Source organism: Melanaphis sacchari, unplaced genomic scaffold (assembly GCF_002803265.2).
Source record: "Melanaphis sacchari strain LSU unplaced genomic scaffold, SCAv2.0 Contig241_pilon_pilon, whole genome shotgun sequence".
In the NCBI taxonomy this organism is placed as follows: domain Eukaryota; kingdom Metazoa; phylum Arthropoda; class Insecta; order Hemiptera; family Aphididae; genus Melanaphis; species Melanaphis sacchari.
In genome coordinates, this window is record NW_020271116.1 from 78,114 (window position 1) to 147,187 (window position 69,074).

Consider the following 69,074-nt stretch of genomic DNA (forward strand, 5'->3'; position numbering starts at 1 on the left):
CTCTTATATTGAACTGCTATTTTTTTCACCTATGACCTACATTTTACACGAACGTGGACTATACAAACACTCTATAGAACAAATAAATGTACATTCTGATAAATATATTAACAGTTCTTTTAACTAATGCTTTATTTACCAATAATCTTTGAAAAATGCAAAAAGTGATAAATAATTAAACAAGTATAAAATTGGATCTCAAAATTTGTGATATATAATAATATAGTGACTAGTATACTAATATTAGTGTAACTTTATAATGACAATTATTTATAAAGTATATTATACTTATAACAGTCCTAATTGTAGTGGTGTATATCGTGAAATATTATAACTTTAAATTCTTTTAGAATGAAGCGACACGCATGCCTTCCGTCTATCATCGGTCAGCTGATAATCAATGCCTGTTAGAGTTGTGTATTCTTCATTTTTAAATTAATTGAAATATAGTATGCATTTTAAATAAATATTGAGGTACCAGTCGCGCCATTTTAGTAAAAGGATTAAAGGTTCTGTGAAGAAATAATTGTGTATAACTGCGAGCATAGCTTGCGATTTTATAAAAAGATACCTTCTGTGTAACATAAAAGGAGGCAGTTAACGATTTTCACTTACGTATATACTGGTATTAAATCAGTCGCGAGATTTCAAGAAATATTGAATTGGTACTTAAACAATGCATACAAATTAAAGACGTTGAAGTGGACATCTTATATTTTAAGATTATAACTTTAATCTAATCTAACTTGTCTGTGGATGTGATTTTATCGATACAGAGGAATTAAACGACTCTATATAGAATAGATAAAGTGTTAAGCGTTTCAAAATCTACTGCTGTGGCAACTGCAACTTAATAATTATATTTTATCAGAAACTGAAAAACATCAACGTCTGACGAGTTAAGAATTCTGGGTGCAGTCACACGAGTATTGATATTATATCTAAGGACCGGTGTTTAAAATAAAGCTCGTTCTATTCATTCATAAACTGATCGATTGATGTATAAATGTCAAGATTTTTTTTTTTACGCAAACTATAAAAAATAATTATATAATTTACTATAAATATTGTTTTGTATTAACATTTTAAACGAAGAAAAGTTTTAATTTTTAGGTGCTTATACTTAATGGTACCTACTTCACCTATTATAACGATTGGTTTTTAGACAAAATTGTAAAATGTACATTATAAGTTACATAAACATTTACGAGAAAATTATACTAATTATATTTGGTAAAACATATTTTAGAAAAATTAAGATTTTATTTAGGAATAACAAATATTTCATGAACTTCTAACTCAAAAGCTTAAATTTTAGGATCTTAATTATAAAATATCAGAAGGTGCTTGAACCAATGTAATTAAGACTACTCATATTTAATGTATACGTCATATTAATTATTATGTTTGCACCACGCATAAGTTACTAAGTTATGCCTAATCAAAAAAATTTAATAAATTAAAAATATACTAGATATGCATTGACTAAAAATTAAAATTGGAATAAATTATTTTTATAACTATAAATATTTACAATACACCAGCTTTGAATAGGTAACACACATATACTATTTAATATTTGATTTATACTTACCTGCACTATACAACTATACATCTATTACTGATGTCTTCATAAAATACAGATTTCGAATATTTTTTAATTAATCTAAAACTAAAAGTCATATTAATATTTGCTTGATTAATTAATATTTTATTATCGTGATTTTTCAAAATATAATTTATTATACAGTACCTACTTCAATATTCGGTATTACACAAAATTAACCGTCAACCTTGTTTTCACTACACCATTAAGTAACTATATTATTATTTTCTACGCACTTCAATGACATTTTGAAAATATTTAGACAAATGTTAGACTATTTATACCATAAATTTATTTACATCAGTCTACGGTCCATCGATATTGACTTGTAAATTGTAATCTGTAAATTTTTATATGAAAAGTTAAAGAGAATAGGCTTCATGCATCAATTATTTAGATGCTACAATTTTTCGAATGCAAAAATTAAATAAACATTTTATTTTTAGTTTTTTAAATTACTTTAATTTTTAGAAAAAATTATAGAAAAATATGGATAATAATAAATTGTACACATTTTTGGCGTTGAAAATTCTGTGGTAGCCGCACAGCCGCGTGTGACTTTACTATTACTCATATTGTTTTCGAGATGACAGTAATTATTAAAAAAACATATTTTATTGCATGTATAATTTTACCGCCCACCTATTACGTTAGAGTGCGATCGCCTAAATCTTAGAGGTCATAGGATTCGAACCATCGTATTTCTATTTTTGTTCGCATTATTTTTTAATATAAATTACTTAAAGTATATGCGCCAGTACATTCTTATACACAATAATATTTTTTGTGGTTTCCTGTGAGCCGTATTTTAATTAGATATGCTTTCGAATAACATGATTATTAAATTTGATATTAACAGTTTAAAATATTGTCTTATTTTGTTAATTACCTATAATTTTATATAAAGTACCTAATTACAAGTATTTTAGTTGGCTTACACTTGCTTGTCTATTGCGGAAACAATACAATAATAGTCATGACGTTTGACTAAAAAAACAAGAAAATTCATTTGACGCTTAAAGTTTCTTTTAATATTTTGTTTAAGTTATTTTTTTCTTTGAGTGGTAGTGTGGTACCTAGTTAATAAATCAATTCATTTATAATTTAATTATACTGGGTCTTGCTGAGAAGACTTACATTAGTTATATTTAGAAGTTGGATTTTTATGATTTTTATATATTTGTTTCTAGTTAAATGGAAGTAAGATATATTTACGATTTATGAAATATAAAGTTTATAGAAAACATATAGGTACAATACGTTTTAGAGTATTTGAGAATAAAAACAATTTATTTTATTTTTTCAAATATTTTTCGAAGAAAATAATTAACAATTATATTATATATTACTTTTATGCACCATTTATGCACCAATGAATTGTTATTGCAAATAAAATAAAATAAATTTAACCATTATTGTAAACCAAATAATTAAAATACATTAAAACTGAATAAATAATTTTAACATTATTTTTTTTTTTTACAGAACATCAAAAGAATATTTAGAATTTTTAAGGTCATATAACATCATATACCTGATATTTAAAAAAAAAAAAAATATTAAAACAATATACCTAAATTTGACCTATAGTTTTATTATATATGTATATATTTCTATACAAAGTTTGAGGCATAAGTATACAAGTAACAACTTTACTTGTGTACAAATATATATAAATATATTATACAAAAATTAATTCAAATATTGTAACAATAAAGTGATTAATATTTATTTTTGTGTATATTGGGTAGTTAAGAACAGAATTTTAAAATCTACCCCCCAGGTTAGATATATATATTATAAATATTAATATTTATAATCAATAAATACAATTTAAATATAATGAATAAATATTTAAAAAAGAAACGAACTGTCTGACACACGATTTCAATAGTTTTTTAATGAATTCAAACTAACACATTTATTATAGTATAATAGTGACTCACTTAAAAACAGTTTTATCGATTCCGTTGGTTATTAAATAATATAACTCAAAAATAAAAATAAAAGCTTTATTTTGATTTAAATGACTGTTACACATTGTTATTCCCAGTGGGAAACCCCAAATAAATATGATATAGTAAAAAAAAACTATGAAATGTAAAATATTAAATAATAAAATATAAATACAATGTAAGATTTATTACCAAAATTAATTAAAGTTTCATTTTTTATTTTTTATTTTTAATGATTCGACGTCAGTTTAATATAAGTAATCTAGTATTTTTATTTAAATAATTATTAAAATTTTTGTTTAATATATTTTTTTCAATTCATATATTTTTGTTTTTACCGATTTTATTTGTATTAAGTTTTCTTATTATTATATTCATATTTGCTTATATTTTTAAACTCAATACATGTGAAAAAATGTATATAAAGATATGCTCATGGATGCAGCGAGAGATTATTTAGGAAAAGTCATAATAAAATCAAACACTGTTAAAGTGCATTAAAAAAAAAAATGTATTCTTTGTAAATTACAAAATAAAATCAAAAAGCATTTTAAAGAAAAAAAATTATACTAAAGTCAAAGCATCAATGAAATGATTATTTAAATGACAATAATAAAAGTAAAAGTTTTCAAAATTTTAATTTAAGTCCGGATGTAGGTAAATGTACAGTCTTATTCCCCTCCTCCTTTGGGCGACCAAATTAATTGCGTGTTAACACGTGAACTTATTGAACAGTTTAAGAATATAATTGTAAGACTTGTACTTTTTTTCGATATTATCAATATAAACTTCTTGTTAGTCTTTTTTCGATATAAAACGCTCACGCATGTATAAATGTATATATTTACAGATTACGATATGAATCCGATACGATACGTGATTTCCACTGGAATAAATTTATAAGTGTTACAGTTGGACGTTAGAGTGTTCAACAACGTTATTTTACTACGAATTTACTATAAATATCAATTTAAATATTATGTTTAATAATGTTATAATGCACGAGCTAGAGTAATCAATATATAGGTATTAAAGTTCGGTGGATTCGATAGCTTTATTAGCCGATGTAATTAATAATTTTTTTTATAGGTAATAAGATTATTTTGGCGGAATCGATATACACCACTCACACTTTACAGACAATAAGTAGTAGGTTTGGTACATTTAAAATTGTACACCTTTTCTATATAGTGAAGGGAGTTCCCCGGTTTTTTCATATTAATGTTATAGTGCAATACTAGCTCTAATACATTTATATGATATAGACGTAAAATGGTATTAGTGTTACATCTTGTGTGTTGTTTCATCAGTAATCTAAATTATCGTTTGTACGAAAATAAATTTGTATTTAACAAATCATTTTATTTCATTGTAAGAGCATAACGTATGCAGTTACTGTGTAGTATAGCAGGTAGCTATGTTTTGGACTTATTCAAGTGTATTAAAAAAAAGGCGATAGGATAAAAAAGCAACAAAGATTTAAAATCATTTTTATGAATATTATTAAATAGTTAATAACTTATTTAATAGTTTATACATCCTTAAAATAATTTATTAGTCAATCCTATTTTTTATTTTGATAAATATTCGTAAATAAGAATCGAAAAATATATTATAAAAATATTTTAAAAGATCTTAAAATTGTATTATACTTATAGTTCGATAATTAAATAATACTACCAAGAATTACCATATTATTCAGTGAATTTAGTTATAAGTTATTAATTATAACTTATAAATTGTAACACTGTACAAATACAAATGTTATTAGAAAACGCATAATAGATATTCATAGAGATTAGAATAAATTAAAAATGTTAAAAACATTTTTTTAGCATGAAACCACTTGAATGCCTGTTTCAATTAAAAACATTCTGACTTAATAACGCTAAGATAAAATATACATCATGTCTACTTCGTATTATCTAAAGCTATAAATACGGTAAGTATACATAGTGTCTCTGTGGTGTACCTACATATTTATAAAAAACATATCCATTAAAAGATACAAAATAAAATAATTGTTGAAAATATCAAATACTTTTCTTCAGGTAGGTACTTTTATTTTTTATAGAAAGTTTTTAAATTTACTACATACATGGTATAGTCATATACTTGTATTTCGTTCCACTGAATGTTGATTATGCACTTAAAAATCTTGAAATGAAAAAAAATTATTTAACATTATTATACAGATTACAGGATAATAATTGTAATGTGCTAGAAAAATTTTTGTATTTTACTTGTTAAATGGACTAAGGACTTTATCTCTAAGTATAAAATAAGAACTTGACTAAAAGAAAAAAAAATAAACCACTTTTTGAGTTCTATTCATCACTAATATGCATTATTTGTATTTGGTCTTATACCTCGCAGTGAAATGAAAATTGTGTTTACATTAATTCCTACAACGATTTTCTGAATCGTAATACCTATATTCGGTACTCGTAATAGTGATATTGAATAATATTGGCCGATTATGAAAATAATAAGCATTAGAAACTGTAAGATCAATGATAGTAATTAGTGTTTATCGGTACGTTTAATACTAAGATAGAGTTGTACTATTGATATTAGAAAAATAATTCTTTTGGTAAAAAAGAAAATTGTGGTATTTTTAAAGGCGAGTATATCCTAAAAAACTTCAAAGTTTATATGAGTTAAGTATTTGGTACTGATGACTAAATAAAAATTAAATATTTTTGTTGTGTAATAATGAATCTGGTTCTTATGAATGAGTACTAATTATTTTTAGTATGAATTATAATTTGCGTGATTTATAAACTTGTTTAATTTCTTAATATTTTTACAATTAAATGTTATAACGTAGGTACAGTATTTAAAAAAAAAAAAAAATAAATTGTAACCGTTATTAATTAATAATAATATTTAATATGACTAAAGCATGTTTTTTTAAATAATTTTACAACATAATAAATAATACAATTTTTTTTAGGCTTAATTTACTAATTCAGATTTTTTATCTTTACTTCTATAGACTGTAATTTTAGGATAGCACCCGTGAAGTAATAATATAATATTTTTCAACGCGAAATACAATGGAACCAGATGACAAACAATATGCGTGGATGGTAGACACTATAAACTTGTAAATTATAATATTGTATATTACATTATTACCTATATGGTTCACGTGACGACATATAAATCATAATACAATTATTAAATTATTAATAATTCTAAATCTATATTTTAATTGTATGATAATATATGATGGTTTATTGTCTAAAATAATTTCTGATGGATTATAACGATATTGTTGTTAATAAATTGTTGTACCTACATGCTGGCTTACAAATTATCATACTTACTGTCATTGATTTTTAATATCAAATAAAAATAAATGATGATAGCTTGCACTTAAAAATAAAAAATATTTAACATATTAATATGTTCTTTAATCATCACACACCACTTACTTTCACATTTCTTATATACATTATAATTTCACCGTAAACAGAAATCCTCAATATTTCCTAAAAATTATAATAATAGTATTCTTCCTCATATGACGTTACTGACTCGAACATGGGACGTATATCTTCTGATCTACTTGATCTATTCAATGATAAGATTCTGAAAAAAAATTAAAATTTTTCTTTAGTTCTAACTTCCCACATTTTCGACTTTACCTTGGCCTGTTAGCCACACCAAAGTGAATTAGAAAAATAAGAATATTTAAATTTGTTAAATTCAATTTTTTGGTAAATATTAGTCGACATGGGCAATTTCAGGTAAAAATAAATTTCATGACAAATTCATATCTTTGTATTAGGATTACATCGGTACCTACATAGGAATAATATCGTGGCAAACGCACAAATGCCCGTATTGCGTTAAATCGAGACAGAAAATCACCGATGCCAAATATTTCGAATCCCTCGTGGATTAAAAAATAAAAATGTCCCCGTCGCACCGTAATGATGACAATAATAAATAATAACTACCAACGCATTGTGTTAATAATTTACGATAATAATAATACAGCATGCGTGTAATCGTCATACGCGAGTCTTGATCATTCTCGTAGGTACTCCATGTGGCTTGTTGTCGACTTCACGTTGTGAGAAGAAACTTTAAATACTTTAAAAACAGGGCTGTGAATTTATAGGAAAGTGCATTTTTTTTTTATGATTGTAAAACATAGCTTTGTAAGTACATAATTTGAATTACGTAATTACGAATCCATCTATGAAACTTTTATTTTGCATTTTTTGACGTTTTTAATTTTTTAAGTCATTTTTTCGCATTTTTAGGTCATATTTTGCTTTTTTTAGTTCATTTTCTAGTATTTTTAACCAAATTCTGTCAATTAACTTGTTTGAAAACTTTTTTTTATTTTCCTTTGGCTGTATATATTATGTCAAATTTTTTAACTTTTTTATTAAATAAACACTTTTTTGTACTAATATTTAATATCCTGTACCTAATATTAATATAAAAATTAAATTAAAAACCATTTTAAATGAATTTTATACTATAATTTTTGGCATTTTATATTTCTTTTTTTGCATTTTAAGTGCATATTTTATTGCATTTTTTTGGCATTTTTAATGCATTTTTTAAGGTTTTTTAGTGCATTAAATTCACAGCCCTATTTATAAAACATAAACTACTGGTTTGAATTTCGATTTATATGTATCGAAATACTAAAAAATCTGTTTTAGTGATGAAATTAAAAATGTGTGTTGACGTTCAAAAAAATAAAAGATTAAAAAATATATAAGAATAAAAAATGTTGTTTAATTCGATTGGAAATTATATAAAAAATATTTTTAAATCATTAATAGATTTTCAAATGAATATTGTTTAATAATAGTATCACCCTGTATTGTGTGTAAGTGAGAGAATAGCGTGCCTAGATCACGGAATTACGTCATTGTACAATAATTATAATCCGCTAAAAAAAAAGATATTATTAACTTGTTTTGAGTCTCAAATCGATAAGACTTTAAGAGTACCTATCTAATTACCTATCTAATTTGCAGGACGAAACTTAACAATTATATTATACAAATTCATTGTTTTGTTGTTTATATCAATTACTGCAAAACTGAACACTAGTGAGCAGTGTAATTTGATGAGTTTATCAGTAAAAGTTAATTTTCCTAAACAAACTAAATGGCTCATTTCCCACATCGGCCATATTAGTTATGTTTATTTATTGTGTTAATATACTTTATCTACAATAATATTATCTTGAATCATAAGTTTACCGTTTAAACTGTGTAAATTCCTTATTAATACATTAACCCGATCGTAATTTTATTACCAGACTAAACTAATATATTAATTACTAATAAACATGAGGAATAATTAACTGATAAATAATACTTCACATTTACAGGTATTTAGCAAAACATGAACAATAATCTGTAAATTATTACTCTAACAGTGCATTAATTTATTAGAAAGTTATCATTTTATTATTTATTATCTTTTTAACTACCTATATTAGTCCCAATATTAGTAAAATTTAAATGTAAGATTACTAATTTTGTTTTGTATTTAAAAATTATACAATCTATGCTAGTGAAGTACAATAAACAATTATAATAACATAATGACATAGATAAGTATTTACATGAATGATATAAGGAAAGAAGTAATTCAGTGATGTAACCCAACGTGATTGTTGAGTTTAAGGGCTTATTTGAGTAAGTTTCTACACCATTGGCGCTTTATATAGCGGATTGGATTTCTGGAGAGAAATTTGGATGATAATGAGAAAAATTAAAAGGTTTGGATGTATAGATAATTTTGAGTATAATCTGGAGTAATACTTGATATTTAATTGTAAAATTTTTTTTATATTTAAATCGTTATGTAGTGCTCCATTGGATATGTGCTGAAGTGACGATAGTTAAGGAGATATTGAATGAAACGCTTGCATGATATGGATTTTCCAACGTCTGGCACACCCCCAGATCTGAATAATATATGCCCATAAAGATTTTATACGAATGATATAATATGTAAAATATTGTCAATATTTTTGAAATGTATGAACAATTATGAATTAAGGATTGGTTTAAAAAGATGTAGTCGATTATAAAAATTTTTACTTTTAGTTTTTAAATGTGAACCCCAAGTTAGTTTTTTATCGAGAATAATTCCTAGATATTTAATATCTAACGAAATAGGAATATGTGATCTTTAAAAAAATAATAGAAGACATTTGGTTTTTTTAATGTGAATTAAATTTAGTTTACATGAATTGATTTTTTAGGATTGATTTTAATTTGTCGTTTAGAAGCTGGGTCGTTTCCGGTCTAGAGGATTGCTGTGTCAACGGCATTATTGCATTTGTCGTGTTTAGTATGTCGTCTGTAAAAATGTTAAATAGGTCTGGTGATAGATCACTACCTTGTGGCATCCTTGCTTGTATTAAAAACGTAGGAAGAAAATAAATTAAATTGCCGAATTGCAAATTTGCTGTTTTCGAAATAAGATTTAATATAGTATAGAGCGGGTAGGAACGGCTTTAGTTTGTAAAACAGACCTTTATGCTATACACAATCGGAGGCTTGTGATACATCTAGAAATACTCCAGGACAATATTGATTTTTTTCAAACAATCATGGTACCTATTATATCTGTTAGCTTGTGTATTTAATATTCATTATGGTTGAATGTAGATATAATTCTAAATTTAAATTCAAAATTGGGAGATAATATTTTGTGCCTGTATTATGAGCCTTATTCTAAGAAATATATTTTTTCGAATAACTTAGTCAAAATTAATAGTAGACTTATTAATCTGTAAAAAGTTACTGAGTTTCTGGGTTTGTTTGGCTTTGGAATAAGCATGATAGTTGATAATTTCCATATTAATAAATAATACAAAAGTCTGAGCATAGGATTGAAGATGTAGATAATTAGTACAAAAGATTCTTTTAGAAATTTCTTTAATATTTTGTTTAATAATAAACCACAATCAGATGATTTTCCTTTTTTAAGTTGTTTTTTCATTAAAAATTTAACTTCATTAGGTGTGGTGAGTTTGGCAAGTGATGGAAAAGAAAAAGGCCATTATCGAAAAGTTGTTTGATTGTTTTTGAGTGTTCAGGGCTAGATGAAATATTAGAATGTCGTGTATAAATATATTGGATAAGTGCTCACTAAAAAAATTTATTTTATTTTTGTCTGTAAGGGTTAAAGCTCTATAAAGTTAGCTATATTAGCGAGAGTTGTTCTTTTGTATTTAGTAGACTTTTTAATAGTTTTGCAAAGACAGTAGTCTTAAACATTAATAAGTTGGTATTTTTGTTCAAAGCATTCGAATTTTTGTTTGCATATTAATTTTTTTAATAATTTTTGACAGTTGATTAAATATTTTTTTGTCAAAAAGATATTGGCATTTTTGGAATTGAGAGCGGGTTTGACGTTTTTATGAGACTAGATTCGTTATATTCGCGGCTAGCACTTAGTTTTAGTTATACACTATGCTTCTGATTAGTTTTATTAGAAGATTTAAATACTCTAAATTGAATAGAGACTGTAAAATCTTTGGTAGCGTTTTCGATATCATTGTTTGTTATCGACGAGAGTTGTAGATTTTTACTACTATACATTATTTCGGAAAATGTATCCCAGTTAACAGGACTTTAGGATAAAAAAATGTAAGAAAAATTTAGCTCATATGTTTTACCCATACTTAAAAGAACAGAAGTATGGTCAAAACCAAGTTGCTTAAAAAGTGTTTAATATGTGGAGGTAGTTTAGAGAGGAAGAAATCTTATATATACGTATATTTATTTTAATGTAGAGGCTAGTAAGTCAGGCCTTTGAGGCTAATAAGAGACTGAGTTATTGTTAGTAATTTTATGAAACATTTTGCCTCTAGGATTTTCAGATAAATAACTTCATTAGGAGTATTTAGACTACAAATTACAGCTCACAAAAAATTATTAACCAAAAGATTGAAAGAAAAGTTCAAGCCGACGTGAAATAATAAGAGGACAAAGTAGAAAATAAACTGAGAATGTTTTGATTGGAATACATAGTAGGTACTTAAATTAAGAAATAATCTATTATAGTTTATATTTAGAGAGTTACATTGGATTTTATTAAAAGAGTGATTATGGTAAACAGAGAAATAAAATCAAAGGCTTGGAAACATTAGATACGGCGTGTGTAGTAAGCGATATGAAAGATTAACCCTTCTTAAAGTATTTTAATTACAAATATTTTAAATTTGTTTATACAAAGTAGATATTTAAATGTATCAGATTAAAACAAAAGTCAATTAACGAATACTTAAATACGAGTAAATGCAGGATTTTGCTTACTTTGTAGTTTGCACAGTAAATAGTGTTATAACCAAAACTTTTCTTTTTTAGTGGGAAGAGAGTTGATAATTTGTTATTTAGGAGACATTTAACCAGAACCCTTTATAAGTTTGGTAAAGTGATGACGAGGATACTTGTAATTATAGACTTTGCAGTAATTACAGATAAATACATGATAACATCTTACAACCTTAAGTAATAGTTACTAATACATTCATAAAAAAAACACAAAAAAAACGTTTTTAAATTCAAGAAAAATCATAAAATGACAATTTTAAAGTACTTTTTAATGAAATTTTTAAAATGTAGAAATATAATATTATAAAAACTATTTACATTTATTGGGAAGTATATCTAGCTCTCTTAGCCTTTAAAATCAAATTCAAAAATATAAAATGTGTATATTACAGAAAATGACAGCCATCATCAATAAAGTTATAATTTTTTCTTCTTGTCAGTAAAAACATTAATTTTTTATTAATCATATATCTTAAGCATATATGTTACAACGCTCAATATTTTAGATATACCAACGTGTGATTTTCGTATTATATTGTTTATGTCATTTTTGGCATTTTTATTATATATTAATTTATAGTCGTATTATTATACATATAATATAAATCGTCTTGTTTTAAACAAAAATAATTATTAAGGTTAAATTATAATTACTTATAACAGCAATATTTCAATAAAAAATTTTTATATTCAAGACAAAATTTGTTAATTCTTAGAAATACAGTGAGTTCCGCTTAATGTGATCACTGGTTTATAGAATCAACCGTTTATTAGAATCAAAAATGAAAATTCCAAACCAAATTGTATGTTACTAATGTTAAATTGACCTTTTATTAGAATCACTAGGTACCGGATAATTGAATCACTTTTATGAACAATCTCATCGTTTTTATGGTATTTCAAACTGATTAATTTATAAAACCCATTTTTGATCGAGATTTACCTACTTTTGGAGCATTATCTGATAAAGAATTAACTGATTAACTGAAAAAAAAATCAAGAAGAAACTAATATTGATGATGATAATGATGATGATGATGACGATAACGAAGAGACCAATGAGGAAATCACTCAAAAAGATACGAGAATTATTTTGGGAAAGTAAAAAGGAGCTGTTCAAAAATACGGCGATAACGATACTTTTCAGTTGTTTAAAAATTTACAGGTATGTATAATTTATATATTGTAAACAAATAAACAAAAAAACATGAATATTAATTTTAATTTAATTTCAGGCTAATATGGAAATGAAATTGGTAGACTGTCAAGTACAATCAAAAATAGATAGCTTCTTTAATTTGTTTGTATTTATTTAATTTTAATTTTAATTTAAGCATAAATGTATACCTAAATATAGAACCATTAAACAAAAAAAAATGTAAAAATAAATAATTTTATGTCTTATAAATTATTAAATATGTATGTTAATTTAAATAAAAATGTAATTGTATTAAAAGATTGAATTATGAAAAAAAATGTTGTAAATGTTTTATAGAATCAACCGGTTAATAGAATCAAAATGACCTGCACCAAAGTGATCACATTAAGCGGAACCCACTGTACCTACTGGAAAATAGAGCTTTGGCTAATAACTGATGAGTAAATATACTACTAGTATATATAATACTGATGTAGTATTACTGATAATATGGTATATGCTTTATTATCAAAAACAGTTTATAGTTCTATAATACCTAGTTTTTAATGGTTAATAATAATATTTTAATTTTCATAAATTCATAAAAAATCCATAGTATTTACCGTATTTGGAGTATCTTAATTCAAGTATTTCAAATCATATATTCCTTACCTATTATCCTACTCTAAAAATAGACAATATTGTTGATATTACAATAGCATAATAATAATAATAACATTTATATTAAAACTTATAAGAAATGTTGATGTATTTTATCTAAATATTTCTTATTTAATAAAAAAAAACGTACTAACCAACAAGAATCTACTACTGTTTCATATCCGTTGTAGGCCTTACACCCCCTCCCCTTAATTCGGACTTATGTAACTTATAGGTAGGTAGGTATTAATAAATTATTTTAGGTTTAATAAATATTATTATTAATTACAAAAAATAATTACGAAATTATAGGGAACTATATAAATTTATATAAATTAAGGGAACACATTTCGTGTTTAATGTAGTTAATTAAAGATTAATGGTTGATAACTATAAATATATAACTTAAATATAGATGGTAAAATTTAGAAGCGATAAATTATTTTACGTTAAATATCATCCAAACATTTCAAAAATATCTACTGCATTATACATTTATACGTTATCGAATTTAAACTGTCATTGAAGAAATATATATTGGTTAGACATTTACATTTCAAATGATTAAAAAAAATAATTAATTGCTTTAAAGATTATTTAAGTAAAAATAATCATTATTTGTATCAATGAAAGTTATAAGATAAATAGGTTATTAAAAAATAAAATAAAATCAGTCTGAACTCCAAAGTCGATACATAGGTATAACGATGGTTACTCTTTCGAAAGCAAAGACTAGGTCGTTGTACATATTACTCAGAATCAAAAATTGAATTAGTTCAAAAGTATTTATATGACTATAATTCCAAAATCGTGAAGTCAAACAATAATTATAAGGAATGAATCGCAAAAAAAAAGAAATCAATTAAAACTAATGTTTACTTCCGGTTGTCTGGACTTTAGACCTTTGTTTCACAATACGATTTAAAATTTAAAAATATAACAAAGAACAGACTTGTAAAAAAATATTTTTGTCTGTCCACGTGGAATTCAAATTTATTCATCCCATGCGCCGTGTTTTTATTATTGTCATTTGTCGTTATTGTTACGTAAATACACAGTACAATTTGTATGCATATCTGCACATTGTCTAAATCTGAATGCGGTTTACTTGGCACTGTAGCAGATTCCAGACAATAGGCAAATTATATTACAAAGGATTACATTTTTCGTCAAAAAATATCAAAATTCAAAATGGTTTTCATTATCATAATTTATTAAACACTTTTTCAATGTAATCAATTCGAGTCCAATACATACCTATTGATACAATTAAATTTAATCCTATTGGGCGCTGGAATAATTATCATACATAAAATATCCATGACGAACAGAGAATATCCATGTTTTTAACATTCGTGGTCATGATATTATTTATTTTATTTGTTCATTTGGACACAAAGATGGTAGGTACCTAGATAAAATGATACAAGTCGAACAACGAAAAAAGAAAAGTTATTACTTATTCAGTATGAAACATTGAAAATCAAATTTCACATTACGGTTGTTCGTCCGAAGCGACCAAAAACAGTCAACTTTAAGTGTATTACTCTATTCACTTTATCGTCAGATAACGCGATCGGACGGAACACGGACGATAACACAGTACGATATCATGACAAAATACATACAGCGGAAAGTGCGTTTCGTCGTTATCACGATCGGAGCCCGGAGCCGCCGTTGATAACGGCTCGCGCGTTTACCTCCACACGCACAGGTGCAGCAGCCGCCACCGCCGCAGCAGTCGACGGACGGGCGCCCTCACACAGCAACAAGGGCGCACAGGGTGTCCGCGACGGCGGCCGGCTGTCATCGGCCGCACGGAAAACACACCCCCGCGCGAAGTGCAAGGGTTGGCTGTACCGTGGGCGCCGGTGGCGGGCAGAGCGTCGTCCGCCGCCGCCGCCACCGGCCACACTGTCGGGACGATACACGCCCATGTCCATGTGGTTTGTACCAGCGAAACTACTACCACTTATCGCGGGGTACTTCCTTTTCGTTGATCCGTGCCGTACGGCGCGCGTAGAGGTTGTTGGATTTTATTTTCTTTCGGGTTTATGTGTACATTTTTCCCGTCTCCTCTCCCCATCGCCCCCATCCACCACCCAGCCTCACCCCTTCACCGCCACCGACGCCGCAGCGCACACACACACACACACATACACGCGCGCACGCACACGTACAAACACCGCACGACCGGCGCGCTCTCGTAAACGCAATCGCGCGCACACGCACGCGCGACAGTGATATTATATTATTATTATTATTACTATTATATTATATATTATTATTATTATTATTATTATTATTATTATTATTCGCTATTATATTATTATACGTACGTACACACACACTCAAACGCGCGCGCGCGCATACACACTCAAACACACACACACACACACACACACACACACACACACACATACGCACACACACACCCGCGCACGACAAGACGTTATCTTCAATCACGCACTGGGTTTTTGTTTTCAACCATTTGTCGACTAATAACATTGCGCGGCGTCCGAGTCCGTAGACGTACATACTTCATTGCTCGCCGACATCAACACCGTCGTCGCGGTGTAATGATCGCAGACGTCGTTATTCGCACGTCTTCAGTCGGACACCGCACACACGGTCCATCGCGTGTCCGTCACTTATAACGCATCGCGCACGGTGTAGGCACCTACCCAGTGCCAGGTCCCGTAAAATCGTCACCGCCGTTTCCGGGCACGTCGTCTTTCGCGTCCGCCGACCGCCGACAGGCGAGCCTCCACGCACGGCCACCGTCGATCGCGCCGCGCAGCGCCGTTCCGCAGAATATGTCGTAGCCGTTCGCGCCGTCGTCGCCTTTGCCGTTGTCGTCACCGCCGCCGCCGTCGATACCGCCATTGCCGCTGCACTTGTTGTAGTTGTGCGGCGACGGACAGACGTCTGGTACTGCACACCGCCGCAGTGTCGTCCGACATGTCGCCCCGACGCTGATTCGATCGCTCGGTAAGTCCAACGACGCTCGCCCGTCGTCGTCATTGCTTACGGCCGTGTCGGTGTGCACGGTTCGGTAGCCGCGTCGACCGGCGACAGTGTGTAATATTGTTGACAATGTGTTGGGCCGTAAAATAAATTTCCACACGCAAATATTCTTCGTCTGTCTGCCTCGAATGGTTTTAGCTATGTCTCCGACAGTTTTGGTCTTGGAGACGACATGAGTAGACATAGTTGTTGTCGACAACTATCTTGCTGTTGTGGAAGTGCGTTTTCGGCTGCTCGTGAACATTGTAGATACTCAAATATTATTTTCTTGAACATAACATTCTAAACCTCTAACTTTTTATGTGGGTGTTTGCCAAGTTTAATAATCGACATTTATGTTTTCAATTAAAAAAACTAAGAATCTTTTCATTTATTACTAAGATGGGCAATTGTAGGAAAAATAATACACTATATAAATATTTTCTTTTCAGACTCGGCTTACATTTTATAATTTAAATCAATTATTTTATTTATACATTAGTATAAATTTTGCTTGATATGAGTTTAGATTTCAATAAGAATTATCCAATGATATCTTATAGAAAAATTAAATGGATCTACCTAATTATAATAATGATGACTTTCAAAACATTTGATTTAAATTTCATGAATAAAATGTATACCCATCTTGTCAATTAAAATGTTTAGGATAGTTTTAAACTTAGTACTTTGTTTTAACAAAGTAATTATTAACTTATATTCTGATTAGAATAAACCTAAGTTTATTTTGTACAGTACACAGTTTTTTTTTTTAATCAATGAATACTTTTGCATACATAAATACATATTATCTATTGATGTAAAAGTTCTATACAATGTTTTATATAGTTATTTTATTAAAAGAAGTAGTATTTGAAATTTTTTATCATTTAAAAATGTAGCTTTATAGAATTTCTTGAATATTTTTTGAAACTGCATTAGGTCAGTCGTTTGTATTTTTTAAAACTATGTACTTACCTATAATAAACTTAATATATCCATTTATTGACTTAAATTTAAAAAATACCAAAATAATAGATAAAAGCTAAAATCTTGATTTTTTTTTATTTATGAATAGTTGATATCTAGTTAGTATTATTTTATTAATAAATTGTTATGTTAATATTTACTTAATTACTATTGTTATATCCTCTTTTGGTTTGATTCCCAAAGAGTATATTTAATATTAAAGAGTTTGCTATTTTTCAGGGTTTTAGACAAACACTAACAAAAATCTGTTTAATTTTCTAAATCATTTATTACTAAAAAAGTAATTGTTAACACAGTGTTGTATGAATTGGTTCTTACACTCAACTGACTGCGACACAGTTGCTTAAAAAAAAAAAGAACATATTGCTTACTTTACTATTATTATTATTAATGTGTTTATTAATCTAAAATGGGTGCAAGGGTTTTCAACACTATTTATTGATTGATAACATTTTATATTTACAGATTCTCATGATGGAAAATCATAGATTAATTAAACGTTTTATGTATCCAGAAAAAACAATGTCAACACCAAATTGTTTTACTGTACTTCAGGTTAGTTTATACAAATATAATAATATAAGAACATGCTTATAAACGTACTACCCATGCCAAATTAAATAGGTATCATCATGGTTTTTTGATACGCAGCCCCTGCTTAAATATTTCTTCACTTTACCTATATCGTAGTTCTCCACTTCTTATTGGCTGACATTATTGCTGCGTAAATACAAAATGTTCTCAATTCATCGTAGATCCATAGAATAATCAAAATACAAAAATTATTATTACATAGTAGATCTTTGAAAAAAAAATTTCCATCGTAATTCGTAAATTGTTACCCAATTTATTCTGTGGACTTAACTACTTCTGTCACTCAATAAAATATAATTATTCTGTTCTTCAGCTAGTATTTTTTGCTAAAAAAATAAAAAGTTGAAATTTGATAATAATATCTAATGATAATATGGGAAACTAAATCAACTAATCAGGAGTGGAGAAATACGACTGGCCGGAGGTAAAAGAGATGTGCAAAACTAGTACAACTGTGATGATACCTATTTAATTTGTCATGGTACTATTTATGTTTGAATTATTGACATATTAATACCTATATCAAAGTTTTATCATTTGATTAAATTTTTTATTGTTGATAGTATTAATAAATTTATATGTTTTTACATATATGTATATGTAACTCTGTAAAGACGTTTTTAGTATAAAATTAAAACAAAACAAATTTTTATAATTAGTGTATATATTAAAACGTATAAATTTCCCTATTATTGATGGAGTTATGTGATAATTCGTTTTTAGAATGAAAAACACTCATTCTCATTTCAACAGTAAGGCAAAATGTGTATTCCAATAAGAATTTTGAAAAATTTTAATAAAAGTTCTCGTAAAATTGCTATAGTATCAATTATCAATGAGTTAAACTTCTGATCATATTTTAATTTAATTTTTATTATATCACATAACAAAAAATATTTTAATGTTGAAACATTTTAGATTTTTCAAAATAAAAATAAAAATTGTGTTACAATATATTTTAAAATGTGCTTTGATTGTTCTCTTATCTATGTTATGAAGAATTGATGTTATATCTTTCTCAGTTAAAAATAAAACTATAAATAGTTGAACTTTTCTACAAATTATGTGTTGTATGCCTATCTGTGTATTCTGCAACATGAGTTAAGAATGTGTGATCTGTATAATACTGATTGTGTTGAAATTTAGTATACTTGTATAATTACAATAATATTAATTTATGACTAACAATAGTTTAAAATGTTTTTATAGAAATAATTTCCCATAGTAAATCCCTTTGTAATAATGTTATTCATAATGATCCTTAATAAATAGCACGCATATAATCCATTAAAATAAAATAGATTAAAAATACCTAATAATTATTATTTATAAAATTAAAATCTTAAGTTTTTTTAATAAATAATTGTTGACTATCTGTTATAATTGTTATAAAAACTGTTAAACTAGCCTCACTGTATGTTAAGTTATACATACATTATAAAAATGAGTTTGTTTATTTTTTATTCTATTAACTTATAATTTTTCATGAAATAATGTTTAGTTTAGTAGTTTGTATTTATAATAACGTGTCAAATTCAATTTGTACTACGTTAAGACTATCCACAAATGTAATTATATTTCTGCTTGGTCTTTTATACTTTTAATATAATAACAATATAATAACATTATTTCTTAATTGATTATTTACTGATGTAGATTAAAATTTTACATTTTTAGTTATTTTAATTTAATTTTAACTATCTGGATTGTGTCCTAATTACAAGTAGTATAAATATATTTGTATTATTAAGAAATTAATTTCTAACATTACCTTAAAATCAATGTTTACTGTACCTAAATAATATCTTGCCGTAACTTTCAATTAAAAACTATGAATAAATAATGCTGTTGGCGTTATCTAGTCATGTGGACATTTCTAGTAACATTGTAATGGCAGTTTGCATTAATTTTAAAATAATTAGGATGAACCCAATTCTCATTTAAATTTTTATTCTAATATTTTAGAATTATATTATACATGGTTGAAATACCTACCTAAATTATGATACAAATTTAAATCATTAACAATAATAGTACTTTGTATACATATTTGCCATCAATTAAAAATATATTCAGAATCAGCTATTAAAAAATTAGTCACTATTTCTTCAATATAAATTATAGAGTAAAATGCTTTTGCCAATATGTTTTTGATTATGAAAAGAAACGTAAAAAATGTCACAAATTGACTAATCAAAAGTAATAATACCAGTTCAATCTGATGGACAAAATATTTAAAATTATAAATAATTTTTAACTAATTAAATAGTATGAAGTAATTAATGTTATTTAAAAAACTAACTTATTAATATTAAATAAAATTGCAAGCAGGTTAATAAATAATAAATTTAACTCTAAAAGTTTTAACATATAATTTACTTATTACTAAGAAACTGTTTTTATCCTTTATTTTAATTATAAATATTTTTATTAAATATATTACACAGTAAACAGTAAAATTAAATCCATAGGATGATCCAAACTATAAATGACCCTAGGCACATAATTCCTTTTTATTTTTAAATTTGATTTCTTTAATGATGACATCATATTGTTTTTAATTGATTGGCAATATAATATCCATTAATCTTTAAAATTGTAAAATATGCAATATACATTTTTGGATTTGAGTTGTGTGTATTATGAAACAAATTTGTGTAAAATCAAATTTTGAATATGCAACTTCCCAAAAAGTATGAAAATGCATATATTTTTAATTCTTATTATTTAGAAAATACTATCTTTATTGGTTTTTTTTTTTTTTTATATTACCCAGATTGTCTCACAGTAATTGCACAACTTAAAATGTGCTTATAAGTTATTAGTTCAAGAAATATGTAGGTACCTATATAACAGTTTTTATTTAAAAACATTATATACATAGTTGTAAATACAGTTATTTGATAAAAAAAATAGAAATTTCTACTGTTATGAATATTTATAAATTTGATTTTATCTTTGTGTTTCTTATTTTTAAAATGTATTCAAAAAGTTATTAGAATGGTAACTTTAAATATTTGGTACTGATTTGTTATAGCTCCACTGCATTGAGTTAAAAATGTATAGCCCCACTAATCAGGTTTGTTATCCTTCCATAATAATAAATACACAATACTAATAATCTAATAATTCGATGGAAAAATTTACCACTATTATAAGTACCTATCTCAAATACTTACCATATAATATGGATCAATATAATATATAATAATGATCAAACATCATAGTACAAATTTGTCCATCATTTAGGAATTACGGAAAGTATAACAATTTTATACATTTTTTAAAATAGTATTTATTATTATTACATTTTTAATTTTAATTTTTTTTTAATATTGTATCAATTTATTGTTGAATTATTAAATTAATAAATATCAATAAATAAACTCATCATTTTATATTTATACAATGTATTAATTGTTATATAGATGGCGGGGCGATAATAAACTTGAGTGGTGGGACTATAACAAACTAGTACCAAATATTTGATTAAAATTAACTATTAAATAAACTAATTAATTGTGTACTTAAGTTTTAGAAAAAGTTGTTTTATTGAAATAAGCATTTATAATTTTTAAAAAAATACCTCTAGTAAATTATTAATTCAATTTTAACATAATTTATTTTCCTATTATTTATTATAAAGTTTAATTAGTTAAACTATTAGTTGCTTTTATTTTATTTTTAAATGTCCGTACACTTAATACTAAATTAAACAACTAATATAGTCTTCAAAAAGAACTATTTTATTAGGATTATTATTCATGTAAAATTATAACTATATCATTTCTTACTCATTAACATTTTAATTTATATGCTTTATAAAAAGTTATAATTATAAAATTTAACTGTACTTAATAAGTAAAATTTTAATTAATCATGTATGTGTTTGTAATTTACAACATCTTTTATGTAAATTAAATAAATTAAAACTAATATAAAAAAGTGCTTTTAATATTGGTTTTTAAATTGTCAATAGTAAACAAATTCAGTTATTTATTAACATAACTATATACTTAATTGTTAATTTTGTTATTAATCTAATTTTTTTTTGTTAATTAGATGTTTGGTGCAATAATTAAAGATACAAGAAAGAATTATGTGGCCAAGGCATATGCTTTATTAATGACATGGGAGAAGAGTCGTAGTATAATAACTTGTGAAGCATTCTCCTCTCAATTACCTATGTTTATGTATCATGCTGTCAGGTAATGAAATGTAGTTTATATTCGTTTTTATTTGATTTTTAGCATAAAATATGCAGTGTGTGTATGTGTGAGGAATGGAATCAAAAATTTAGAATTTTAATAAATATTTAATCATTATTTACATTGTATAACACACTCTCATAGTAGATATTAAAATTAATTTCATTTATTGATTTGTGAACAAAAAATTATTTGATTCAATAACTTAAATTTTAATTTTTATGCTCAAAATGTCATATTCATAAAGAAAAAATACCAGTTTTATAAGTTGTCAATGTATGAAAAAAAAAAAATTAAATCTGTATTTAAACATTAATTTACTAATATTATTTAGTTAAAATAAAATGGTTTCTTTTTAATGTGAGAATATTTTTTATCTATGAACTTAATAAGCATAACTTTAGAATGTATCTAACTATTTTGTTCTTTCTAGATTGATTCTATGCTTTTTATTTTAAAGAACTATACATATCTTTTTCTGTTAAATTTTTACCGATAGAGCAACTTAAATGATATTAAAATCAAATCACTCACAAATATATTAGACCTGTTAAGGGTTTGGAACATTAACATTCGTAACCAACAAAATGGATGATTTTGAAGTTAGTTTGTTAATATTATTCTTCCAAGTACACAGGCGTATATATTTTAAAAATGTGCATATAAACATCATATTTTATGTTGTTACTTAAGAATATAAATCTGACTTAATAGTAATTCTCATGTATGAGATAATAATATATTTATGATTTAATAGATAGCTAGGTCTTAAGTATTTGTAAATGTGTCCTTGTCTGAAAGTAATTGGTTATACATTTGTTGAGGATAATATTTAGTTTCATACAATTGGTACTTATTGTATGTTAAATAATATTATCATGGATTATTTTTTTAAATATATTGTAAAAAAAATATTTTACACTTTTGTTTATTAAAAATCAATAAAAAAAATCTAGGCAATCATCTTTGTAGTAGTATAGACACAATAGATCAGTACTTCTCAAACAGAGCCGTGAAGTATTTATTTAAAAAAATAAATATTTTTGGTTATTTAGTTACTAAATAACCAATCATTTAATTAATCATTCTTGATAAAATCTAATGTTAGATAACTGTTATTTAGTAATAATTAAATAAGTGTCTTTCACATTAGAGTTGTTTTAATATATAATTATTAAGAAAAAATAATAAATGATGGGTGTTGACAGTTTCACATTAAATTTAGGGGCCTATGACAAAAAAACTTGAAAAACATTGGTATAGATCATCAAATATTAAATTGATTATTTTATAGTTTACAAAATAGTTTAAAATAGGATTTTTCTATCTTATAAATAATTATAAAGAGTTAAGCAGAAATACAGGTATTAAAGATTTAATTGTATTTTGTTTGTATTGTACTTATCTTTTAAATTTAAAAATACCAAATTAACATTTTAAAGTACTTATTCAATACTTTTACTTTGATAGTAATTACTTTACTACTAAAAGCTATAAAAGTATAATACCATGCTTTATTAATTGACCCTTGTATTCATCATTTTTCTTCTACAATATTATTATACACTCACTTAGCTAATCGATTAGTATTTGATAATATGCTTGAAAAATAAATTTTGGTATGGATGATCTAGTCATGATTTTACTTATGTAAATTCTATTTTTTTTTAAACACAATTTAATAAATAATTTTCTATTCTCGAGATATTAAAACTTTTTTATACCACAGCTTCTTTATGTTTTCATAATATTTTTATAGCTCCCAAATTAGTAATGATAAGCAACAATGGTTATATTATTTATTTATCACATGACATTAAAAAATATTTTACAAATAAATAGGTAATTAAGAAAAAATTAAATGAAATATTTTATGCTTCATAAATACAAATTCATATTTAGTAAGATAGATAAGCTTGTTTATATTTAATAATACGTTTAAATTTTGTTATAGTTTAAATATAGCTATTTTCATTTCCTTATCAACGTTCACTTTTGACTGATATTTCGTTAAACTTTATTTATATTTATATATTTTTGGATTATATTACATTAATTTTAGTTTTAAATTATTTAACGCAACTCCTTTTTTTAACTTCTACGATGCCCCCAGAAGTCAAGACAGTTTGAATACTTCTGTTGTTCTATACTATTTAATAAATTAGTATAAATCAAAATGAAATGAAAATTAGTAATCCAAAAAATTAATGTGTAATTGTTAACTGTCTAAAAAATACTAAATTTATAAATAAAACTTCATCACATTCTTAAATTTTAGATATACATTGTGTATGAATAGATACATTTTTTGCTCGTGTTTTTAACTATATATGTACATAATTAGTTTGTTTTCTCATCAAATAATCTAAAGAAAATGTTAAACGTGATAGTTTACTTAATATAGTTTGATTACATTATGTTAAAATCTATTTTTATTTTTTAGGGATTCTGCTGTAATAATCTTAGATCCAGGTTGGGAAGATATTACCAAAAAAGTAAAAAATGACCTGATTATAGTTTTGAGAAAAATAGTATGTTCTTTTAAAATGATGAAGGATAAACAACAAGAGGCAACAAAGTATTGTAATTTTTTGATATCTTTGATGAAAAATCCTTGGAGTCATCATAGTTTTTCAAAAATACTTTACGGAAATCCATCTCAAGTAGAAGGTAATTTTTTAAAACAATTTAAATTATAAAAATAAAATAATAATTTAATTTTTAAATGTATACTTATTTGTTTTAGTCTTAAAATTTATCCAGTATGAAAAAAGTAATGTATTTGTTTTGCGCTTAAGAATGCTTTGTGAAGGAAAGTGTGAAAATCAAGCATTAAAACTATCGTCATTAGCAATGGATTTATACAACTCAAATTTAAAAAACAAATATCAATTTGATGATCAAGATTATGAATTTATCAGAGATATTTATTATGCATGCCTCGAAAGGTCAAATAAAAAAAAGGAACTTATCGGTCATGTAGGTTTTTTTAATCATGTATTTTAATTTATATTTAACGTTTAGTACTTTTTTAGAAGTTTAATTTAAATGTTTTTTTTAGTTAATGAAATATACTCCTGAAGAAGATGGTAAGATCCTAATGGAAAATTATTGTAAAAAGATTCAGTCACTTTCACATTTACGAAAAGAAATAAGACCACGGATTTGTAAAAACATTGTTCTTGTTTGCGAAATGGCTGCTTGCATCATGGTTGTAAATGCATTAAAAAGCTCTGATATTTTTGAAAATATTGCTGACTTCATAAAGAAATGGAGTCTTATAGTGATGACATTGATGGAAACTGATTTAAAACCTGATATGGATTACTTCAATATAAAAAGTATGATTCAAACATTTATTGATGTTGCACCATCAGCTAGTCATTTATATTTGTTATGCGATGTTCTTTACTGTGAAGTGAGTAAAAATATTTACAAAATAATTAATTTTGTAACTTTTAAAAACTTATGTTTAATAATAATGATATATTTATTTTTGTTGGGGCAAATAAAATTCACCTTTAATGTTCATATTTTTAGTACTATAAACTTCTGAATACAATATTAAATTATGCATATTAACTAATTATTTTAATTTTCAATTTTATTTTTATAAATACCTTATTTTATATTTCATAAATACCCTATTTTATATTTTTATATACCTGCTATTTTCTATTATAAAATACATTACATTTAGTTTTCTTTCTAAATTTTCAGAAAGTTTGTTTGAAAATATAATTTATTTATATACAATGTGTACAAATGTAGGTTTAAAAAAAATCTTGAAAATTGAAAAAATAAATTACCAATATTCAACCAAATACATAATATAAAATAATACTTATGGGAGACTCCGACAAAAAACTAATAGTTAAATCATAATACTGATCAAATTATAGTGCATTTAATAACAATGTAGATGTATGTCAATTGATGACATTTAACACATAATAACAATATTAATTGGTGCTATTTGGCATTATTTTCAGTGAATGTATTAAAAAAAAAAATTATATATTAACATTCTTATTTAAAAAAATCCTGTTTTCAAAATTATTATCTTATTAATATTTATTAAAATATTGAGTATATAATTTAAAGCTATAATATAGCTTAAATAATTTTTTTTTAATGTTATTTTTTTTATTATTATTATTACAATAATATATATATTTTTTTTTTTTAAATATATATTTACAATTTGTATCATGTGTACAATAAGCAAATTTGATAAAATATAATAGAAATAATATTTAAAGCTATATTATTTATTATAATAAAATAAAATACCTTTATTTATATAGCCAATAAAATCCTTCTAATGTAGTGAGCGAATCAAATTTATTGAAATCAAAGTCATATTATAGCATACAGTTGTAGGTTATAATTTGACATTTAATTTGTAAAGTCAAAGTTGTCTCATATTCTTTCGTTATCAATCCAAAAAACTAAATCAATTATAAAAATAACTATTTTTTTAATATAAGTTATGTTACATAAATCTAAACATATATTAAAATAAGGGACTTATGTTGAATGCATATTTTGTACCACATATTTTTAAAATTACTTTAACATTTCAAAAAATCGTAAATATTGTATAATAATAGTATAATATTTTTTATTCTGTCATATAGATAAAATATAAGTTTTATTCATTTTCATGTTCTATTAGCTATATGTGAATTATTTATTCACTTATTTTTTTAAAAATATTTTGTGAACACAAATTTACTTTTTTCAAATATTGTATATTTTAATTTTATAAATTATATTATTTCAAGTTAAAAAAACTCAAGTATTAATTTAATACTTTGGATGGTTATATTTTTAATACATTTTCAAATTTAAATATTACTTTTCCCTATTTTAGTATAATTTGTAAAACATTGTTGGTTAAAAAGTTAATTATTACTCTAACACGCGTTATAAATATTTTTAAATAATTGATAACTTTTTCTTTACTTTGATTATAATATTTTTATTAACTATAAATATGTTGTCTATTAAATATAATTTAAATTATGAATGAAATTCATTATTAAACATAATTTTTTTAGAACCTATTGATGTTTTAATTTGTAACACTTCATTATATTTTCTAACTAGTATTTTTTTTTCTTTACAGTTTGGTTCTAAATTACCTCGGACGTTATACATAGAAATGTATATCAAAGCGTTATCCACTAATATAAATGAAAAAGAAAAATGCAAACAATTAAGTGATAGAGATGGATCATTTGAATCGTTAAAAAAGTTAGTCCAAGGATATTTAAAATTGGCTAATCTACTTGAAGATATTTTAAGTATTTGCCGAGAATGTGTATTAACGGCATATTCTTTAATGCCTTCCAGTGATCTCATGATGAGAGTAGAAAGTTTGGCTATTAAAAGTGGTAAGCTAAACTCAGAAAATCCAACTAATGTTCCTGAAAATTCCTGTAAAAAATCTAAAAAGGGTTCTACTTCTAATAAATCTAGCCGTAAACGTAAATCAAAAACCAGTAAACCTTATATAGATCCTAAATCTATTCTTGATGCTTCTGAAAAAAGTTATTTCCAGATTCATTCTGATCTTAGTGTTTTGAATGATCCATTAACACCAATTATGCAAGAAGACCTTATTTCAGTTATCAAGTACCCTCGTTATGGAACGTTCAATTGGAATTTAGAATGGCCAAAGATGAAAAATTTATGTCAACAATATTTAGAAAACTTGGATTTGGTGATAAAGCGAAATACACTTCAACGATCTGATTTAACATACCTTGATATTGATATTGATGAATATAACAAGTTGACAGAAATAAATATGAAACAATTAACTAATGATAAAGGTTATTTTAGCAGCGATAATAATTATAGTGATGATGAGTCAATAGCGTCAATCGCTTCATCAGGAGAAATAGTGAGTTATAGGAATAAATCATCCAAAAGTCGTTCAAGAAAACGAAAATTTGGTTCACGTAAACGAAAGGCTGGTTCTCGGAAACGGCGCAAAATTAATCCTAAAAGTAAACCAAAACCCATTGCTGCTATTCAAGCAAAACCTAGGGTTGGTTTACGGCGAAGCTTAAGATATAATAAAAGTATTAGTATTGATGAAACTGATGACTCAACAGTTGGTTCCATGTTAAATGATGAAGCTCAATACAAAAATATAAATACTAATAGTGAGATTGAAGATAATTCTGTTGATTCTGTTTTAGAAGAAACTGATAAAGCAACTGAAAAAAATGATGCAAAGCTTAAAAAAATCAAACCTCAGCTAAAAGTGACACGAGAAAAAAGGACTGTTAACAAAAATCAACACAAAGATTTTGACTATTCATGGAACTTAAGAAAAAAAGGAAAATCTGTTAAAAACAACTCAATGGAAATATCGTGTAATAGTGATTTAATCAAAAACCAATCTAATTTTGAACTTTCGCATTCCAATAATGAACATTTAAGTATGTTGTCAGAACGAATACCTCAACTAAGTTCATTAGATTTTATTGTGCCAGCAAATACAGATCGCATAGTTAATGTAGTACAAATTCAAACAACATCAAATACCCTTACAAATGTTTCACAAACTCAAACAGAACGAGTTTCAAATCATCATTCTAATAATGAAATAGAAAAAAAAACTAGTGAAAACCAAACTAACACTCATTCATTAGATGATTTTGTTTCAGTTTATCAATCAAATTCGTTAGATAACCCTGTTCAAAATGTTGGAATTCAACAAGGAGAATGTAGTTTCACTGGAAGTGTATCTGTAAGCAATCAAAAGATTACTACTGATTCAATTACAAATGTTCAAAGTACTGTTCAGCAAGATCCAAATAAACCAATTGGGACACAGGATGTGTTGTTGGATCAAAATCAAATTAACATGGATCATCAACATTGGAATGATATTCAACCACAAAATTCTGGAGAACGACAACAATCTACTGTTGAAAGTGGTGTACATTTATCCTCAAATGTGATAGTTAGAACATCTGATGTGATAAATCCAAGTCATGTTAATCAAACTACTGGACAGATTACTTATACAACCAAAAAACCATCTACTTACTGTGTTAAAACATGTGATCGATTTATTGATTTATCATTGCCATCATCAATTTCTTCTATATCAACTAATAGTAATCGTTCTACAAATATACCACTAGCAATGAACACGAATAAATCAAATTTTGAATCAAAAATTCAACAAAATTCTCCAATTCAAACATCAGTAGGATTGCAAGTTAATTTCAACAACCAACAATCTGAAGGTATACAAAGTATTATGTCTCCTAACGATCAAGGAATACAAGTAGGTACCAATATCACTGATAATTCGACTTCAACTAATGTACCTTTTTTAAATGATCAAAGAATGAATTCTGCTAATAGTAAAATGAACAATTCTGCTATTGTGAACACAGCATTTATAAAGGAAAATTCATTTAATAACTTAAAATCAAACATTCCTATGATAAATCCAGTTTCAAGCATACAAACTCAAACATGTGCTGGTTTACGATTACCCAATGAAGTTTCTCATACTAATGCTTCAGTGATATCATTGATGATTGCTTCAACACAGAGTCAGGTTATTAAATCCAATGTGCATAATTCAACATATACATCCCCACATAATCAAAGAATGCAGCTTAATGACTTAAGTCTTACTTCTCAAACAAATAGATCTGATGAACAAAAAAAGATTGACAATCTGAAATTAATAAGCCAAACATTTACTGCTACATCAGAAGCAATTAAATTTGTTACTAGTAGTACAGAATCACAACGTCTTATTCAAAGTACAGATAAAAACAGTTTATCAAATCTTGCAGTTTTTCAAAGTTCTTCAGAAGGTGTGTCTCATATTAGCCAAGAAAATGATCAAAGTTCTAAATTATCGACTAGAGGACGAGGTAATATGAGAACTTATGAAAGTAAAACTAGAGCTCTTAAACAAGCTAATATGTCTGATATGTTTGTATTTGAGAAAGGAACATTGTATGCAGTTCAAGATGATAATGTTAGCCATATAGAGCCTACTAAATCAGTTATCTCTCCAAGAAATAATACTTCTACTAATATAAAAATGCAAAATCGACAATCTAAAGAATGCTTGGAAAAGCCAAAAATTTCCCCAAATGCTTCTCCTAATATTACAATTACAGGCTCGATGTTGCCAAGATTTCAACAAGTTTTCGGCAAAACAAAATTTCCAAATTCAACTGTTATTAATGATACTTCATCTTTGTGTTCAACTAGTGTGGTGAGTAATCTATCTTCAAATCTTGGGCCAATTGTTAATCGTACTAATACACCAACATCACGTGTGTATTCGTCTTCAAAAGGTGTACAGACTAATCATGATGTAGATACAATTATTCCTAATATAAACTGTATTCCACCAAAAGTAGTAGAAAATAAGCAACAGCATACTACTGTTAATATGTCAAAATCTAGTAATGTTATGACAATTGGAAACAACAAAAACAATGTTATAATGACATGTAAGGCTGTTACTTCTGCAAACAATATTCCACAAGTTTCAGCATCGTCTAATCATCAAATTCTTACCAGTAATATTGAAATTAAAAAAGGACTCACTGGTATGCCTATTTCAAAAGTTCCAACAACATTTATCACTAGTTGTATTAATTCATCAATAGCATCATCTAGTTCAAATTTAATATATTCATTTCCTATACTAAATGAAACAAAATCTAATACAAATGTAGAAAAACCTTTACAAGGTGTAACACAGCTACAAAGACAACTTAAAATGTCTCCATCAATAATTCAAACAGTGTTACGGAAACATCCTACTTGGCAACAAAATAGTTTTCGAGGTAAACAAAGTACAGAAGTGCAGACATCATCAATAGAAAGAATCTTACCAGTGAATGTGGCAAATATTGTAAAAACTACTATTGAGTCTTCAAACAATAAAATATCAATAAGTACTATTAAACCAAATATTTCAGAAACCAATGTAAGCACTTTGATGATGGAACAAGTGAGGGAGTTTGAATCGGTGTTAGAAGAAGTAAGGAAAACTTCTTTGATGAATGAAATGAGTACAGCTAGCATTTTACCTCAAATAAATCATGAAATAATACAAATTCCTTCTCCTACAGAAAATGTTGACTTGCTTAATAGTGATAGTAATCAAACGTTGTTTCCTTTGAATAAAAAATCTAATATAAATAGCGAACGTGATCGTTGTTCATTTTCATTTTTGAATCAAACATTGTCAAATGTAAATGATTTAGCAAATGATGATAAAGAACCAGTATCAATACAACCAACTATAATTTCAGTTCGTAGTGTTACTCCCACCCCACCATTAACATCGCCTAACAACAGCAATACATCTGTTAATCCAGCTGATACTACTCAGTGTTCTAAGCAAATAGCAAATAAAGTAAAACCTGTTATTAAATCACCAGCAAGTTCACCATCGACTTCAGCTGTAAAAGTTCCAGTTTTGCAAAAACCTTTGCCTAAATTACAAGAAGATGAACAAACAACTCAGCGCATATATGCAATACTTGATAAATATGCTGAACAACTTCGTAATTCACCTGAATTAAAAAATAAACCAGCACCTAGACGTCGAACTAATCCACCAACAAATCCAAGCATGAATACTAAACGTAAAAAGACGAATCACTTAAATTTAAAAACATGTTCTCAGCAAACTTCTTGTTCATCATCTGGTATGGAAATGAGTCCTACATCTGATATGCAAGCTATTGACAGTGAGGATAGTTCTAATGCTGTTAGTCATTTTTCACATATTATCAACTCTCCATCTAGAAATTCAGATGAACAATCTACAGTAATTTCAGAAACCCCTTTAATGGAAAATACATTAATTAATGTTAATGATGTCATTAAAAAAATGAATATTGAAGCCGAAATGAAGTCTAAAGTTTCTCAATCTACCCAAATTGTTGTAAGTGGTGCTGCATCTGGATCTTTTTTATCTATACCTGATGGTAATGCAGCAAATGTTAGACTTCTCGTTGCAGCTGGGAATAATCAAAAAATGTACCGACTACATTGTCCTGTAACTGGACCAGGACCTGTAGTTTTTCATCAAATCACCGCTAAAGATTCTTGCTCAAATGACGTTAAAATGGCATCTAATGTAGTAGGACAGAACATTAATGAATCAACTATCTTATCATCTTTATCATCAGATGATTTACAAATTTCTAATACAAGTTTAGGAAGTGAAATGTTACGTAACACTTTACAAAACTTTGATCATAAAATAAATAAACCTGATATTCTTTTGGAGTCAATGGAAAAAGCTCAAGTACTTGATAAAAATGAAAAACAATTATCATTTCCAGTAATGAAAAAAAATCAAGCATCTCAAAGTACATTCAGTGTCATACATACCCTTCCATGTACACCTAAATCAGAACCAACTGATGATAATGAATCATTATCTGAAGCTCAAAATAATATTTCAGAAAGTATTCATAAAGACTATTGTGATAACAAACAAAATACAAACACAAACCAAGAACAGATTAATAACTCTAATATAAATCCATTTGTTAATAAACAAGAAAAATTAAGTACAGCTCTTAAACAAGAATCCCCTTTTATTCCACCTGATTCTTTAGAAAGCAGTAGTCTTCATTATGACGATATTGAGTTTCCATCATTTCATACTCATGATGATAAAGAAGAAGAAACCAATGAAAATTTAACTATTTCCAATATTAAAAACAACCAACAAAACACATTAAACTCTGATGAAAACAAATTTGAGAATACTAATACAAATCAAACTTTAGTTGATCGTTTGAGTGACAATAAAATATCTAATGATGTAAAGGATATGCATAGTATGGAGTGTAAGGATAGTACAATAGTAGTTAAGCAAGAACACATCACAAGTGATATTACTATTAAGGAAAGACCTAATATTTTAGAACTTGTAAGCCCTAAAAAAGAAGTAGAAGTTGAAGTAGAAGAAGAAGATAACAAGTCAAACATAGTGTTAGACAATGTTGCTGCTGCTTCAGCTGCTGAAATTATTTCAACCGTCAACCAAACATCTAATACTTGTAAGTACTAATTTTTATTATTGTTTCTTTAAATTGTTCATTTTTAACACATTGTAATAAAAAGACATAGGTTAGTATAACTTCAAATCGTTTTTTTATTTTAATTTCTTAGGTGGTTAAGTTTGATTGCCTATATTCATAAAGTAACTTGATAAAATTATAATAGTTCCATATATATTAATTACCAGGGCTCGGAAGTTGTAGCAAATGCATATTTTTCTTGGTTCATTCTAGAACAACCAAAGTAAAAATACAAATTTAATATGTTTCACACTTCTCTGATGTCATACACAAAATTTTATTTTGCTGTATTTTCCAAATTTATGGTTTTTATTGCTATTTTGTTATTTTAGTGTTTTTAGTTAATTTAATAGCCTATTTTAGGTAATATTTTCACATAATATAAGAAATATTTGCATTTTATTAAAAATAATGATTTACTTGTTTATATTTTTAAAAATATTCAATTCTTAAAAAAGTTTTTTACTTTTTAAATGTAAATTATAAAATTGTGAAATTACATTTAATCATTTTTTCTTGTAAATTTATGATTTTTTTCAAGTTAAATGCTTATTTTTTTTAGCTATTTATAACACTTATTTCAAAGTTTTTAAGTGCATATTCAAAAGTTAAAAAGTAACGTATTTACTATTTAGTATTACAACTTTCGAGCCTTGTTAATCACCTATAATAAATTTTATAACCTACCCTGGAATATAATGAATAGTATATACTATAATAATAACTATTAAATACATTTTTAATTGTTATATTTTCATTTCATATTTTATGTAATTTTATTACAAAAAATTGTAAATATTAAAAAACTAACTTTAAAATAATTTTTCTTAGCTTATTTACTGTGACATAAATTACAATTCAAATAAGAAAATAAACAATAATTTATATTAATATCCAACATTTTTTTTTAGCGATAATAAAATATAAAAATACACATTTTTATTTACATGGTAAAGTGACCTAATTAATTTAAACTATTTAAAGGTTGAATATGATTAATGAGTTTTATTTATTTTGAAATTTTTAATAGCAACCATGTTTACATAAACATTATGGTTAAATAATTTTCTGTCATTTTAATTTATTAGTTGGCCTAAAAAATAATCTTATATTGTAAATAATTGATCTATTATAACATTAAAAACTATTGATGAACTATTTCTATTTTCTTCATATTATTATTAAATTAATATTTATAAAATAATTAATTTAAAGCATTTATCTAGTATAATAACTTGAAATTATTATTAATGAACCCAATTCTTTATTTGTTTTATTTTTAGATAAACAAAAAGATGAATTATCACCAAAAGCTGTAAAAACTGAGTGTGAATCGGAAAATGAAAATGAAAATACATTAAGTAATACTGTGTATAATATGTTAGACAATCAATCTACCTCCAGCACTCATACAAAAATTGGATCATTGACACTTCGTTTAAAAAATGACAAATCGGCGAAAAACTGGATTAATTGTTTATCCAAAATAATGCTTCCAGGAACTGAAAAAATGTTGGAAGGTGATAATTTAAAACGATTACAAGAATCATTTCAACGTACCAAAATAAAAACTTTCAAAGATTTGAAAGTATTTGTTGTTGAGCAATGTAAAAAGTTTGATAATAACGTTGAAACACCTAAGGAGTATGATTTATATGAAGATATTGATGGTCTTGGTGTTGATAAACCAAGTACAAACGAACTATTTCCTGAAGTAGCCATATTAAATGATTTAGATAAATCTGTAAGTCCGACACTTGGCCTATTACAAGCATCTACATCAAAGTCAAATGATACTAATGCTTTACAAGCTAGACGCAAATCAGTTTTGTCTCATACAACTACTTCTACAGTTATTCCATCTGGTGTTGAACAGACAAGTGTTTGCAAGAAAAACAAAACAAAAGTATCATTTTTAAAACAAGCTTTATACAATGAAATGAATCAAGATTCTAACGATAGTGAGACAAAACCGTTTATAAATGGTTTAAAGACTGTTATAGATTCAATTGAACAAATTGATTCATGTCCAGAATCACCATCAAATACTACTGCCATGGATTCAGAAACATGTATGTCTGAAGACAGTACTTCAACAATTAGCAGTGGCACACCACATTATAACTTTCGTAAAAGTAAACGCAAAAACGTTGAAGAAGATGGATTTATTGAATCTCAAGTAATAAAGCGAATGTATAGAGGGCGCACATCAGAAGAAAATGAAGAAAAATCTGACCTTCCTAAACTAAATAATATGAAGACTCAGGCACCTGAACAAAAGCCAGTAGTTGAGAAGAAAGAATGTAGTAATAGAAGAATATCGAGTCGTCTCAAAAACAATAATGTCAAGAATAATCAGAACGTATCAAATAAATCTCCACAGCTAGATATTTCACCCTGTAAGCTAACATCGACGCGAGCATCTCTCAGGAGAGTCTCTAGAAAAACTACTTGATTAATTTCAGAATTTAAGTGTAAAAATATATTGTTTATTAAATGCTACTTTAAGTTACCATTACTAATGCTGGAGGATTATCTAGCACGAAAATCAGAAAATATGTAGTCATTAATTTATAATATGTATATATTATAATATATATACATTTAAAAAAAAAAAATCAAAATTATACAATTTCATTAAATATTGCCATTATTTACACTTAGTTTGGTTTTGCTTATTACTATAAATTATATCCATTTTTAAACTGTTTTCTAAACTAAATTATATTTGTTGTTTTTTTTTTTTCTCGTTTTTTTTTTTTAATTTACAAATTAGTTAATATATTTTACCTTATTTATTTTTAACAATTTGTATCATCTCAATCGAATACTTAATTAAATATTTAAAAAAAAAAAATCATTTGTATGATCAAATATTTTATTATCATACAATAATTTTTAATGAGTAGCATTGTACATATACATCAATGATTTAGTATTATATATGATGTATTTTTTAAATACAAGCCTTATGTTTAACTTGTTCACTTCATTATTGAAAAGTAAAAAAAATATTTTAACTGTACCATAATACATTGATCATTATTGTTATTTCATCTATGATTGTATGGTTTAAATTTAAACTATATTTTTTATCAGAAAACATTAAAGACAATTTGATATTTTTTTCTAGATTGTTTCATGTTAAGTAAGGGGTAATCTATATATTTTTAATTTCCTTTAAGATGCAAGTATTATTTTAGTTACATGTATACATTAATATTTAATTACATTAGTTTATTGTAAAAATATATGAATTTTTACATTTTATAAAGAATAAAACTTAAATACTTTATAAATTAAAACGCTTTGAAAATTAAGTATTAAATTAATTAAAAAAATTTTTTCAAAATAATTTTACATATACCCTTTGCTTGCGTGTTAATAATTTTTCTTAGTTGAATATAATGTACTATGAATCGATCATACTTTTCAAACAACAAACTTAAAGTAGCGTATGGTTCAAATATATTTTACAATTAAAAAATATTTTTATTCATTATTTTATTATTTTTACTTTAAACTAAATCATTACATTATATATACTCTATATATATATATATATATATTTATAAATTATATTGTTTGTATTCTTTTTTCTTGTTTTGAGTGCAATTTACCATAATTTGTTTTATTATACATTCATTGGTGAATTTATTTTGTTATCCTATTAAAATAATCATAATTTACTATATTTTCAATGATGCTAGAAACATTTTTATTTGCATTAATAAATATTATGGAGTGTATAATTTATGTAAACAAATATATTTGCTTCCCAGATAATGTACTTAAATTATTATCAAAAAATGTACAAATGTTTGTTATATTTATGACAAATAAATATATACTATTCAAATAGAAATTCAGTCAAATGTATTATTCAAGAATTGAATAATACACATAATATAATATATATATTTTCTTTTTTGAAAACTCAAAAGAAGAGTTATTTTCAATGATGTATATAGGATTAGTAATATAAAGTGTAAAACTTTGTAATTAACTTAAACATTGTTTTGTTTAATTTGTAAATCTGTTTGTAAAGATAATAGTGTACTATTATAATAGATAATTGTTTTTGTTTATTATTTATTTATATATACTATTTTGTTTTGAAAATTACCAAAGAAATTGAATACATGAAAATGTTTATTGAAAAGTTAAAAATTAAGTAACCAATTGTATAAATATAATTTTAAAATGCAACATTTTGAGAAAATAATGTATTGTTCATGAAAAAGACTTAATGTATTTATAATATAAATTATAATTATTTAAAGAAGAATCCTTCGTCTTTCCAATATGTATTGTTATTTTATTAATTGAATTTGTATAAAATCGTAAGTGCAACAAAGTGTTGAACTACATAAATTTAAACTAAAATAAATCTTTATGTTATTAAATTTAAATTGAACAATATTAAGAGTCAAACATTTAATTTAATTTGCTCTTGCACAGAATTTCTTTTATAACAGCTTTATTTTATATCCATTTTATTTACTCATAACAGAGTATTTTTATTAAATAGTATGACATTGTTTAATTTAAATTTATTTTTAGTTTTCACTGTTAATATGTTAATTTGTAGTGAGATTTTGTTTTAATTGATTTTATTTTTGACCCACATCCCATTTTATATTGTATATTAAAGTCGATTGTTTTTTAAGTGATTGGTCATTAATAACATTAAACTAATGTTATTTCATTCTAAATAATTATATTAAAAAAAAATGACTTAGGGATTTTTACATATTATAAAGAATATAAATCTTATTTGCTTCAGTAGATAAGTAATGTGATAGTTTTAAGGATTTATCGACTGCTGTTCATGTTAAACACAAGCTGATTTTGATTTAGTTTACTTTGTCTTTGATTTTAATACACTAAATTTGATTTTGAAAATTTGTTTTGTTTTTTTTTTTTTATTATTTAAAGTTAATAAGTTAACTTTTCCTTTTCCAGATGGCATGAGTGAATATTTTAAAATTGTATTAAACATTTGTTAAGTTGTTCCTCACTAAACATAAATTTATTTTATTTAAATGATTAAACTAAGTTATTTGAAGATTTTGATCTAAAAATCTAATATTTAATTACAATGCAAAAAAGTTCTTTAACATTCTATTTTGAAATGAACTACAAATTAATTTAAAATGAGCATTAATAAACTACAAATTAACAAATATATTTATATATTAGTACAATTAATTGTTTGGAGATATCTTATGAAATCAATCCTCGTATATATAAGAGATTAAAGATTGGTATATTATGATGTTTATCAGTCATCTCTCATTCCTCATGATTTTAAAAACAAGTTCAATTATATTTTATATTGATAAATTGATACATCAGAAAAATATTAAATATCTAATTTTAAAGTACCCAATTGATTATATATACTGCGTAAATGTTACAACTAGACAAATTGTTAATAATTATTACAAAAATAAAACTTTTATTTATTTTTACATTAAATAATGTATTAAATATATTATATTTTTTATACCAAATTATAAAAGTATTAGTTAATTGATCTTTAAATGATTTGAAAAACAGTAATACACCAATATAAAATATTTTCTTTTTTTCTCTCAGTGATATAGACCAAGCAAGACATGAACTATCTAATGAGGTTGTTCAATTGTCTGTCAATCATATTTCCAATATTTTTTCGTTCATAAAAGCATATTTATTATTAATTCCAATAGTGCTTAATGAAAAATAACACCAATCTGTTCATCGGAAAAAATTGAATTTAGTAAACGTTCTAAGAATCTAAAATAATTTGTTTTTCAATTAAACCAAAAAAATATTTAGTCAAAAAATGATATTGTGTAATAAAATTTTTGTAAATTTTTCCTGGTTATTTAAAAAAGTTAAGGAGCTTTTTGTTTTTGACGTCCAAAGTATCAACTAGATTTCTACCACCTCATAAATTATAATATGATATAATTATCACAAGGTTCTTCATATTTAAGCGATTTAAAATTTATACTGGAACCAATAAAAAATTTAAAATATATAGATATAAACATAAATTTTTTTATTTTTTATAAACATCTAAAATTAAAATTTGATCAATACTCCATGTCTGTTCTAAGAATAACAATTTGATTATTTATTTTTTTTTTTTTTTTATTGAACTTAAGCCCGGCAACTAGGGCCATTAGCTGTTTGTAAGGGTTACGTTGTAGGTTGGTACGGTAGGTTGTATTTCATGGTTGTATTACTTTTCATGGGGATAGAAATCTTAATTTTTTTTTTATATTTTATATACCTACACGGCTACACCGTGACATTTTCAAAATAGTTTATGCTATCGCCTATTAACTTTAATTTATATCATATTACTAAGTAAAATAGATTGCTAAAAAAATTAATATTAATATATTTATTTTATAACGGTCTCACCTCACGACTATCAGCAGTAAACTCTCATATTATGTTGTAATTGCGTTGTTTTAGTTGCCTGAGTATTTGTTTCAAGACGTTTATTTTATTATCTGCTAATTTTGTAATCACGAGAGCCCTACTGTTAACCCTGCGTCCCTGCTATTTGTCAGATCTCACCTACTTAAACTGCTCTTACCGTTTCTGTTACTGCTTCGCCCTGTAATGACGATCTTGTTTTTTCAATCAGATTATTTGTCTGCTATTAATGCGGGAATGGTTTTTCCAGATTGGAAAAACCAAATTATAAATTTTCAATGTTGGTGGTTGATCGAATGATTATCTATGAAAACTACAAATATAAGGTAAGTGGGTATCATACCGACGAACATTCTTGCGGATATTCGACGTGCAAAAACACAACTGTTCTGACCGGAAGAAAATAAAAATTATTCTCGAGTCTAGTTGTCACCTTAATACGCTGAGCACATCCCCTAAACTCAGTCAGAGATGGTAGATCACCCAAATTTAACGATCTACGCAGTAAAGACTGGCATGTACCTTGTCGGTAAAATGTTCATTCCGATGCTGAATTTAGTTCACAAATACTTTAACTCAGAATTGTATATGAACAGGATGAATACTTTCAATACCATCCGTGAATCATTTTTGAACCTATTGTAGTGGGCGGCCGGTCACATTACACAGAGGATATACCTATGTAGATGTTAATATTTAAGAGGGTGACTAAAATCGCAAAATTTGATACTAGGAACATATGCGTAGCATGCATCTTTTCAGTAAGATGATCATTCAGATGCTGTATATAATTCACAAATACTTTTATACGTGAATGGTGAATAGGATGAATACGATTTCTTATAAACACAATACCTTCTAACAATCGTTTCCGAACCTATTGTAGTGGTCGTACGGTCAGATTGAATCGGTCAAGTAGAATTATACCTATATAGATGTTTTTATTTAAGAGGGTGACTTAAATCGCAAAATTTGATACTAGGAACATATGCGTAACATGCCTCTTTTCAGTAAGATGATCATTCAGATGCTGTATATAATTCACAAATACTTTTGTACGTGAATTGTGAATAGGATGAATACGATTTCTTATAAACACAATACCTTCTAACAATCGTTTCCAAACCTATTGTAGTGGTCGTACGGTCAGATTGAATCGGTCAAGTAGAATTATACCTATATATATGTTTTTATTTAAGAGGGTGACTTAAATCGCAAAATTTGATACTAGGAACACATGCTTAACATGCATATTTTCACAGTAAGACGATCATTCAGATGCTGTATATAGTTCACAAATACTTTTGTACGTAAATGGTGAATGGGATGAATACGATTTCTTATAAACTTAGTACCTTCAATAAATCATATTCGTACTTATTGTAGTTGACGGTTGGTCACATTTTATTGCGGATATACCTGTGTAGATGTTATTATTTAAGAGGGTGACTTAAATCGCGAAATTTGATACTAGGAACATATGCGTAACATGTATCTTTTCAGTAATACGATCATTCAGATGCTGTATGTAGTTCACAAATACTTTAACACAGTGTTGTACGTCAACAGGACGAAAACGATTTATTATAAACGTAATACCTTCAATAAATCATATCCGAACCTATTGTAGTTGGCGACAGGTCAGATTAAACTGCAGATATACCTATATAGATGTTGTAATGTAAGAGGGTGACTTAAATCAGAAAATTCGGTATTAGGATCATATGAGTAATAAGTAATAACTAAAGATGAATGTGTGTGTGTGTTTAAAAACTAATGACACTGGAATATGTGGCAAAATAAAACGAAAACTCATATAATGGTAATATTGGTGTATTGCTGGTAACAATCAGTAAATAATAAAGTAAGATTATATTAGATAATAAATGTATAGGCATATAATGATATGATTTATGATCCATCTGGTCCAACAAATAAAAATAATAATAAAGATTTCCACAAATTGTATGAAGGAATTACTATATTAATAAATATAATATAGTATGTGACATTTAAGCCTGATTTAATTCATATAAAATAAGATACCTTTAAAAGATTTTACAGGAAAGGGTTTTAATCATTTTTTAGGTATAAAAATTACAACTACACAATATGATAATTAAATAATAATAAAATAAAGTATCTAATAAATACGTGGATATTTATTACAAAAGTACCATGTACGTATAACAAATTAAATGGGTTAGCATGCAAACATGGGTATAAGTATAAACAAAAGATTACAATACTATTAGTTGTAAAGAAATTATACGCTAATTAGGGAGATTTGTGTCAATAAAATATAATATTATTTTTCTTTTTTTATATAACAATAATGTTTTGAATGTGGTTTACATTGCGGGGGATGTAGGGATTTTTAATAGATTTTTATAACTTATTGGAAAACATGTTTGTATCGCATTATGATCACTATAAGAATATTAAGAATATCACCAAGGACGAGCCGTACATCCCTGTACGGCTGTACGGTTTGCTTGTTGTACGATTTCAATCTAAGCGGTTGCCTGAATAATCGCCGAGTGAATACTATATAGGTACCTATCACGTTAGCATTTCGGGTTTAGAAACCAGAAATTTGCAATTCTACGAAAGCAGTATTATTGCATCTAAATAAATATTAAGAATAATTCTTTTAATCCCTCCTCGTTCGATCACGAATCTCGGCGCTTTTATAGCCGCAGAGTGCTCAATCTGAGGTATATACTAAATCAATGGAACGCTTCGCAATTTTAATCGGTTTTTAAGACCTAAGATCATATCTCGAACGGTGGCCGTGTTGTTTACTGCACACAGTCTTTTAGCTACCAATGATATTGCCACTGACGAAAAGTTACATTGAGGCAACCAACGAAACGAATTTCTTTGGTAAAAATATAGACGTAATGGTGAAAAAAATCAGCTGTTACGTGTTAATAATCACTGGATCGGCAATTCGGTTTACAGAATACGGAACAGCATATTAGCGTTGGACAGAACGAGGCCGTCTGTGTTTTAAACGCCATGAGCATTGCAGTCCTTTTGGTCGTCACGTCCCGTTCATAGTGGCGAAATATGAGTAAAATTAATCACTAATCATTTTAGATTTCGTCCAACACGTCATAATCGATAGCCGTGCTCCTCCCCACGTCACGTGCCACGTAGAGCCCCGTCGCCGCTTCTATCCATTTGTTGGCGCTGAAGTACAAAAACTCACTTCCGGTACAAGTCACCCAGTATCTTGGCGTTCCAATACACCATAGCGTTCCGGTCCATTGGGATAATAATATTATTAACTGAGATCCGGGTAAGCCAGTCGAGTGAAATATGATTGTGTATACGCTGCTTGTCAGTGGTATTTTTATCATATGTGATTCCGCGTGCTGTTTTGGCGTAACGTTGCCACGTCGGAAAATCGTATAGTATAGCCATATATTATATATAGGTATCTATAACTCGAGTACTTATAAGCTTATTTGCTAAATAAATAATTTCATAGTGCACATTTATCAACACGTCATGTGGTTTTATCATTATTAAAGGGAAACCAAGTCAAAACTATGACGAAAATAATATATGTATAATTTCAAAAATATCAATAGAAATACAGTTCTATTACAGCAGCTGATTTAAAACGCGATCAATATTCTATTAAGATGTATGATAAATATAAAATTTATAAAAATACTATAATGCACTTATTTAAATTTGAGTCTATTTATCGAGAAAAATATTTATTTCAATTTTTTGTGATATTTTAATTGAGTTCAAAACTCTAATAATTATTTATTTTTTAGTTTTCAAAACTTATAGTGCACTCTTGAAAATTTTATAATTAGAAATTTGACAATGTTTCGTACGCAATCATATTTTTACGGGTTTCCATTTTTATACAATCAACATACGCAATCGTGTTCTCATAAAGGTAAGTCGTATGCAATCAGATTATATCATTTTGCACGCATCTATAACATTATTATTCGATTAAGTGTAGTTTTGACTCACTCTCCTAACTCATATATACTATTGCAAATAATATACTCCTTGAATTACCCACATTTAATACGTCATACGTTTACCAAAAATAGTTTAAATGTGATACATTTAATGAAGAATGAAAATGTCTTATATTTTGTAAGACATTCATTATTTTTTGAAAACATCAACGTTTTTGAAAAAAATTCTCAAAACATTTTTATTTTTTATACGACTTGCGTTCGGGAGATTGCATGTGATTACTGGCGGTGTCCATTACAGATAATGTCAACGGCGGCATAGTGGGAATTATCCGCAGTGATCAAAAGTCTATCGATTGCCGACAGTCGACATACAATCGTCGCGAGGAACGATGGCGTTACTACATACATACTAGTCATAAATAGACGGCTCGTTGCGTAAAAAGCGATGCAAGTGGTACCTACTCATAACCATACAACGATGCAACTGACGACACGTCTTAGTCACGTTGTAAAGTCACTTGAACAAGATTATAATCAGTAATGAACCAAAAATGACGTCGTCGTTTTTCCACGGTCTAACCAAACCACAATAAGACGTTGTTGAAAATACGTATACGAACGGGTATTCATAATTCCAGTTGGAATTAAACGTTCTGATATATTGAAATGTCAAGATACTAAGAGAGTTCTACCGGGAGAGAGTCTTCTTACTTCAGCGCCAACAAATGAAAAGAATCGGTGACAATTGATCTGCGGCACGAGGATGTTGACTATGAAATGCTGGACAAAATCTAGGGTGATTAGTGGTTACATTTACATTTACTCAACCATCATACACATATACCTATCGACACTATGAACAGGATGTTATGATCGAAAAAAGATCGATTACTATATAATATGTTCCGGATGCTTATTTAGTACAATATTAATATTTGTCCGTGTTTTGTAAATCGATTACGAGATTTAATACACAATAGATAGTTTTTTTTCCAATAAATCTACATTTTCGTTAAAGAAAGTTGTTTCGTTAATAGTCCCAACGTAACTTTTTGTCAACGAAAATATCACGGGGAGCCGAGACCGTAAGGTGTAGGTATTAATTCGACCACCGTTCGGATATGACCTGAAGTTTTAAAAATAGCGATTAAAATTGTTTAGCATTCCATTGACTTTAGTAGACTTAAATGTACAGATTATTCTACAGCTATAAAAGCACTGAAAGTCTAGATCAAGAAATGAAAAGAGTGGAAAGAGAATGGAAAGAATTGTGTACTTAGATCGACACTGATCGTTAGAGAAAGTCCTACCACTTATCAGTGAAAATGGTCGAGGACGGATTTCCCAAGATTACGTTTAATAAAAATGAAGTTTCATAGTTGACCACCCCTTCCTTGTAGTGCCGCCTACAAACTGGAATGACGCACGCTCCTAGATTGACAACAATATCTTCGACGACTTTGATCCGGACTCGGGTGAACTGGCGTTTACAAGGTCCAACCCGAGCCCGAAGTTCACTATCCATGAAATAAGAAAGGCTTCGAGACCAGTCACCTGTGGTATAACTTAGGTATCCTTAGCTTGACACTCTGGAATGTAGTCTACGATGACATTCTCACAAACGACGTTCACCTCATTGATTTTACGATCGTTGAAATTGCTTATGCTTAATTTCAATTGCTGTACACTGCAGCTTTTTGTAAGTCAGCACATTGACCACAACCGTGAAACACAAACAGTTCATCATAACTTGTCTTCATAAATAGTTTATATTAGAACCAACAAATCTAAAAAATATGTATGAAAACAATTTATTTTTGTGCACATTTTAAATTCATATGAAAAAAAAAATTATATTTAAACAAAGAATATTGATTTTAATTATTTTGAATTTTGCTTGAAGATTTAAAACTTTTACGTATATTATTACATTTTATTTACTTACACAATGACATTTTCAAAACCTTGAAGTTATTTTTATGCCATTACCAGTTTATAGTTTATATCGTATCATCCTAATAATAAAATAAAGTGTAGTATTACAATGATTAATAATAATATTATGTTTATATGAATATATGCTAATTTAGATTCAATTTTCGTATGTAACTATTTATCAAAAATTTAAAATTTAACACATTTATTATATATGAGGTATACTCCATGTATAACTGTATAGCATTTTATATTTGTTGTAACTCAAAAAATAAAATAAAAAATAACCGTAAATATATGAAACTTTGATCAAAATATTCATATTATTCAATACTCAAGTATTTACTATATTGTATATACAATATATACATTATATAATATATATGATATAATTTTAAAAATATTTTGGCTCTCTTAAGCTACTTTTGAACATTACACATTTTAAACTTTTTTTTTCTACAAATATCGATAAAAAAATTCACCTGGTCAAAAAGTGAAACACTATATTTAAACACATTGAATATAAGAAATATTGATATGATTTTTTTTTTAAGCATTTGAATTCGAATGTTAACAGAGTTTGTCGAATTCGCGAAAACTTGCAAATTATTTTGTTATTAAGTATTTACAAACTGTTCATTTTTTTTTCCAACAAAGATTTGAATAACTAATACAAAATTCCTCTGTAAATAGTTCGTAATAAAATAAAATAATCTCCAAAATATTTAAATACAATTTAAATTAATATTTTTTATTCAAAATTAACTATTATTATATCAATTTAACAATTAATTAAAAAAGTACCTTTTTTTAAATTTTAATAATTAATTAAACCTTAGTACATTTAAACAAAAAATTTGAAAATTTAAAATCAATATTTAATTTATTACACTTATTATTCACGTGGTGAAAATCATTTCTATAATCTAAACAATTTATCCGAAATTTATATAAATGAAGCACAATTATGTTAACTAATCCAAAGATTTTTCACTATTTCTGTAATATTAATTAAAAATATTCCTGCGTAAAGCAGAAACCAGATTTGTTAATGTATAATTTTTCTTTTCCTTCGTTATATTTTGTTTAGAAAAAGTCGTAATAGTAAATTGATTACCATTATATTAAGTTAATTTTTAATTTTTATTTTATCTATTTAAAAATAAACTTTATTTTTATATTTTAAAATATTCAATATATATATTTAGCTCTAAATCAAGGCTTATTAATTGTTGCAACTACATTTAAATTTTTTATGTTTGTAATTTTTTGTAATTATTTTAATTTAAGATGTTTTCCATATATTATCTTCGTAATTTTATTTTTCTGATCTTTTTATGAAATTAAAGGTATTGCGCCAGGACCGGCATACTTATACTATTTTTATATTACATTATATACACATACACACTCACACATATATGATATATATATACTATACAATATATTATATAGACACACACACACTATGAATCGTATACTTTAAAGTTATAGGTATTTCACATTGCTTATCCAGTTTAAATTATTAAGCATAATAATATAGACTTAAAGGCTTAATTTATCGGGTTTTAATCCCTATTTCGATATTGTCGCAATGATGCTTAACGCTATATTTAATTGGTCTAAAAAAATTGTGAATAGATTTAGGATTAAATAACTGTATTATATTGACTGTCAAGAACCACTATTCTATAGTTTAGTAATAACGAATAGTGTTAATTATATTTTTATATGTGTGCCATCATCGGTCTGCAAAGAAATTTGCTGAATAAATTAATTGAATTGCATTGTATTTTTTTTCTTATTTAAAATAAATTAGTTCGAAAGCATTCATATAAACATATACACATGGAATAATATTAATAAAGACGCGTCTTGCGTGTTTATACATACATATTATAATTAGAGCATCTTTTTTCAGATGTTTTGAAACATTGGCTCGTAAGCATAAAATGTGTTTTGGGTGATACTTCTTATTTTAAAGGAATTTTTTTTTGCATTCTTAAGGTATTTTTTAACGATTTTAGTGCATTTCCTTAGTTTTTAGAGCAATTTTCATAATTTGTTCATAAAATGAATAAAAATTGTTACTATTAACGAGAAATTTTCAGCAAACTGTTGACGATACGAATAATAAATTACATAGCACTAGTTATCGTCGATAACACTTCTTTTTTTAAAATCATTATTTTAGAATGAATGATTAAGAAAACAGAAGTATAACAAAACTAAACAAGTAACAACGAACAATAATATTTAAAAAAAGTACACTATTGTATAATATCATTTTAAATATTTATTCCAATTTTTAATCTATAATAAATATAATTTAAATGCATTTTTTGAGGTTTTTAAGTAATTTTTGTATTTTTAATTCCAGCCTTAATTATAATATATATGTTACGTTTATATTAATGAATGATGATGCGAAAAGAAGAATAATTTAAGTGGTCATCAAATTCTGGGGCGTGGCAGTACTTCGTAGACTCGTAGAAGTGATATTGTCACACATTTGCTCAGGCGAGTTCAGAATTGTCACCGTGTGCTGTCCGGTACAGAAACCGCACTTGTAGCGGACTTACAATTAAACTAGAGACGAATAAATTATTCATTTTTTTTTTTGCCGCCGTTCGAGTGGACGTGTAGTGAAGGATTGCCACGAGACGACGCGGTGACGATAACACGGCAGCCATCGACTGTTTACAAACATAAAAGCGTCGATGGTACGTCTGTATAATATATGTATAATAAATTTATAACGTTTTATTTGAACTGCGTCTGAAATTACGAGAAGTTAGACTTCGTATCAAGCAATTCTAGCAGTTAAATAATACGATAGACGTGTTGAAATTTTCACGAACGATTTAACGGTCCTATGAAAATTCAAAACAAAAAGCTGCTGGTCTGCACGCGATTCGTGTCTTACAATATTGAACATTTTCACCGTTAATACCAAGCATCAATTATCTACTGTAATTAGTATCGTGAGTAACTAGCTTAAATAATTAATACGCATATTGTAGAATATCATTGTTGCAAATGAATATTTTCAACACTTTTTTCAACGTTTAGAGCAATGGTTTTTTTTAACCTTTATAACCATGTGGCACGCTTTAAATTTTCGCGCATATCAACACACTAACAAATTATTATTGTGAATGTTAACAAACTAAGTTCATAATAACTGTTATATGCTACACCTATATAATTGGTGAAACAATATGTTGCTTTTTTTGTGATGATAATGAATTGGTAAATGTATAATTTTTAGATTTTGAACAGAGTGAATGTATTATAATACGATAATATTATGGTGTGTGTATTATTTATATATGTATACACGAAATGTATATAGTAGACAAATAATGTGTCAATAATTAACTTTGAGCGTGATTTGAGATAGAAAATTGAATCTAGTTTGTGCATAAAGCAGATAAAAATTAAAAATTCTTGACATTATTCAGAACTATCAGTAAAAACGAAAAAAAAAATAAGGAAAAAGGTTAATTTTTAATATTTTTACACAAAACTAATTTTTGACAAATCTGACAAAAACGAATAACTACGTAGATACTTAATATTTTCATAAATAGTTTACATAGTTAATCATTTACTATACACATAATTAACCCATAATTCTTTTAATGATTTAACTCTTTTTGGGATATTTATACACATTTAACATTTTCAATTTTAAAAGTTTTTTTTCACTATACAGACATTTTAGATTGTTTACATTTACTTATAAACAGTTAATTTTTAAACCAAAATATTTTAAAATAATATGTGGACAATTTTTTTTTTTACTTGAAGTTTAAATTTGGACGAAATTATTTATTTAAATAAAAAATAATAATTTTAGTTATTTTGTTATAATACAAAAATATTATTCGTATTGACTTTCAAATGCAATAGTTAAAAACGAAAATGTATGTGATCTACCGCATTAATAATAGTAAAATAAATTACTTTAATAGAAATATAAATATATCATAAGATATATTTAGTCATAAGTAAGGCTAGGATTTTAATGCCCTAAAAAATCTTTAAAAAACGCCCTTAAAAAAATGCAAAAATTACTTAAAAAACTCAAAAAATGCATTTTAATTATATTTATTATAACTTAAAAATTAGAAAAAAATGTAATGATACTACAGTAGTGTATTTTTTTTTTTTTTTAAAGTATTAATTTTTGTTACTTGTTTAGTTCTGTTATACTTCTGCAGTTTTCTTAATCATTCATTCTAAAATAATAATTTAAAAAAAAAAAATTGCTATCATCAATAACTTGTGCTAAATAATTTATTATTCGTACGGTTGGAAGTTTGCCGAAAGTCTATTGTTAATCGCAACAATTTTCGTTTATTTTACGAACAAATTGTGAACAATACTCTATATACTAATAAAAATGCAAATATCGTCAAAAAATGCTCTAAAAAAGTAATTTAAAGTTAATTATGTAAAAAAATGCAAAAACAATTACTTTAAAATAATCAGTATCATCCAAAACACATTTTATACTTACGGACCAACGTTTCAAAACACCGGAAAAAAAGATGCCTTTGCATCAAAATCCCAGCCCTAGTTATTAGGCTAGCAGACTGCCTAGTGCCTTTCGTTAATACGTTTTTCGTGTTCAATAATATCTACCATTGAAATCAAAATCAACACATATATTATAGTGGCTTAGGTACTCAATAACTTCTACTATTCTCCTTTCTTAAATTTTAACTCGTCACGATTTCAGTTTTTAATGTTCTAAATCAGGCATGTCTAACTCAAAGTATCAAGTAGGCCAAATATATTGAATAAATTACTATGCGGGCCGTACATAAAAATTTAACAAAAAAAAAAAAATAAATATTTTATACAAATTTTTCAATTTTATTCTTTACGTTTACAAACATAACAGATATAACTAAATTAAAAAAGGTTAACTTATCAGAAGATAAGACAGTATAATAATGTATACCAAATAAACCATTCTCTAAGAATCCAAGATAATTGTGACACGGACCACCAAAAAAATGAACTGAGGGCCGCGTGTTTGACATGCGTGTTATAAATGATATATATTTAGTACTTGCACTATAATATGTATTAAATTAACTCTTCTCTAAATACAATTTTTCTTTTTATATATGAGTAAAGGATAAAGTTACTTTAATTATATTTTAAAAGTAATTAAAGTTACTTACTCAACACTGCAGTCGTCGCCGAAGTCTGCATGATTTTCTGTGTTCTCGACAGTGCTCGACGACTTAATGAACTAACACTAAAAGTATTTTGTATGAAGACAACGCGTAGCAGCCGTATTAATGTGCGTTTTAATTATCCCCACTCGCCAAGAAACACACCTATTTCGAGTAAGCTTTACAAAATAGATAAATATAAATTTAAATCGAAATATCTTAAACCTCGTTTTTATTTCGACGAAATTAATTAAAATTTTTAGTAACTATAAATTTGTTTTATGAAATATGATATAATAGTCATATATAACTATCTTCGCTTCCGCGTTTTTATTTGTAGGTATATCTGTTTATAGATAATGTTTCATAAAATAATATACAAAATTAAATTAATTTACATTTGAACTTGGTAATGAAATATTTTAAATGATCTAAATCATTACTGAGTAAATTGTTTTACTGTTATTCCGTGGATTTTAATACTAACTACACTATCATGTTTAAAATGTTTAAACAAGACAAATATTCCATAGCTTAAAGCTCATAGATACTACTAAGTTTTAAGTCTATATAAGTAAATATGTTAAGTATAATAAATATATATTAATATTAAGTTCAATATGTTTTATGTAGGTATCAAAAAACACAACATATGTATTCAAAGATGTCAGAGATATATTATACAAGAAGGCATTTTAACTAGCTAAAAACTAATTAAATGTTAAAAATGTTAAACTTTTTAATTGTACTAGATTAAATGGCTATTATTGTAAAAATCTAAGCTATTTACATCTAAGATACAACTATACGCTTTTTTAAGAAGTTTGGTATAGGCAATTTTAAGAAAAGTTAAAATTTTAAATTGGTATCTTTACATGGTACTTCATGGTACTTATAGCTATATAACTGGTCGTATGTCAGAACCTTATTAATTGGTTTTTTTAGCATTAATAATGAATCACTAAAACTACAATCAACTAATAAGTATCAATAACAAACAAAATAAATACCCAATTTTATATTATTTGCTATTATATACATATTTTAACAGTTTTAGTTTTATTCTTAAACATAAGCGAGTAAACAATTAATAAACAAATTTATTGTTTATTTTAAAATATTAATATTCACATTGCTTTAATTGTTTTTAATATGCAATAACTATAATAAAAAAAAATGTAAAGGATATGGCTTTGGTGATTTTTTAGTGCAAAAGCTTCCAGGGCTCAATAATGATTAATTTTAGTTAATCACATATTTACATATTATTATGTTATTGCAGTTAATGTACAATGACTTGATTTTATTTCAATATATTAATTTCGTACACAGTAGTATTAAAAAATAAAATTAATCAATTTCAGTCTATGCCTCACAAGTACTCGATTTTCAATAAATAAGATGCAAAAATTCAGAAATTACACATAGGGTACCTATTAGTTAGTAGTTACTCTTATACTTCTTGTTATTCTTTTTTTATTTCAATCCATAGGTTGGTTTGCAACTCTCCTTCTCCATTCTGCCCGGTCACTTGCTGTTTCTTTTAGTGCCCTAGAGCTTCCAACTCCTGCATCTTTTTTGATTTGTCTAATAAAAGTATTACGAGGTTGCCTAGGTGGTATTTTCCCTTTGGCCATTGTACCGAGCAGTTCTTCTGGATGTCTTAATATGTGTCCTACCATTTTCGATCTTCTGTTAATAATCAAATACATTAATAAACGTTCCTCTCCAACTATTTCCAGTACATCTTGGTTACTTTTTCTTTCTATCCAGCTTATTTTTTGCATTTGTCTCCAGACTCCAGGGCCACATATCAAATGATTTTAATGCTTTTCTTTAAATTTCATTTATAATCCATGTTTACAATCGTATAGTGCTATACTCCAGACTTATATTTGAATGAGTCTTTTCTTAGTGTCGAGATTCAACTTTTTAGACGTGAATAATTTGGATTTTTACTGAACGCTAATTTGTTATAATAAATTTATTTAATTATATATACTGTCATTAAATTCGTTGTTAAAAATTATTGTTTAATGCTTATTTATGTTTTTAGTAAACACGATATATGCACCAACAGTCAACTGTGGATACTGCAATTAGTTGTAAAAACATTATTTATTACTTTGCAACCAATGATATTATATCAAATTATTCCAAATATTACCTATGGTCAAAATGTTTGTACCTAACTATTTTTTTCTTGCGCAATGCACAGAATATATGTCAACTGTCAAGTGCCCTTGTTTACTCTGCCATCGATAATGCATTTTTCAATTCACTAGGTATGACTTAAAGTATAAGAGATTCTCTTTCAGGCTAAGTGGTTTTCTTAAAACAATTTCCAGATGTGTAGCCTCTTAGTTCGAAATCATGGTTGTAGATATATCTTTATAATACTATAATTTATAACCACATGGCTAAGGTTAAACTTAGGATTAACTTTTGACCTCCTTTAAATCATGTATTAGCATTAAGTCATGTTTATGCAATTTAAATTTGTTATACGATTAATGTGTTTTTTGTTTGTTATTATTTATTTACAATTATATACAGGTTAAATAAGTATTGTGTTTCGGCGTATATCTATACATATATTGTAGAATTATATTTGATAAATAATAATGCATTTAAATTTTTATTTATTATTATTTTAATCATTTTAGCAAAAAAAAATTAAAAAAATGTAAACAACAATTAATATCAAATAAAACATTTTTGTTATTTATAAAACCTATTAACTAATGAAGTTTTAAAAAAAATATTCTTATAAATATTATATTATATTACAGAACTGACCTTCATTATATTACATTACTTTGTTTTTTAATATAAAAATGTAAGTTTTTGGAAGACAATTTCACAAAAAAAAATATTAACTTGTGTTGCATGTTAGAAATATGTTTAATTTATTCGAAAACAATACAAGGATTTATATACTTAAAATAAAATCTCTTTTTTTTTTTTTTATTTAAATTTGTATATTTAAAATACTACTAACTATAAACTATAGTTTCAGCTTAAATTATAATTTAAATAACTATTCAATATAAAATAACACTCAAATCAATTACACAATAATAAATATAGAAACCGTTTTCATATTTTCCAGAAAAGTAGTGAAGAAACGTACAGTTTTATTTATTATTTATTTTAAATTTATGATGTCAATACCAATATGTATATATATTGGAACACAGCGTGTAATTGCATCCTAAAAATAACGAAAATTTGTAAATTGTTTTGTAGTTGAAAATTTATAAAATAAACAATTTTTATACCTAGCTAAGGATTGATAATTGAACACAAAGTTTTTCATAATTATTGTTCTTTTTAGCCATTTTAAGTTTAAATTTGTAGGAAATTATATATTTAAATTTTGAATAATGATACCTATTCATTGTTATGCTATAGTTAAAAAACATTATTAGCGAAGAGTGAGGACACTACTGAGGACATACAATTGTTATATATATTATTATATTTTATACTCACAATTGTAGTTACAAATGTGATGTTTTTGATAAAAAATAATTCAACCATTTGTATTACTGTATTACTAATGATATAACTAATCACTTTAATAGAAATGTCAAAAAACATATAATGAAACATACTTAGTGATGTAGGATGATGAACGGTTTTCGCTTAAAGTCGTTTTTTTTATTTTTATATAGGTACTATGATTATAAATTATAATAATTATGATATATCACTGAATTCAAATTTAGCACATCCATTACAGTGACCCATTGGATATATCAGAGCGGTGTTTACATGCTAACTTTTTAAAGTGTTCATTTTTCAATGCTGTATCATTTTGTTTAATTTTAGTAATGCTAAAACATATAGATTACTTCCTAAACATTGCAGATTATCTACAAAATATCAAAAACAAATGTAATTTTTATAAATATACTTTACGTTACCTAGTTTAAGCTCCTATCTAATTTGAATTCTAAAAAAACAATTTTTATTCAATAGAAAAATATTTATAGATTGTAGTGATTGTACGTTACACATTTTCAACTCTAATTTAATTAAAAAATTAAAATTATAATTTTATAAAATTCATATTTTCAAGTTTTTATCTAGGTACAATTAAAAATAACCTAACATTTTCTTTCAATAGTGTTCTGTATAATTTAAAGATATTTTTCTGCTAAATTCAAAACTACTTTTAGAGTGAATGATGTGATAACATAAATTTATTTTTATTTTCTCAAAACTTTAGGTCTTTTGAACTAAAATTGTCATTAATATACATTAATAGTGAGTTATTACAAAAATGTTCTAATATTTTATAAATCTCTACCATCATGGAAATACCTCTTATCTAAAGTTATTAAAATTGTCCAGGAGATACTACAAATACTATATAAATCGATATACATTGCCTCGTTTAATTTTATTAATTGGTGTGTAATGACCTAAAATCATGCCCATTATTTTATTGAAATATAACATAGGCTATAGCCTATAGGTTAACATTATAAGCCTGTGTTGTTAATATTCAACTGAATGTTTACCACATAAACAAAAATCACAAAATTATATAACTGCAAAATTTATAAGAATTTTCATTTATTTTGATTATTTTTATTACCTTATTATTATCATTATAAATTAGCTTATTTAATAAAGGGACTTGTTATTTACATCGACTGAAATTTTCTTTAAATACATCTACTAAAAACACATCTGGTAAAATTCTAGGTAGTCTAACTATTCTAGTTAGGTAAACAAATTATTATTAATTATAAGATAGATAGTTATTTACAAAATGCCTCATAAGTCATAATTTAGACTTCTTCTAAAAAAGAATCCAATATAACAGATCTATATATACGATGATAAAAAAATAATTCAATAAAATTAAATGCTATAAAAGGATAAATTAAATGCATTAAAAGAGCACTCTCAAACTTCATATATTTAATAAAATCATTTTCTTAATACTTCAAGTCAATCACTCAGCCTTATTATAATTAAATAAATATAATATAATATAAATATTTATATACCTATAAATATTAGAATAATATCTAAAAATATTTTAAATTTTCGTATAAAAATATATTTTATGTTTATATTTATAACACTTAGGTACATAAACCTTTCACCCAAAACAGTAATTTATAAACATTATATAAATATAATCTTATTTATTGAATATTTAAAATAAATTACCAAGTAAAAATAATTAATAATAAATAGCAAGACAATTTATATAAAAAAATACGTAATATCGTACTATTTTTATTATTAAAATTTTTATCATTTAATACTTACAATGCCGAATTTAACTACTGTGCCACTGTAACTTGTAAACACAAAAAAAAATTCTGCCTTTTTAGGCACCTATATAAATAAATAATCCACCTAATTATAATAATATGGTATTGAAATAATTAAAAGAACTAAGTGTATGTTGGTAAAATGTACATATTATTGACATTTCTCTCAAGTATTACAAACTACAATTATGAAATAAAATATAGTATTAATACATGAGTACATGGCCCATGTATTATATATGTATAGTATAAAAAAAATATATATTAAAAATTAAAATGTGTGCTGCTAATATAAAAGAAAATATACAAGTACTGTGGAGTAATACATTTTTTAAGAACGTTAATAATTTAGATTAATAATTTTCTTCAGCAGTGTCTAATATTTAAGCCATGTTATTTTCTTCACTATATCTATAGTGAAACTATTTTATATCAAATAAAAATTATAACACGTTTCTGTTTATTGAAATAAAAAAAAAAAAACCTTATGTAACAGTGTGACACGCAGACACAAACATCGCCTTTTATTGACACAGAATATAGATAAATTGATTAGGTACAGTGTGTCATAATATTAACATGAAAGTTTTATATTGTTATTGTATACACGGTCTTAGAAATCTTCTAAGACCGTGTTATATACCTACAGCATGCGGTCAACTTAATCGCGTTACGACTTGCGGCCGCACACGAGCAACTTTTTGTTGCGCAACTGTTTTGTCTTTTCCACAAATTCCACTAAGTCAAATGTAATAATAATAATAATATAATCATGATTCACGATGCTGTCGCCTCGGTATAGTGCAGATGGCCTATGGCCATAATTACTAATATTTTTATTCTTCAGATCAGACTTAACTCGCCACTCCCTCTCCAGTAATCACTTCTCATTATAATGTTAATCTATAATATGCCATGTCGCGGTACCTACTATACTATTCAGTATAAGTACCTAGGTACTATAATAGTTTATTTAAACTATTTAAGTATAAATATATATCATATTTATTAAAGAGTTATTCTTATTCGTTTTTTTAAGGATAAAGTCGATAAAGATATTGGACATATAATATATTAATATGATCATATCATTTTTTTATTTTATCAGAATCAAGTAACATTTTTAATGACTATAAATTTGTTTTACGAAATATGATAAAATATGTAACTATCGTTTCCGCGATTTTATTCGTATATTTATAGATAACAAGTCAAAACATACCATACAAAATCAAGTGTATAATTTATCTCAAATTGTACAACAAAATAATTTATACACGATTATATAAATTACAGTCGACTCTCGATAATTCGAAATTGACGGGACTGTTGAAAAACTTTGAATTACCGAGAGTTCAAATTGTTGAGTAGTTCAAAATAACGAGAGGGCAAAACAAATTCAAATTATAGAGAGTTAAGAAAAAAATTTTATTTTTTATTATTGTACATACATACATATTATAGTTATTTCAGTAAATTAGGTGATACATACATATTACAGTTATTTATTGTTAGTTTTATTATTAATATAAAAGATTATTATTTTTTGAAGAAATCTGCAATGGTTTTCTGCTTCATTGAATTTAGTTTCATTTTTTCAAAAATAAAACTATATTCGGCTGACGGCTATCGACGACTCGACGAGTTAAATAAAATTACGATTAGGCTGGCAACACACGGGCGTTATTTTACCGCGCGACATTTTACGGCATAAACAAAAATAATACGCGCAGTAAAAATATTGAACAACACACGGGCGTCATTTTACCGCACAATATTTCTGAACTTGGCGATATGAACAACAATTCTTCAGTATGTGCTGACATGTCAACCATGGCAGACGAAAACATTATTTTGTTTTTGGGTTACCGTTTATTGATAAAAAAGAAGAAAAAAATCAACAGGAAAATGTGGGTTCATCCTTTAGTTAGTTCTCGTCCATCCGAAGGCGCGTTTACTTTAATTTTTGAAGGCCTTAGAAGAGATCCTGATAAGTTTTTTAATTTTTTTCGTATGAGCGTTTCTGCATTTGATGAGCTACTATCCACATACCTGGGAGAAAAACTTTTAAAAATTGATACAAATATGCGGAAGGCTATTTCTCCAGCTGAAAAATTGGCAGTAACATTAAGGTAAGCATAACAATTTATTTAATAATTTTTCATAATTTTATTATAAGAACATTTAGAAAATTGTTTAACAAATGTAAAACATAGGACATATATCTTGTATGTATAATGTGTACGAAATATTATATAATAAATATTAAAAACAAAATAAATATTGAACTCTCTGGTACTAGTAATAAATAATAATAAAACAAACTTTTTTAATACAAATTTTAAATGTAGGTATATAGAAAAAAAATAATGAATAGCTGTTAAATTTTTAAAATGCAACCCTTAAATTTAAATTAACTCATGTTTGGTCCATTTGTAAATGTTTGATCGTCTGTAATTGTATCGGATTGGTAAAAAACTTGAGGGGATGAGGAAGATGAGTTAAAAGAAGGTGCGCTAGATGGTAAGTTATAGTTGTAGTAGGTACGAGGTGATTCATAAAAATGCTGCATTGGTCGGGGTTGTTGATATTGAATCGAAGAGTAGGTGGAGCCATTTTTTATTTTTTGTACTACGTTGATAACTTCTGCTCTAAACATCAAACTTTGATCATCATCAAATTGTCTGACAATAGAAAGCAACGAATCAAAAAATTTCTCATGTTCGTCTTTTTCTTGAATCGCATTCTAACTTTGGCTCTTTTGTTTTGTTGCTTCTTCCAAGTACTCCATGAATTTATCCTCAACATTTTTAGTTTTTTTTTTGGTTCGATTAGAACACAATTCTACATGTTGCATAGGAGGTTCAGCCGAAGAATCAATTATTTGTGATTCATCAAAATATTCTGGTTGTATTTCTAAAGAGCTTGTGGTTGGTCTAGGTTGAACAGTTTTTATAAGAAATCCCAGTTGGTCATGGTAGATATATTTATTTTTTTTTCTTCGCTCTATCTCCAGATTTCGGTTTATTCTCTTTAATCGATCTAAAGTACGCATCTTTAATGTGTTTCCACTTTTTCTCGATGTTATCTCCTATTTATAAATATATATTATAATTAGTTGTTTGAATTCGTATTACAATGATGTTTTTTTTTGTACATAATATATTCTCAGTAGTTTGCAATAGTGCCAAAAAAAGACAAAAACAAAATTAAGAAAAATTAAAAAAATTGTGACAAACGATTTTTGATTTTTTTTAACTACAATAAGAACAACTCATAAGAAAACTTGTATTCAATTTTAAAGTTTTTTTGTTTAATTTTTTATGATTATTATACAGTTTTATAATAACCCACTTAAATTCTTTTTTTTATTTATAACTACATATATTATATTATTTATTATTATATTTAGATACCTAGGAACCGGATGTACATTCCAAGATTTACATTATTTTTTCAAACTAGGAGCTTCAACGATAGGAAATATTGTTAGAGAAGTTTGTAATGTAGTATGGGAAGAACTTGCTCATATTCAAATGCCACCCATGACCGAGGATATGTGGAAAGATACCGCAGCCAAGTTTGAACAACGTGCTAATTTCCCCCATTGTTTAGGAGCGATAGACGGGAAGCATATCCGTATTATAAAGCCATCGGGAACTGGAAGTCAACATTTCAACTATAAACATTATTTCTCAATTGTCCTGCTAGCAATCGTTGATTCTAACTATAAATTTGTTTACGTCGACATAGGATCATTTGGAAAAGATTCAGATTCGACAATTTTTAAAAATTCTACGTTTTGGAATCTGCTACAAAAAAATGAACTTAATATTCCTGAAAGTTGTCCAATATTGAATACTAATATCAATGCAGATTATGTTTTTGTAGCAGATGAGGCATTTGGTCTTTCCCAACATGTATTACGTCCTTATGGAGGCAGAAATTTAACAAAAAATAAACGTATATTTAATTATCGCTTGTCTCGTGCGCGAAGGTATGTCGAATGTGCGTTCGGTATACTATCCAATAAATGGAGAATTTTTCACCGGCCAATGAATGTTACAACTGAATTAGCAGTGGATATTACAAAAGCATGTTGCGTTCTACACAACTATGTACGCGAAAAAAACGGAATAAATTTTCAAGATACTCTGTCTATTGATGGATTAGAGGATGTAAACACTACATCTGACCGTGGCACACGATCAGCAAATGATATGAGGAATACATTTGCTGATTATTTTTCTTCAGTTGGAGCTGTACCTTGGCAGCATGATATATAAAAAAGTTATAGAATAGAACAAAACAATTTTAAACAATGTTATTCAAATATCTAATGTTACTCTACAAAAAATGTACCTAGTCCAAAAACCATTTATTTAGTAATCACATAATAATAATTAATAAGTAACAACATATGTTCAATAATTTTAAACTCAGTATTTTTTTTTATAATATTTTATGATTATTATAATATTTTAAGATTTCAAACATCACTACACCTAATAAAACATAATATTCTATTCTAAATAAATAATTATAAACAATTTTAATAATTTACCTATAATTTTTTGATCCTTTATATCCATCTCTTCAAATCCTTGTTTTATTTTACAAAATATGTCTTTCCAGCATTTCCTTTTTTCGTTTCTGTCCGAGTATGAATCTAATGTCTTATCCCATAATAACGGATTTTCCTCTACTAATGTTATCAAAAGATCAACATCCAAAATATCTTCGTCAAGAACCTGAATTTCTTCATCTGTTGAAGACATGTTGAACATCACAAGCACAAGTACGACTACTACGATCAACAATATGCAAATGACAAACTATTTAATTATCGCGCGATTATTACGGCCCATGTGATGCCGCTCATTTATTTTAGTGCATATGAACGGAAAATACTTATCGCGCGCTATTTTTAACGCACGGTATAGTCAAGGTGCACGCGACAGTTTTTGAAATGACGCGCCTTATTTTTACGGCGCGACACTCGTGTGTTGTGCTCTATTCATTTTAATGCATTTTAACAAAACGCGCCGTAAAAATACGGCGCGGTAAAAATGACGCGCGGTAAAATAACGCCCGTGTGTTGCCAGCCTTAGAGACGATTAAGAAATAAAACGATAAGGTTCTAACGATATTATTCTATAGTTATCGACAATAATAATCTAAATTTATACACGATTGTATAGTAAATTATTAAAAAAAAGATTATAAGAATACAGATAAAATACATTTGGTGAATATATTATGTACTTCGAATTTCCGAGCATTGAACGAATGATACTTCGAATTGTCAAATGTTAGTGGCCAGTTTTCCCAAAATTTAATTTCGAATTACCGAGTGTACTTAATTGCATTGTTTTTATTCGAATTACCACGTGATTTTCAAGGGGCCGAGCATTTACTTCGAATTACTGAAGGTTTCGAATTATCGAAGGTTTGAATTATCGAGAGTCGACTGTATTATTAAACAATTTGTTTTACTTTTATCACCATAACGTGGTTTCAATTAGAAACGGTAATACTTTTCGTCTATTTAAATAATACTATCAGAAGCACATATTTATAATTGTGTTATAAAAATAATTGTTTAACTGATTATATTAATGTACCTAACTAATTTTCCATTCTTTTGACAATTTTAGTGTATTTTTTAGTGTTTAGAGCATTTTTGACAATTTGTTCATAAAATAAATAAGAATTTTTGCGATTAACAAGAGACTTTCAGTTATCTTTGCATTTTTTAAGGGCAATTTTTGAGATTTTTTAGGGCATTAAAATCCCAGCCCTACTAATAACATTTTTAATCGGCATCTTAACAGTAAAATACTCAATTTTGTACCTACCGTATTAATTCTAATGCCGTTTGAGGTTTAACGAGGCAACCTGAGGATTGTTATGATTAGATAACCTTGGGCTTTCATTTGTATACTATATAATAATATAAATTACAACATTTTACAAGATTTATTCATGTAATAACCAACTATTAATAAGTGCTCCTCTTTTAAATCATGATCAATTGTATGCATAAAACGATCTAAAATTTAAAAAAAGAAACTATTCAGTTATTTGGAACAAATAATAAAATAATTATTTTTCAATGTAATGGCAAAAGTTTAAATGTGACTTAAATAAATATAAAAATATAATTCTACACCAATAACCAAATAAAAAAGTAATTGCAATTAATGTTTAAGATATATAATTACATATATATGATGCAATATTTGTTCACAATTGATTTAGTTACCTACCTATTTATATAGAAATTTGGTACTTAAAGTATTTTTATTTTTTATTTTTTATTTTATTAACCTTAAGAACATAAGAACAGATTACCTTATATCAAGCTTAACAGAAATAACATGAACTGTTATCAGTCAACAGATTTTTTACAATATTTCATTTTTTTTAAACACTTATGACTAATTGAAAATAGATTTCAACAATCTCATAAGTATTTCATTTAAAAATTAAAATATCATACACGACATATGAGAGAACACATAAATAAGCTTATCCCTTTTAGTTTGGTCACAACTCATCTCATTTCAATATTAACATCACATATAATGTTATATAATATATTAAACTAATTTTTTATATTTCATATAGAATGATAAAGGTATCATTAAATTTAAATTAAGCATCCATTAATATAGTGGCCAACTCAACACCCACTGTAAAACAGAGCAGTTGTCACTTTTAAAGGATTAATAAAATAATAATTTAAGACATGCTTTTGTTATGAATCTCCTAAATATTATGTTTGATATATATATATATATATATATATTTATAAATAAAGATAATTCACATTTCTATAGCATCTTTGTTCATGATATTTATTTGTTTAACTAGATTTGTAATCTAATAAATGTTGTTTTATTGTATTAATGTCATATATTATATTTTTTTTGTTCACATTGCAATTATATTTACAAAAAAGTAAACATTGTACCTAATTTTTGTATAAAAAAGATTATTTTATTTCATAAGTTGTTTATATCAACATAAGTCCTTATTTACTTTTATTTATTTTATTAATATTTTTGTATGTAATACATAATATTATATATCATATTCTTAGTTCATTCTTTTAAAATATTGTAATAAAACTGATAAATCGGTTAAATATAGATAATTCAGAGCCTTTTGAATTATAATTTTAATTAATGCTAGGATGCTTTAGGAAATATAATTTCAATAATAAGTTTTAAACTGATATATTTTATTATTGCATTATCTTAATTCAGTATTATTACTGCCTGTTTCTACATGTCATATGTGGTCTACCACACGTCATATTTCTATAGATCTACCACATAGGTAAGAAATATTACTAATGAATACAATTGTAAGATTATAATATATTTAACGAATATACAATTAAAATAATATGTTGATAATGCACGTCATAATGATACAAAATAAGGATTATATTATATAAAGACACTTTTTAAAAGAGATAATCAATATCAAGTATATTTACAGCAAATTAGAATTATTTCAATATTCTGGTATCATAATCAATTTCATCTAATACTATACAAAATAAAGGTAATTTTTTACAACCCTGAATTGTATCCTGTCAATAGAACCATATTATGATTCTGTTATTCAGGAGTTATAGAAAAAAAAAAAAACAAAATAACATATCACAATATACTTTTCTAATTATTTCATCTTACCAAAGATTTTCTATTCACTTTACTATTTTTTTTTCAGTCGAACTGTTAATATCAGGCTGATTAGAATTATATTCATTTGAATGAATTCATAGATGAGACTATCATACCAGCCGCGCATGTATGCCATCCAAAGTAACGGATCAGATCTTAATTCTTAGAAGGACGACCTTTGAACATTCTTGGGAGTATGAAGTCGCTTAACGGAATCATTACTGGTGTTTTTTTGTCTAGTCATTTCGATTCTTTATAATACAATGAACAATCAATTAATGTCACACTACAAATGTAAAAATTATTAATTTTAGCAGACTTACCTACTTATGTCTGTTATATAAAATATATAGATTTTTATATTACTGATAGGTTAGGTGTTAAGATGATCATGTAAAAAAAAAATGTCTATTTCGTTCGTTTTCGGATACTCGAGTAAATAATTAGACAGAATAAAGTTCTTTCTATATAAGTTCTAAACGAAAAATGAAGGAAAACATTTCGTAGTTACTAGTTAGTCCATGACATTTAGTATTCAGTATTCACTATTCACGTGTTTTTTTTTATCAATTATTATGATTTATAATATCACGATCATGGACTAATATATCTATCAGAAGTCAGAAGCATAGCTATATATGTAAAAATATTGTCTGACACATAGCAAATATTATTCAGTGCCGCCATAAAACATATATTGAGTGAAGCAATAAATGTAGATATCGATTATTGAATTTACAATTATGTGTTTTTTTTGTAGGTGTATAATGCGAAAATGTGTTTTGATTTTTAACTTAGGGTGGTTTTGAATAGAAAATTCAATGTAGTTTGTTTTATTGAGACTGTAAATCGCAAATATATATTATTCAATTCAACAATATGAAAGATAAATATAATTTTACCATCATCAATGAACTTCAGTCCTCATGTAAATGAATTCTAATTTTTTTTTACTAGAAGTAGTTGACTTAAAAACAATTAAACAAATTTTTCTTGTATGTTCAATTATGTCATTGCAAATTTCATTCTTCATTTTACATGTTACATGATTTTTTTCATATAATTATAGAAGTTTTATTGCTTTGTAGAATATATATCCCACATTTAAAGAATTCTTTGATTTTAAATCTATTAATTCGCGAGAATCACTGAAAGGACAATGATTTTTTTCTAGATACTTAATTCATAGTTAGGTACTCTAAGGCTCTAGGCAGTAGGCACCCACTCACTCACTTTACCGATTCACAACAGTGAACAGACCAAATAGGTACGTATTATCTGTTATTGTTATCAATATTACATTTAGCTTCATTAAATGTATGACTAAGATGTACTCAATTAATATATAAATATAACAGATTCATCTATAGTTTCGCAGTTTTTTGTATATACAATATATATATATTATGTAACAAGATTTTGTGTAAATTTATTTACAGTCATATTTGATGTCCAGATTTCAATTTTTGAATACGATTTTACTGATTTTAGTTTTATAAATTTATACAGGTATACAGCTGAACCTAGTGCCTTTATCGGCATCCGGCTATCTGGATAGTTCAAGTGGACAAAAAGTTAACCCTCCTTGTTAATACTTATTACTTATTAGTGCTGTATAGTCATGATGGGAAAGGTTACTAAAACAGTAGCGTTCTGATCACAGTTATCAATGCAATTTAGATTTACCTTTGAAAAATGAAAGGTATTAGGTAACCCGTGTTTACTGTTTAATGTATATCTTAAACCGTACCGGGTTTTACTGTATCAACCGTCCGGTAGGTATTTATTAACAAAATTATTTTATAATGCAGCTCTTATTTATTATGAATTATATGATTTACGATTTACGTGTTAATAGGACGTCGCACCCGCATGTGTTGTCTACGTCTTACACGCAATACGCATACAACATGGTAAATTTTCGTTCACCAGTTTCAAATGTTTCAATAGTGAATTTTTAGTTTTGATATTAGAATGATTTGACCTATGATCAACATTTTAGATAAGAACATTATTTGTCTTGTCTTGTCTCGTTTGTTTTTTACGATATTTTAATTTTTTAGTGAATTATAAGCATTTTCAAGTATTTAGATTTTTCATACTTATAAATCACTTAAAAATTAAGTATCGATAAAACCAACGAGACAACACAGATAATGTTCTTATCTAAAATGTTGATAATAGGTCAAATCATTCTAAATAATTTCTAATATCAAAACTAAAAATTCACTATTGAAACATTTGAAACTGGTGAAAGAAAATTTACCATGTTGTATGCGTATTGCGTGTAAGACGTAGACAACACATGCGGGTGCGACGTCCTCTTAAAGCCAAATCGCAACATAGCAAAACTCAATGGATATTGGATAAGGAAAACGTTTGTTATACCGAGAAGTCGTTACATAATTACATTGCTATTGCCTATTCCTATGATGTAATGAAATTTTCAAGGAAACGATAGTTTTGTTTGTTATATCGAGATTGTAATAATTATACCGTGCTCCATTACACCACAATTCACATTTCACAAGTTCATTTTATTTGTACTTTCTAGGTACCTATTCACTGTCTAGTGTCTACTGAGAGACGTCTCCGTCAATATTGTATTGATTATTAAATGTATTTTATGTGAGATGTCACCTTTATTATTTGATAACTCTGACCATCCAAACACTTCCTGAGATGTCAAAGCCTACCACCATTTCATAGGAATTCAGCTACGCAATACTTAATCGTGTCCATCGACCGCCGAGTTTTTCATACCGTCAACGAATAAGCAACTAGGAGGTGATGACGTTTTTTTTTTGGTATACTATCTTAACACTAAGCGATAGTGAGAATTGTCGTTGCGCTCTAGAGTGGTAAGTGGGACATGTCTGATGTCATATGCATGTGCTGTTGGTAAAGTATTTCCTTAAAAAATCACCATGGCTGGTATTCTTTTCATACGTTGAGTTGTCAGTCGTATACTCGTATAGACATATTCTGACATCTGTTAATAACTAATAAGAAGTCACCTATGTATTAGTCTTATCATAAAATTGCACGGTATTGCCGTAATCATTAGAAGGACCCGTTAAAAATGTTAAGATCTTATGTATGGAGATGATGTTTATGAATTGCATTCAAAAATTCACGAAATGGTTAATATCGTCACGTCGTTTTTTAAGTTTCTTTTATATCTTATTTAAACCAAGGTTTACGCCCGTGTAAGATTTGTTGGCAACAACATTTCAATTAAATATACTCAATTTTTTTATACTTTTGTTATTGTGTCATGAAATTGTATTTTATCATTAATATTATTATAAAGATAAAAGTTTGTTACCTTTGGTTGATATTTAATGTGAAATAGGAAAGGTTAATGACCAAGTGCTTATGATAACGAAAATCAAAGGAATAAATTATCTGCAGAATTAGCCTAGTAAGTGTCCTATGAGAATACCAGCTATAATAGGAAAAATGTACTGTGGAAAGAACGACTGTTGTCTGCGTGTTTTTTCAGAAATGATCCAGCAATGATAAGTATGTAATATACTATGCAAATAGTAATGCTGTATATACGTGTCTATGTTGAAACCAGAGAAGTTTAGTGTGTGTGGCTGTCATTAAAGACACTGATGTCAATCATTCGTAGCAGAATCATACTTGAAAATTTTCAAATATCAACATCATAATGTAAAGCGTACGCAGTGTGCTGGAATTAAATTAGTTAATAATAATTAGTTAATTTTAAGCAGTATTTTTATACGAATCAGTGTGTGTCTAAACATAAATCAAGTTTAAATTAAGTTCTATACTGTAAAAATGCTTAATAATTATTATCATTCTACAGATGATTAACAAAATAATTAATATCATTTTAAAAAACTGTCAGTCAGGTAGGCCTGTATAGTCTAAAAAGTCAGTTTTACATACAGAGCATTAAAACCATAACCATTGGATACAACATAAAATGTAAATGTAAAATAATGTTTTATTCAATACTAACTATTTGATTAAGATGTAGTAAAACCAAAATATTCTTATTTAACTACATACTACTATCACATAAACAAAACAGAAATATACTTTAACATATAAAAACTAAAATTTTCGCTTAAAAACGATAAAACTAATGACATAAAATTCAGTAGGAAGAGTAAATTCAAAATAATGTTTTATTTAGTGAATAATATGAATTTAAGCATTTTTTTAAAATAAATTATCAATAATATTCAACATAGTCAATAATTCTACCATAGAAACACTTAAAAATTATCTTTTATTAATCAAATCTACAATATTCATTTTACAAATTTAAAACTAATACCAAAAGATTCACCATGAATAGTAGATTTAAAATAATGTTTAGTTTTTTAATATATGTATATTGCACCCTTTTTTTTAATAATAATAAAGAAATTTTATGAAACATGGTCAATAACTATACTTTTTAACACATGTAACATTTTCTTTTGTCAATAAAATCTATAATTTTAAATTTAAAAAATTTAAACAAATAACATAAGATTCAGCATGAAAACTAAATTTAAAATTATGTTTTATTTTGTGAATGCTATGAGTATAAGCATTTAAAAAAAAAAAAATAAACAATTATATTCAACTTAGTCAATTATTCTTCCATATAATTACATGTAAAATTTTCTTTTGTCTATAAAATTAACAATTTTTATATTACAAATTAAAATCAAGACACTGTTATTTAAAGTTATTAAATAGTTCATTTTCATATTAAAATATTGAACATATTTAAATCTACTAATCATGATGAAACTTATGGTATTTGATTTGAATTTTAAAATGAAAATTGTACATTTTATAAGCAAAAGAAAATTTTACATGTCTTTATTTTGAATTATGGACTATGTTACATAATATTGCTTTTTATTATTAAATAGGCTTCATTTTACATATATTAAAACTAAACATTATTTAAATCTACTAATCATGGTGAAACTTAAAAATTA

At 26.2% G+C, this 69,074-nt stretch overlaps 2 protein-coding genes across 2 annotated transcripts; both read left to right on the plus strand.

Annotated features, from left to right (window-relative positions):
* Positions 1-16,079: 16,079 nt before the first annotated feature.
* LOC112594844 lies at positions 16,080-36,301 on the plus strand. The gene is made up of 8 exons (XM_025339855.1): positions 16,080-16,680; positions 18,151-18,240; positions 22,342-22,487; positions 24,931-25,157; positions 25,234-25,466; positions 25,549-25,905; positions 27,619-33,571; positions 34,876-36,301. Exons 2-8 carry the CDS (start codon positions 18,157-18,159, stop codon positions 36,045-36,047), a joined length of 8,172 nt encoding a protein of 2,723 aa, XP_025195640.1. The 5' UTR covers positions 16,080-16,680; positions 18,151-18,156; the 3' UTR covers positions 36,048-36,301.
* A 23,651-nt stretch (positions 36,302-59,952) lies between these two features.
* Positions 59,953-60,693, plus strand: LOC112594846 (protein ALP1-like). Its single transcript, XM_025339858.1, has one exon. It carries the CDS (start codon positions 59,953-59,955, stop codon positions 60,691-60,693), a length of 741 nt encoding a protein of 246 aa, XP_025195643.1.
* Positions 60,694-69,074: the final 8,381 nt, after the last annotated feature.

What these genes read in the sequence shown, in the direction of transcription:
- LOC112594846 (XM_025339858.1), top strand. Translation starts at nt 59,953, where the DNA reads ATGACCGAGGATATGTGGAAAGATACCGCAGCCAAGTTTGAACAACGT.
- LOC112594844 (XM_025339855.1), top strand. Translation starts at nt 18,157, where the DNA reads ATGATGGAAAATCATAGATTAATTAAACGTTTTATGTATCCAGAAAAA. An exon ending in GCGATGTTCTTTACTGTGAA is followed by an intron (nt 25,906 to 27,618) that starts GTGAGTAAAAAT and finishes TTTTCTTTACAG; the next exon opens with TTTGGTTCTAAATTACCTCG. An exon ending in CAACCAAACATCTAATACTT is followed by an intron (nt 33,572 to 34,875) that starts GTAAGTACTAAT and finishes TTTTATTTTTAG; the next exon opens with ATAAACAAAAAGATGAATTA.